The sequence below is a fragment of the Eschrichtius robustus genome, chromosome 9, assembly GCF_028021215.1.
Source record: "Eschrichtius robustus isolate mEscRob2 chromosome 9, mEscRob2.pri, whole genome shotgun sequence".
Taxonomy (NCBI): Eukaryota; Metazoa; Chordata; class Mammalia; order Artiodactyla; family Eschrichtiidae; genus Eschrichtius; species Eschrichtius robustus.
This window is the reverse complement of record NC_090832.1, coordinates 95352383-95424471: the sequence shown is the minus strand read 5'-3', so window position 1 is coordinate 95424471 and position 72089 is coordinate 95352383.

The following is a 72089-nucleotide window of genomic DNA, read 5'->3' as shown; positions in this document are numbered from 1 at the left end:
ATTGATTTTTATAATGGGGTGTAGCTGCTTTTCACTGCTGTGTTTATGCTGCTTTACACCCACTTGACTCACTTACAGAGAGATTTCAATTCATAGGTTTTAAGATTCTTACTAGTCAGATATATTCTTGGGCGGTGAATAGGGGGTGTTGAGTCCCGTTCACTGAGCAAGGAGTAGGTCTTGTCTATTACATATTGGGTTTATGGAACGGTATCTGAGCTAATTTGAAACCCTGGTTTTATGCATCACCCCACCTCACCTTTCCCGTTAAGCAGCCATAGTGTGTTTTCTAAACGTGTGACTCTCTTCTGTTTTGTAATTCAGTTCAAGTGTACCGGTTTTTACATTCCCTCTATAAGTGATACCTTATGATAAGTGTCTTTTTCTGTGTGACTTATTTCACGTAGAATCGTCGTACCTAAATCCACTCATCATGCTGCTAGGAGCCTTATGACGTAGATTTCATGGCTGAGTGATATTCCATTGTACATAAGGGCCACGACTTCTTTATCCATTTTTCTCTTTCCTGGGATATTTAAGGTGTAACAAAGTGGAGGTTCTTGTCAACAGAGCAGCCCTAATCTTTGGGGTGCCTGTGTCTTGCTGATATTTAGTTTTCCCAATTTATACTCCCATGAGTGGAAGTGCCCTATGCTCTCTAAGCTGAGTTTTTTAGATGTTTCAAGACACACCGTACACTTCTCCAGAGTGGCTGTGGGCAATTTACATCCCGCCCATCAGCGTAGCAAGGCTCCCGTTTCTCCATGGCCTGTCCTGCATTTCTGGTTTTGACACTTTATTCAGCATGGTCCTTTTGACCGATGGGAAGCGAGACTTCTTTGTAGCGCTGATTTGCCTTTGCAGGTTGCTTGGTTGGCCAAAAAGGGCGTATGCGTTTTTTCCTGAATATATTCAGGAAAAAACGCATACGCCCTTTTTGGCCAAGGGCATCATTTTCGAAGTTTTGCCGCTTTTCCTGTGCTTTAAAGGCGATTCGAATCTGCCTCCTGAAACCTGTTTCCTGCAATTCTGCCTTGCTTTCAAATCCTCTTCGTTGCCTTCCCTCAGTATATTTGTGGACGAGAGTTATCATTTATAACTCTGCAGGTTTGTGAATTGCAGTGCCCCTGAGCTCCATTTTTCAACTCGCTTCCTTGGGAGCTGGCCGCAAAAGCGCAGGAATGCTTCAGGCCCTATTCGGCTTCCGGCTGGCAGGCTGAGCCTGTGGTTAATTCTTCTTCCTGACGGGAAAATAGAGTGAGCTGTGCCTGTCCCAAGACATAGAGCTAGTCTCCCATTGGTTCCCCCTCTTCCCGTTCCTCCTCAGGACAAATTGCAACCTGTACGGAACAGGAGGTTAAAGGTGCTGATTCTCCAAGGAGGGAGATTGCTAGGAAAGCGGCTGGAATGGCGAACCCGAGCACAAGGAGATGAGAAATGAGGTGCGTTTTAGAAACCTTTCCCGATCACACGGTGTACCATCTTCTGGGTTTCTCATGCATGTTTTTGATGTAGGAAGGTGCCCTTGAACCTGGAGATTTGGGACCCATGGGATGGGTACCACGCAGTATTACTTTAAAGGGTCTGCGTTTGCTCACCCAACCTCACCAAACCTCTCAGCCCCAGGAGTGTCCACCCTTATGTCTCAATCAGCTGTGGGTCTAGATATGGTCAATCCAGGTGGCATCACAGCCCCTGAACGAATTTTGTAAGAATTTCTCTCTCTTTCACTGTCTTTGCTTCACGGGTTTTTAAAAGTAATTGATTTTTATAATGGGGTTTAGCTGCTTTTCAGAGCTGTGTGTGTGCCGCTTTACACCCACTTGAGTCACTTACAGAGAGATATCAACACATAGGTTTTAAGATTCTTACTAGTCAGATATATTCTTGGGCGGTGAATAGGGGGTGCTGAGTCCCGTTCACTGAGCAAGGAGTAGGTTTTGTCTATTATATATTGGGTTTATGGAACGGTATCTGAGCTAATTTGAAACCCTTGTTTTATGCATCACCCCACCTCACCTTTCCCGTTAAGCAGCCATAGTGTGTTTTCTAAACGTGTGACTCTCTTCTGTTTTGTAATTCATTCAAGTGTAGCGGTTTTTACATTCCCTCTATAAGTGATATCTTATGATAAGTGTCTTTTTCTGTGTGACTTATTTCATGTTGAATCGTCGTACCTAAATCCACTCATCATGCTGCTACGAGCCTTATGACGTATATTTCATGGCTGAGTGATATTCCATTGTACATAAGGACCACAACTTCTGTATCCATTTTTCTCTTTCCTGGGATATTTAAGGTGTAACGAAGTGGAGGTTCTTGTCAACAGAGCAGCCCTAAACTTTGGGGTGCCTGTGTCTTGCTGATTTTTAGTTTTCCCAATTTCTACGCCCACGAGTGGAAGTGCCCTATGCTCTCTAAGCTGAGTTTTTTAGATGTTTCAAGACACACCGTACACCTCTCCAGAGTGGCTGTTGGCAATTTACATCCCGCCCAACAGCGTAGCAAGGCTCCCGTTTCTCCATGGCCTGTCCTGCATTTCTGATTTTGACACTTTATTCAGCATGGCCCTTTTGACCGATGGGAAGCGAGACTTTTTGTAGCGCTGATTTGCCTTTGCAGGTTGCTTGGTTGGCCAAAAAGGGCGTATGCGTTTTTTCCTGAATATATTCAGGAAAAAACGCATACGCCCTTTTTGGCCAAGGGCATCATTGTCGAGGTTTTGCCGCTTTTCCTGTGCTTTAAAGGCGATTCGAATCTCCCTCCTGAAACCTGTTTCCTGCAATTCTGCCTTGCTTTCAAATCCTCTTCGTTGCCTTTCCTCAGTATATTTGTGGACGAGAGTTGTCATTTATAACTCTGCAGGTTTGTGAATTGCAGTGCCCCTGAGCTCCATTTTTCAACTCGCTTTCTTGGGAGCTGGCTGCAAAAGCGCAGGATTGCTTCAGGCCCTATTCTCCTTCCGGGCGACAGGCTGAGCCTGTGGTTAATTCTTCTTCCTGATGGGAAAATAGAGTGACCTGTGCCTGTCCCAAGACCTAGAGCTAGTCTCTCATTGGTTCCCCCTCTTCCCTTTCATCCTCAGGACAAATTGCAACCTGTACGGAACAGGAGGTTAAAGGTGCTGATTCTCCAAGGAGGGAGATTGCTAGGAAAGCGGCTGGAATGGCGAATCCAAGCACAATTAGATGAGAAATGAGGTGCGTTTTAGAAACCTTTCCCGATCACACGGTGTACCATCTTCTGGGTTTCTCATGCATGTTTTCGATGTAGGAAGATGCCCTTGAACCTGGAGATTTGGGACCCATGGGATGGGTACCACGCAGTATTACTTTAAAGGGTCTGCGTTTGCTCACCCAACCTCACCAAACCTCTCAGCCTCAAAAGTGTCCACCCTTATGTCTCAATCAGCTGTGGGTCTAGATATGGTCAATCCAGGTGGCATCACAGCCCCTGAACGAATTTTGTAACAATTTCTCTCTCTTTCACTGTCTTTACTTCACGGGTTTTTAAAAGTAATTGATTTTTATAATGGGGTTTAGCTGCTTTTCAGTGCTGTGTTTATGATGCTTTACACGCACTTGACTCACTTACAGAGAGATTTCAATACATAGGTTTTAAGATTGTTACTTGTCAGATATATTCTTGGTCGGTGAATAGGGGGTGTTGGGTCCCGTTCACTGAGTAAGGAGTAGGTCTTGTCTATTACATATTGGGTTTATGGAACGCTATCTGAGCTAATTTGTAACCCTGGTTTTATGCATCACCCCACCTCACCTTTCCCGTTAAGCAGCCATAGTGTGTTTTCTAAACGTGTGACTCTCTTCTGTTTTGTAATTCAGTTCAAGTGTAGTGGTTTTTACTTTCCCTCTATAAGTGATATCTTATGATAAGTTTTTTTTTTTTTTTCTGTGTGACTTATTTCACCTAGAATCGTCATACCTAAATCCACTCAACATGCTGCTTCGAGCCTTATGACGTAGATTTCATGGCTGAGTGATATTCCATTGTACATAAGGACCACAACTTCTGTATCCATTTTTCTCTTTCCTGGGATATTTAAGGTGTAACGAAGTGGAGATTCTTGCCAACAGAGCAGCCCTAAACTTTGGGGTGCCTGTGTCTTGCTGATTTTTAGTTTTCCCAATTTATACGCCCATGAGTGGAAGTGCCCTATGCTCTCTAAGCTGAGTTTTTTAGATGTCTCAGGACACACCGTACACCTCTGCAGAGTGGCTGTTGGCAATTTACATCCCGCCCATCAGCGTAGCAAGGCTCCCGTTTCTCCATGGCCTGTCCTGCATTTCTGGTTTTGACACTTTATTCAGCATGGCCCTTTTGACCGATGGGAAGCGAGACTTCTTTGTAGCGCTGATTTGCCTTTCCAGGTTGCTTGGTTGGCCAGAAAGGGCGTATGCGTTTTTTCCTGAATATATTCAGGAAAAAACGCATACAACCTTTTTGGCCAAGGGCATCATTGTCGAGGTTTTGCCACTTTTCCTGTGCTTTAACGGCGATTCGAATCTCCCTCCTGAAATCTGTTTCCTGCAATTCTGCCTTGCTTTCAAATCCTCTTCGTTGCCTTCCCTCAATATATTTGTGGACGAGAGTTATCATTTATAACTCTGCAGGTTTGTGAATTGCAGTGCCCCTGAGCTCCATTTCTCAACTCGCTTTCTTGGGAGCTGGCCGCAAAAGCGCAGGATTGCTTCAGGCCCTATTCTGTTTCCGGGCGGTAGGCTGAGCCTTTGGTTAATTCTTCTTTCTGATGGGAAAATAGCGTGACCTGTTCTTGTCCCAACACCTAGAGCTAGTCTCTCATTGGTTCCCCGTCTTCCCGTTCATCCTCAGGACCAATTGCAACCTGTACGGAACAGGAGGTTAAAGGTGCTGATTCTCCAAGGAGGGAGATTGCTAGGAAAGCGGCTGGAATGGCGAACCCAAGCAGAAGGAGATGAGAAATGAGGTGCGTTTTAGAAACCTTTCCCGATCACATGGTGTACCATCTTCTGGGTTTCTCATGCATGTTTTCGATGTAGGAAGATGCCCTTGAACCTGGAGATTTGGGACCCATGGGATGGGTACCACGCAGTATTACTTTAAAGGGTCTGCATTTGCTCACCCAACCTCACCAAACCTCTCAGCCCCAAGAGTGTCCACCCCTATGTCTCAATCAGCTGTGGGTCTAGATATGGTCAATCCTGGTGGCATCACAGCCTCTGAACGAATTTTGTAAGAATTTCTCTCTCTTTCACTGTCTTTGTTTCACGGGTTTTTAAAAGTAATTGATTTTTATAATGGGGTTTAGCTGCTTTTCAATGCTGTGTTTATGCCGCTTTACACCCACTTGACTCACTTACAGAGAGATTTCAATACATAGGTTTTAAGATTCTTACTGGTCAGATATATTCTTGGGCGGTGAATAGGGGGTGTTGAGTCCCGTTCACTGAGCAAGAAGTAGGTCTTGTCTATTACATGTTGGGTTTATGGAACGGTATCTGAGCTAATTTGAAACCCTGGTTTTATGCATCACCCCACCTCACCTTTCCCGTTAAGCAGCCATAGTGTGTTTTCTAAACGTGTGACTCTCTTCTGTTTTGTAATTCAGTTCAAGTGTAGCGGTTTTTACATTCCCTCTATAAGTGATATCTTATGATAAGTTTTTTTTTTTTCTGTGTGACTTATTTCACGTAGAATCGTCGTATCTAAATCCACTCATCATGCTGCTACGAGCCTTATGACGTAGATTTCGTGGCTGAGTGATATTCCAATGTACATAAGGACCACAACTTCTGTATCCATTTTTCTCTTTCCTGGGATATTTAAGGTGTAACGAAGTGGAGATTCTTGCCAACAGAGCAGCCCTAAACTTTGGGGTGCCTGTGTCTTGCTGATTTTTAGTTTTCCCAATTTATACGCCCATGAGTGGAAGTGCCCTATGCTCTCTAAGCTGAGTTTTTTAGATGTCTCAGGACACACCGTACACCTCTCCAGAGTGGCTGTTGGCAATTTACATCCCGCCCATCAGCGTAGCAAGGCTCCCGTTTCTCCATGGCCTGTCCTGCATTTCTGGTTTTGACACTTTATTCAGCATGGCCCTTTTGACCGATGGGAAGCGAGACTTCTTTGTAGCGCTGATTTGCCTTTCCAGGTTGCTTGGTTGGCCAAAAAGGGCGTATGCGTTTTTTCCTGAATATATTCAGGAAAAAACGCATACAACCTTTTTGGCCAAGGGCATCATTGTCGAGGTTTTGCCGCTTTTCCTGTGCTTTAACGGCGATTCGAATCTCCCTCCTGAAATCTGTTTCCTGCAATTCTGCCTTGCTTTCAAATCCTCTTTGTTGCCTTCCCTCAATATATTTGTGGACGAGAGTTATCATTTATAACTCTGCAGGTTTGTGAATCGCAGTGCCCCTGAGCTCCATTTTTCAACTCGCTTTCTTGGGAGCTGGCCGCAAAAGCGCAGGATTGCTTCAGGCCCTATTCTCCTTCCGAGCGGCAGGCTGAGCCTGTGGTTAATTCTTCTTCCTGATGGGAAAATAGAGTGACCTGTGCCTGTCCCAAGACCTAGAGCTAGTCTCTCATTGGTTCCCCCTCTTCCCTTTCATCCTCAGGACAAATTGCAACCTGTACGGAACAGGAGGTTAAAGGTGCTGATTGTCCAAGGAGGGAGATTGCTAGGAAAGCGGCTGGAATGGCGAACCCGAGCACAATTAGATGAGAAATGAGGTGCGTTTTAGAAACCTTTCCCGATCACACGGTGTACCATCTTCTGGGTTTCTCATGCATGTTTTCGATGTAGGAAGGTGCCCTTGAACCTGGAGATTTGGGACCCATGGGATGGGTACCACGCAGTATTACTTTAAAGGGTCTGCGTTTGCTCACCCAACCTCACCAAAACTCTCAGCCCCAAGAGTGTCCACCCTTATGTCTCAATCAGCTGTGGGTCTAGATATGGTCAATCCTGGTGGCATCACAGCCTCTGAACGAATTTTGTAAGAATTTCTCTCTCTTTCACTGTCTTTGTTTCACGGGTTTTTAAAAGTAATTTATTTTTATAATGGGGTGTAGCTGCTTTTCACTGCTGTGTTTATGCTGCTTTACACCCACTTGACTCACTTACAGAGAGATTTCAATTCATAGGTTTTAAGATTCTTACTAGTCAGATATATTCTTGGGCGGTGAATAGGGGGTGTTGAGTCCCGTTCACTGAGCAAGGAGTAGGTCTTGTCTATTACATATTGGGTTTATGGAACGGTATCTGAGCTAATTTGAAACCCTGGTTTTATGCATCACCCCACCTCACCTTTCCCGTTAAGCAGCCATAGTGTGTTTTCTAAACGTGTGACTCTCTTCTGTTTTGTAATTCAATTCAAGTGTACCGGTTTTTACATTCCCTCTATAAGTGATACCTTATGATAAGTGTCTTTTTCTGTGTGACTTATTTCACGTAGAATCGTCGTACCTAAATCCACTCATCATGCTGCTAGGAGCCTTATGACGTAGATTTCATGGCTGAGTGATATTCCATTGTACATAAGGGCCACGACTTCTTTATCCATTTTTCTCTTTCCTGGGATATTTAAGGTGTAACGAAGTGGAGGTTCTTGTCAACAGAGCAGCCCTAATCTTTGGTGTGCCTGTGTCTTGCTGATATTTAGTTTTCCCAATTTATACTCCCATGAGTGGAAGTGCCCTATGCTCTCTAAGCTGAGTTTTTTAGATGTTTCAAGACACACCGTACACTTCTCCAGAGTGGCTGTGGGCAATTTACATCCCGCCCATCAGCGTAGCAAGGCTCCCGTTTCTCCATGGCCTGTCCTGCATTTCTGGTTTTGACACTTTATTCAGCATGGTCCTTTTGACCGATGGGAAGCGAGACTTCTTTGTAGCGCTGATTTGCCTTTGCAGGTTGCTTGGTTGGCCAAAAAGGGCGTATGCGTTTTTTCCTGAATATATTCAGGAAAAAACGCATACGCCCTTTTTGGCCAAGGGCATCATTTTCGAAGTTTTGCCGCTTTTCCTGTGCTTTAAAGGCGATTCGAATCTCCCTCCTGAAACCTGTTTCCTGCAATTCTGCCTTGCTTTCAAATCCTCTTCGTTGCCTTCCCTCAGTATATTTGTGGACGAGAGTTATCATTTATAACTCTGCAGGTTTGTGAATTGCAGTGCCCCTGAGCTCCATTTTTCAACTCGCTTCCTTGGGAGCTGGCCGCAAAAGCGCAGGAATGCTTCAGGCCCTATTCGGCTTCCGGCTGGCAGGCTGAGCCTGTGGTTAATTCTTCTTCCTGATGGGAAAATAGAGTGAGCTGTGCCTGTCCCAAGACATAGAGCTAGTCTCCCATTGGTTCCCCCTCTTCCCGTTCCTCCTCAGGACAAATTGCAACCTGTACGGAACAGGAGGTTAAAGGTGCTGATTCTCCAAGGAGGGAGATTGCTAGGAAAGCGGCTGGAATGGCGAACCCGAGCACAAGGAGATGAGAAATGAGGTGCGTTTTAGAAACCTTTCCCGATCACACGGTGTACCATCTTCTGGGTTTCTCATGCATGTTTTCGATGTAGGAAGGTGCCCTTGAACCTGGAGATTTGGGACCCATGGGATGGGTACCACGCAGTATTACTTTAAAGGGTCTGCGTTTGCTCACCCAACCTCACCAAACCTCTCAGCCCCAGGAGTGTCCACCCTTATGTCTCAATCAGCTGTGGGTCTAGATATGTTCAATCCAGGTGGCATCACAGCCCCTGAACGAATTTTGTAAGAATTTCTCTCTCTTTCACTGTCTTTGCTTCACGGGTTTTTAAAAGTAATTGATTTTTATAATGGGGTTTAGCTGCTTTTCAGAGCTGTGTGTGTGCCGCTTTACACCCACTTGAGTCACTTACAGAGAGATATCAACACATAGGTTTTAAGATTCTTACTAGTCAGATATATTCTTGGGCGGTGAATAGGGGGTGCTGAGTCCCGTTCACTGAGCAAGGAGTAGGTCTTGTCTATTATATATTGGGTTTATGGAACGGTATCTGAGCTAATTTGAAACCCTTGTTTTATGCATCACCCCACCTCACCTTTCCCGTTAAGCAGCCATAGTGTGTTTTCTAAACGTGTGACTCTCTTCTGTTTTGTAATTCATTCAAGTGTAGCGGTTTTTACATTCCCTCTATAAGTGATATCTTATGATAAGTGTCTTTTTCTGTGTGACTTATTTCATGTTGAATCGTCGTACCTAAATCCACTCATCATGCTGCTACGAGCCTTATGACGTATATTTCATGGCTGAGTGATATTCCATTGTACATAAGGACCACAACTTCTTTATCCATTTTTCTCTTTCCTGGGATATTTAAGGTGTAACGAAGTGGAGGTTCTTGTCAACAGAGCAGCCCTAAACTTTGGGGTGCCTGTGTCTTGCTGATTTTTAGTTTTCCCAATTTATACGCCCATGAGTGGAAGTGCCCTATGCTCTCTAAGCTGAGTTTTTTAGATGTCTCAGGACACACCGTACACCTCTGCAGAGTGGCTGTTGGCAATTTACATCCCGCCCAACAGCATAGCAAGGCTCCCGTTTCTCCATGGCCTGTCCTGCATTTCTGATTTTGACACTTTATTCAGCATGGCCCTTTTGACCGATGGGAAGCGAGACTTTTTGTAGCGCTGATTTGCCTTTGCAGGTTGCTTGGTTGGCCAAAAAGGGCGTATGCGTTTTTTCCTGAATATATTCAGGAAAAAACGCATACGCCCTTTTTGGCCAAGGGCATCATTGTCGAGGTTTTGCCGCTTTTCCTGTGCTTTAAAGGCGATTCGAATCTCCCTCCTGAAACCTGTTTCCTGCAATTCTGCCTTGCTTTCAAATCCTCTTCGTTGCCTTTCCTCAGTATATTTGTGGACGAGAGTTATCATTTATAACTCTGCAGGTTTGTGAATTGCAGTGCCCCTGAGCTCCATTTTTCAACTCGCTTTCTTGGGAGCTGGCTGCAAAAGCGCAGGATTGCTTCAGGCCCTATTCTCCTTCCGGGCGGCAGGCTGAGCCTGTGGTTAATTCTTCTTCCTGATGGGAAAATAGAGTGACCTGTGCCTGTCCCAAGACCTAGAGCTAGTCTCTCATTGGTTCCCCCTCTTCCCTTTCATCCTCAGGACAAATTGCAACCTGTACGGAACAGGAGGTTAAAGGTGCTGATTCTCCAAGGAGGGAGATTGCTAGGAAAGCGGCTGGAATGGCGAATCCAAGCACAATTAGATGAGAAATGAGGTGCGTTTTAGAAACCTTTCCCGATCACACGGTGTACCATCTTCTGGGTTTCTCATGCATGTTTTCGATGTAGGAAGATGCCCTTGAACCTGGAGATTTGGGACCCATGGGATGGGTACCACGCAGTATTATTTTAAAGGGTCTGCGTTTGCTCACCCAACCTCACCAAACCTCTCAGCCTCAAAAGTGTCCACCCTTATGTCTCAATCAGCTGTGGGTCTAGATATGGTCAATCCAGGTGGCATCACAGCCCCAGAACGAATTTTGTAGCAATTTCTCTCTCTTTCACTGTCTTTGCCTCACGGGTTTTTAAAAGTAATTGATTTTTATAATGGGGTTTAGCTGCTTTTCAGTGCTGTGTTTATGATGCTTTACACGCACTTGACTCACTTACAGAGAGATTTCAATACATAGGTTTTAAGATTGTTACTTGTCAGATATATTCTTGGTCGGTGAATAGGGGGTGTTGGGTCCCGTTCACTGAGTAAGGAGTAGGTCTTGGCTATTACATATTGGGTTTATGGAACGCTATCTGAGCTAATTTGTAACCCTGGTTTTATGCATCACCCCACCTCACCTTTCCCGTTAAGCAGCCATAGTGTGTTTTCTAAACGTGTGACTCTCTTCTGTTTTGTAATTCAGTTCAAGTGTAGTGGTTTTTACTTTCCCTCTATAAGTGATATCTTATGATAAGTTTTTTTTTTTTTTTCTGTGTGACTTATTTCACCTAGAATCGTCATACCTAAATCCACTCATCATGCTGCTTCGAGCCTTATGACGTAGATTTCATGGCTGAGTGATATTCCATTGTACATAAGGACCACAACTTCTGTATCCAATTTTCTCTTTCCTGGGATATTTAAGGTGTAACGAAGTGGAGATTCTTGCCAACAGAGCAGCCCTAAACTTTGGGGTGCCTGTGTCTTGCTGATTTTTAGTTTTCCCAATTTATACGCCCATGAGTGGAAGTGCCCTATGCTCTCTAAGCTGAGTTTTTTAGATGTCTCAGGACACACCGTACACCTCTGCAGAGTGGCTGTTGGCAATTTACATCCCGCCCATCAGCGTAGCAAGGCTCCCGTTTCTCCATGGCCTGTCCTGCATTTCTGGTTTTGACACTTTATTCAGCATGGCCCTTTTGACCGATGGGAAGCGAGACTTCTTTGTAGCGCTGATTTGCCTTTCCAGGTTGCTTGGTTGGCCAAAAAGGGCGTATGCGTTTTTTCCTGAATATATTCAGGAAAAAACGCATACAACCTTTTTGGCCAAGGGCATCATTGTCGAGGTTTTGCCGCTTTTCCTGTGCTTTAACGGCGATTCGAATCTCCCTCCTGAAATCTGTTTCCTGCAATTCTGCCTTGCTTTCAAATCCTCTTCGTTGCCTTCCCTCAATATATTTGTGGACGAGAGTTATCATTTATAACTCTGCAGGTTTGTGAATTGCAGTGCCCCTGAGCTCCATTTCTCAACTCGCTTTCTTGGGAGCTGGCCGCAAAAGCGCAGGATTTCTTCAGGCCCTATTCTGTTTCCGGGCGGTAGGCTGAGCCTTTGGTTAATTCTTCTTTCTGATGGGAAAATAGCGTGACCTGTTCTTGTCCCAACACCTAGAGCTAGTCTCTCATTGGTTCCCCGTCTTCCCGTTCATACTCAGGACCAATTGCAACCTGTACGGAACAGGAGGTTAAAGGTGCTGATTCTCCAAGGAGGGAGATTGCTAGGAAAGCGGCTGGAATGGCGAACCCAAGCAGAAGGAGATGAGAAATGAGGTGCGTTTTAGAAACCTTTCCCGATCACATGGTGTACCATCTTCTGGGTTTCTCATGCATGTTTTCGATGTAGGAGGATGCCCTTGAACCTGGAGATTTGGGACCCATGGGATGGGTACCACGCAGTATTACTTTAAAGGGTCTGCATTTGCTCACCCAACCTCACCAAACCTCTCAGCCCCAAGAGTGTCCACCCCTATGTCTCAATCAGCTGTGGGTCTAGATATGGTCAATCCTGGTGGCATCACAGCCTCTGAACGAATTTTGTAAGAATTTCTCTCTCTTTCACTGTCTTTGTTTCACGGGTTTTTAAAAGTAATTGATTTTTATAATGGGGTTTAGCTGCTTTTCAATGCTGTGCTTATGCCGCTTTACACCCACTTGACTCACTTACAGAGAGATTTCAATACATAGGTTTTAAGATTCTTACTGGTCAGATATATTCTTGGGCGGTGAATAGGGGGTGTTGAGTCCCGTTCACTGAGCAAGGAGTAGGTCTTGTCTATTACATGTTGGGTTTATGGAACGGTATCTGAGCTAATTTGAAACCCTGGTTTTATGCATCACCCCACCTCACCTTTCCCGTTAAGCAGCCATAGTGTGTTTTCTAAACGTGTGACTCTCTTCTGTTTTGTAATTCAGTTCAAGTGTAGCGGTTTTTACATTCCCTCTATAAGTGATATCTTATGATAAGTTTTTTTTATTCTGTGTGACTTATTTCACGTAGAATCGTCGTATCTAAATCCACTCATCATGCTGCTACGAGCCTTATGACGTAGATTTCGTGGCTGAGTGATATTCCATTGTACATAAGGACCACAACTTCTGTATCCATTTTTCTCTTTCCTGGGATATTTAAGGTGTAACGAAGTGGAGATTCTTGCCAACAGAGCAGCCCTAAACTTTGGGGTGCCTGTGTCTTGCTGATTTTTAGTTTTCCCAATTTATACGCCCATGAGTGGAAGTGCCCTATGCTCTCTAAGCTGAGTTTTTTAGATGTCTCAGGACACACCGTACACCTCTCCAGAGTGGCTGTTGGCAATTTACATCCCACCCATCAGCGTAGCAAGGCTCCCGTTTCTCCATGGCCTGTCCTGCATTTCTGGTTTTGACACTTTATTCAGCATGGCCCTTTTGACCGATGGGAAGCGACACTTCTTTGTAGCGCTGATTTGCCTTTCCAGGTTGCTTGGTTGGCCAAAAAGGGCGTATGCGTTTTTTCCTGAATATATTCAGGAAAAAACGCATACAACCTTTTTGGCCAAGGGCATCATTGTCGAGGTTTTGCCGCTTTTCCTGTGCTTTAACGGCGATTCGAATCTCCCTCCTGAAATCTGTTTCCTGCAATTCTGCCTTGCTTTCAAATCCTCTTTGTTGCCTTCCCTCAATATATTTGTGGACGAGAGTTATCATTTATAACTCTGCAGGTTTGTGAATCGCAGTGCCCCTGAGCTCCATTTTTCAACTCGCTTTCTTGGGAGCTGGCCGCAAAAGCGCAGGATTGCTTCAGGCCCTATTCTCCTTCCGAGCGGCAGGCTGAGCCTGTGGTTAATTCTTCTACCTGATGGGAAAATAGAGTGACCTGTGCCTGTCCCAAGATCTAGAGCTAGTCTCTCATTGGTTCCCCCTCTTCCCTTTCATCCTCAGGACAAATTGCAACCTGTACGGAACAGGAGGTTAAAGGTGCTGATTCTCCAAGGAGGGAGATTGCTAGGAAAGCGGCTGGAATGGCGAACCCGAGCACAATTAGATGAGAAATGAGGTGCGTTTTAGAAACCTTTCCCGATCACACGGTGTACCATCTTCTGGGTTTCTCATGCATGTTTTCGATGTAGGAAGGTGCCCTTGAACCTGGAGATTTGGGACCCATGGGATGGGTACCACGCAGTATTACTTTAAAGGGTCTGCGTTTGCTCACCCAACCTCACCAAAACTCTCAGCCCCAAGAGTGTCCACCCTTATGTCTCAATCAGCTGTGGGTCTAGATATGGTCAATCCTGGTGGCATCACAGCCTCTGAACCAATTTTGTAAGAATTTCTCTCTCTTTCACTGTCTTTGTTTCACGGGTTTTTAAAAGTAATTGATTTTTATAATGGGGTTAACTGCTTTTCAGTGCTGTGTTTATGCTGCTTTACACCCACTTGACTCACTTACAGAGAGATTTCAATTCATAGGTTTTAAGATTCTTACTAGTCAGATATATTCTTGGGCGGTGAATAGGGGGTGTTGAGTCCCGTTCACTGAGCAAGGAGTAGGTCTTGTCTATTACATATTGGGTTTATGGAACGGTATCTGAGCTAATTTGAAACCCTGGTTTTATGCATCACCCCACCTCACCTTTCCCGTTAAGCAGCCATAGTGTGTTTTCTAAACGTGTGACTCTCTTCTGTTTTGTAATTCAGTTCAAGTGTACCGGTTTTTACATTCCCTCTATAAGTGATACCTTATGATAAGTGTCTTTTTCTGTGTGACTTATTTCACGTAGAATCGTCGTACCTAAATCCACTCATCATGCTGCTAGGAGCCTTATGACGTAGATTTCATGGCTGAGTGATATTCCATTGTACATAAGGGCCACAACTTCTTTATCCATTTTTCTCTTTCCTGGGATATTTAAGGTGTAACGAAGTGGAGGTTCTTGTCAACAGAGCAGCCCTAATCTTTGGGGTGCCTGTGTCTTGCTGATATTTAGTTTTCCCAATTTATACTCCCATGAGTGGAAGTGCCCTATGCTCTCTAAGCTGAGTTTTTTAGATGTTTCAAGACACACCGTACACTTCTCCAGAGTGGCTGTGGGCAATTTACATCCCGCCCATCAGCGTAGCAAGGCTCCCGTTTCTCCATGGCCTGTCCTGCATTTCTGGTTTTGACACTTTATTCAGCATGGTCCTTTTGACCGATGGGAAGCGAGACTTCTTTGTAGCGCTGATTTGCCTTTGCAGGTTGCTTGGTTGGCCAAAAAGGGCGTATGCGTTTTTTCCTGAATATATTCAGGAAAAAACGCATACGCCCTTTTTGGCCAAGGGCATCATTTTCGAAGTTTTGCCGCTTTTTCTGTGCTTTAAAGGCGATTCGAATCTCCCTCCTGAAACCTGTTTCCTGCAATTCTGCCTTGCTTTCAAATCCTCTTCGTTGCCTTCCCTCAGTATATTTGTGGACGAGAGTTATCATTTATAACTCTGCAGGTTTGTGAATTGCAGTGCCCCTGAGCTCCATTTTTCAACTCGCTTCCTTGGGAGCTGGCCGCAAAAGCGCAGGAATGCTTCAGGCCCTATTCGGCTTCCGGCTGGCAGGCTGAGCCTGTGGTTAATTCTTCTTCCTGACGGGAAAATAGAGTGAGCTGTGCCTGTCCCAAGACATAGAGCTAGTCTCTCATTGGTTCCCCCTCTTCCCGTTCCTCCTCAGGACATATTGCAACCTGTACGGAACAGGAGGTTAAAGGTGCTGATTCTCCAAGGAGGGAGATTGCTAGGAAAGCGGCTGGAACGGCGAACCCGAGCACAAGGAGATGAGAAATGAGGTGTGATTTAGAAACCTTTCTCGATCACACGGTGTATCATCTTCTGGGTTTCTCATGCATGTTTTCGATGTAGGAAGATGCCCTTGAACCTGGAGATTTGGGACCCATGGGATGGGTACCACGCAGTATTACTTTAAAGGGTCTGCGTTTGCTCACCCAACCTCACCAAACCTCTCAGCCCCAAAAGTGTCCACCCTTATGTCTCAATCAGCTGTGGGTCTAGATATGGTCAATCCAGGTGGCATCACAGCCCCTGAACGAATTTTGTAACAATTTCTCTCTCTTTCACTGTCTTTACTTCACGGGTTTTTAAAAGTAATTGATTTTTATAATGGGGTTTAGCTGCTTTTCACTGCTGTGTTTATGCCGCTTTACACCCACTTGAGTCACTTACAGAGAGATATCAACACATAGGTTTTAAGATTATTACTAGTCAGATATATTCTTGGGCGGTGTATAGGGGATGTTGAGTCCCGTTCACTGAGCAAGGAGTAGGTCTTGTCTATTACATATTGTGTTTATGGAACGGTATCTGAGCTAATTTGAAACCCTTGTTTTATGCATCACCCCACCTCACCTTTCCCGTTAAGCAGCCATAGTGTGTTTCCTAAACGTGTGACTCTCTTCTGTTTTGTAATTCAGTTCAAGTGTAGCGGTTTTTACATTCCCTCTATAAGTGATATATTATGATAAGTGTCTTTTTCTGTATGACTTATTTCACGTAGAATCGTCGTACCTAAATCCACTCATCATGCTGCTAGGAGAATTATGACGTAGATTTCATGGATGAGTGATATTCCATTGTACATAAGGACCACAACTTCTTTATCCATTTTTCTCTTTCCTGGGATATTTAAGGTGTAACGAAGTGGAGGTTTTTGTCAACAGAGCAGCCCTAAACTTTGGGGTGCCTGTGTCTTGCTGATTTTTAGTTTTCCCAATTTATACGCCCACGAGTGGAAGTGCCCTATGCTCTCTAAGCTGAGTTTTTTAGATGTTTCAAGACACACCGTACACCTCTCCAGAGTGGCTGTTGGCAATTTACATCTCGCCCATCAGCGTAGCAAGGCTCCCGTTTCTCCATGACCTGTCCTGCATTTCTGGTTTTGACACTTTATTCAGCATGGCCCTTTTGACCGATGGGAAGCGAGACTTCATTGTGGCGCTGATTTGCCTTTCCAGGTTGCTTGGTTGGCCAAAAAGGGCGTATGCGTTTTTTCCTGAATATATTCAGGAAAAAACGCATACGCCCTTTTTGGCCCAGGGCATCATTGTCGAGGTTTTGCCGCTTTTCCTGTGCTTTAAAGGCGATTCGAATCTCCCTCCTGAAATCTGTTTCCTGCAATTCTGCCTTGCTTTCAAATCCTCTTCGTTGCCTTCCCTCAATATATTTGTGGACGAGAGTTATCATTTATAACTCTGCAGGTTTGTGAATCGCAGTGCCCCTGAGCTCCATTTTTCAACTGGCTTTCTTGGGAGCTGGCCGCAAAAGTGCAGGATTGCTTCAGGCCCTATTCTGCTTCCGGGTGGCAGGCTGAGCCTGTGGTTAATTGTTCTTCCTGATGGGAAAATAGAGTGACCTGTGCCTGTCCCAAGACCTAGAGCTAGTCTCTCATTGGTTCCCCCTCTTCCCTTTCATCCTCAGGACAAATTGCAACCTGTACGGAACAGGAGGTTAAAGGTGCTGATTCTCCAAGGAGGGAGATTGCTAGGAAAGCGGGTGGAATGGCGAACCCGAGAACAAGGAGATGAGAAATGAGGTGCGTTTTAGAAACCTTTCCCGATCACACGGTGTACCATTTTTTGGGTTTCTCATGCATGTTTTCGATGTAGGAAGATGCCCTTGAACCTGGAGATTTGGGACCCATGGGATGGGTACCACGCAGTATTACTTTAAAGGGTCTGCATTTGCTCACCCAACCTCAGCAAACCTCTCAGCCCCAAGAGTGTCCACCCTTATGTCTCAATCAGCTGTGGGTCTAGATATGGTCAACCCAGGTGGCATCACAGCCTCTGGACGAATTTTGTAAGAATTTCTCTCTCTTTCACTGTCTTTGTTTCACGGGTTTTTAAAAGTAATTGATTTTTCTAATGGGGTTTAGCTACTTTTCAGTGCTGTGTTTATGATTCTTTACACGCACTTGACTCACTTACAGAGAGATTTCAATACATAGGTTTTAAGATTGTTACTTGTCAGATATATTCTTGGTCGGTGAATAGGGGGTGTTGGGTCCCGTTCACTGAGTAAAGAGTAGGTCTTGTCTATTACATATTGGCTTTATGGAACGCTATCTGAGCTAATTTGTAACCCTGGTTTTATGCATCACCCCACCTCACCTTTCCCGTTAAGCAGCCATAGTGTGTTTTCTAAACGTGTGACTCTCTTCTGTTTTGTAATTCAGTTCAAGTGTAGCGGTTTTTACATTCCCTCTATAAGTGATATCTTATGATAAGTTTTTTTTTTTTTTTCTGTGTGACTTATTTCACCTAGAATCGTCATACCTAAATCCACTCATCATGCTGCTTCGAGCCTTATGACGTAGATTTCATGGCTGAGTGATATTCCATTGTACATAAGGACCACAACTTCTGTATCCATTTTTCTCTTTCCTGGGATATTTAAGGTGTAACGAAGTGGAGATTCTTGCCAACAGAGCAGCCCTAAACTTTGGGGTGCCTGTGTCTTGCTGATTTTTAGTTTTCCCAGTTTATACGCCCATGAGTGGAAGCGCCCTATGCTCTCTAAGCTGAGTTTTTTAGATGTTTCAAGACACACCGTACACCTCTCCTGAGTGGCTGTTGGCAATTTACATCCCACCCATCAGCGTAGCAAGGCTCCCTTTTCTCCATGGCCTGTCCTGCATTTCTGGTTTTGACACTTTATTCAGCATGGCCCTTTTGACCGATGGGAAGCGAGACTTCTTTGTAGCGCTGATTTGCCTTTCCAGGTTGCTTGGTTGGCCAAAAAGGGCGTATGCGTTTTTTCCTGAATATATTCAGGAAAAAACGCATACAACCTTTTTGGCCAAGGGCATCATTGTCGAGGTTTTGCCGCTTTTCCTGTGCTTTAACGGCGATTCGAATCTCCCTCCTGAAATCTGTTTCCTGCAATTCTGCCTTGCTTTCAAATCCTCTTTGTTGCCTTCCCTCAATATATTTGTGGACGAGAGTTATCATTTATAACTCTGCAGGTTTGTGAATCGCAGTGCCCCTGAGCTCCATTTTTCAACTCGCTTTCTTGGGAGCTGGCCGCAAAAGCGCAGGATTGCTTCAGGCCCTATTCTCCTTCCGAGCGGCAGGCTGAGCCTGTGGTTAATTCTTCTACCTGATGGGAAAATAGAGTGACCTGTGCCTGTCCCAAGACTTAGAGCTAGTCTCTCATTGGTTCCCCCTCTTCCCTTTCATCCTCAGGACAAATTGCAACCTGTACGGAACAGGAGGTTAAAGGTGCTGATTCTCCAAGGAGGGAGATTGCTAGGAAAGCGGCTGGAATGGCGAACCCGAGCACAATTAGATGAGAAATGAGGTGCGTTTTAGAAACCTTTCCCGATCACACGGTGTACCATCTTCTGGGTTTCTCATGCATGTTTTCGATGTAGGAAGGTGCCCTTGAACCTGGAGATTTGGGACCCATGGGATGGGTACCACGCAGTATTACTTTAAAGGGTCTGCGTTTGCTCACCCAACCTCACCAAAACTCTCAGCCCCAAGAGTGTCCACCCTTATGTCTCAATCAGCTGTGGGTCTAGATATGGTCAATCCTGGTGGCATCACAGCCTCTGAACGAATTTTGTAAGAATTTCTCTCTCTTTCACTGTCTTTGTTTCACGGGTTTTTAAAAGTAATTGATTTTTATAATGGGGTTTAGCTGCTTTTCAGTGCTGTGTTTATGCTGCTTTACACCCACTTGACTCACTTACAGAGAGATTTCAATTCATAGGTTTTAAGATTCTTACTAGTCAGATATATTCTTGGGCGGTGAATAGGGGGTGTTGAGTCCCGTTCACTGAGCAAGGAGTAGGTCTTGTCTATTACATATTGGGTTTATGGAACGGTATCTGAGCTAATTTGAAACCCTGGTTTTATGCATCACCCCACCTCACCTTTCCCGTTAAGCAGCCATAGTGTGTTTTCTAAACGTGTGACTCTCTTCTGTTTTGTAATTCAGTTCAAGTGTACCGGTTTTTACATTCCCTCTATAAGTGATACCTTATGATAAGTGTCTTTTTCTGTGTGACTTATTTCACGTAGAATCGTCTTACCTAAATCCACTCATCATGCTGCTAGGAGCCTTATGACGTAGAATTCATGGCTGAGTGATATTCCATTGTACATAAGGGCCACAACTTCTTTATCCATTTTTCTCCTTCCTGGGATATTTAAGGTGTAACGAAGTGGAGGTTCTTGTCAACAGAGCAGCCCTAATCTTTGGGGTGCCTGTGTCTTGCTGATATTTAGTTTTCCCAATTTATACTCCCATGAGTGGAAGTGCCCTATGCTCTCTAAGCTGAGTTTTTTAGATGTTTCAAGACACACCGTACACTTCTCCAGAGTGGCTGTGGGCAATTTACATCCCGCCCATCAGCGTAGCAAGGCTCCCGTTTCTCCATGGCCTGTCCTGCATTTCTGGTTTTGACACTTTATTCACCATGGTCCTTTTGACCGATGGGAAGCGAGACTTGTTTGTAGCGCTGATTTGCCTTTGCAGGTTGCTTGGTTGGCCAAAAAGGGCGTATGCGTTTTTTCCTGAATATATTCAGGAAAAAACGCATACGCCCTTTTTGGCCAAGGGCATCATTTTCGAAGTTTTGCCGCTTTTCCTGTGCTTTAAAGGCGATTCGAATCTCCCTCCTGAAACCTGTTTCCTGCAATTCTGCCTTGCTTTCAAATCCTCTTCGTTGCCTTCCCTCAGTATATTTGTGGACGAGAGTTATCATTTATAACTCTGCAGGTTTGTGAATTGCAGTGCCCCTGAGCTCCATTTTTCAACTCGCTTCCTTGGGAGCTGGCCGCAAAAGCGCAGGAATGCTTCAGGCCCTATTCGGCTTCCGGCTGGCAGGCTGAGCCTGTGGTTAATTCTTCTTCCTGACGGGAAAATAGAGTGAGCTGTGCCTGTCCCAAGACATAGAGCTAGTCTCTCATTGGTTCCCCCTCTTCCCGTTCCTCCTCAGGACATATTGCAACCTGTACGGAACAGGAGGTTAAAGGTGCTGATTCTCCAAGGAGGGAGATTGCTAGGAAAGCGGCTGGAACGGCGAACCCGAGCACAAGGAGATGAGAAATGAGGTGTGATTTAGAAACCTTTCTCGATCACACGGTGTATCATCTTCTGGGTTTCTCATGCATGTTTTCGATGTAGGAAGATGCCCTTGAACCTGGAGATTTGGGACCCATGGGATGGGTACCACGCAGTATTACTTTAAAGGGTCTGCGTTTGCTCACCCAACCTCACCAAACCTCTCAGCCCCAAAAGTGTCCACCCTTATGTCTCAATCAGCTGTGGGTCTAGATATGGTCAATCCAGGTGGCATCACAGCCCCTGAACGAATTTTGTAACAATTTCTCTCTCTTTCACTGTCTTTACTTCACGGGTTTTTAAAAGTAATTGATTTTTATAATGGGGTTTAGCTGCTTTTCACTGCTGTGTTTATGCCGCTTTACACCCACTTGAGTCACTTACAGAGAGATATCAACACATAGGTTTTAAGACTATTACTAGTCAGATATATTCTTGGGCGGTGTATAGGGGATGTTGAGTCCCGTTCACTGAGCAAGGAGTAGGTCTTGTCTATTACATATTGGGTTTATGGAACGGTATCTGAGCTAATTTGAAACCCTTGTTTTATGCATCACCCCACCTCACCTTTCCCGTTAAGCAGCCATAGTGTGTTTCCTAAACGTGTGACTCTCTTCTGTTTTGTAATTCAGTTCAAGTGTAGCGGTTTTTACATTCCCTCTATAAGTGATATATTATGATAAGTGTCTTTTTCTGTATGACTTATTTCACGTAGAATCGTCGTACCTAAATCCACTCATCATGCTGCTAGGAGAATTATGACGTAGATTTCATGGATGAGTGATATTCCATTGTACATAAGGACCACAACTTCTTTATCCATTTTTCTCTTTCCTGGGATATTTAAGGTGTAACGAAGTGGAGGTTTTTGTCAACAGAGCAGCCCTAAACTTTGGGGTGCCTGTGTCTTGCTGATTTTTAGTTTTCCCAATTTATACGCCCACGAGTGGAAGTGCCCTATGCTCTCTAAGCTGAGTTTTTTAGATGTTTCAAGACACACCGTACACCTCTCCAGAGTGGCTGTTGGCAATTTACATCTCGCCCATCAGCGTAGCAAGGCTCCCGTTTCTCCATGACCTGTCCTGCATTTCTGGTTTTGACACTTTATTCAGCATGGCCCTTTTGACCGATGGGAAGCGAGACTTCATTGTGGCGCTGATTTGCCTTTCCAGGTTGCTTGGTTGGCCAAAAAGGGCGTATGCGTTTTTTCCTGAATATATTCAGGAAAAAACGCATACGCCCTTTTTGGTCCAGGGCATCATTGTCGAGGTTTTGCCGCTTTTCCTGTGCTTTAAAGGCGATTCGAATCTCCCTCCTGAAATCTGTTTCCTGCAATTCTGCCTTGCTTTCAAATCCTCTTCGTTGCCTTCCCTCAATATATTTGTGGACGAGAGTTATCATTTATAACTCTGCAGGTTTGTGAATCGCAGTGCCCCTGAGCTCCATTTTTCAACTGGCTTTCTTGGGAGCTGGCCGCAAAAGTGCAGGATTGCTTCAGGCCCTATTCTGCTTCCGGGTGGCAGGCTGAGCCTGTGGTTAATTGTTCTTCCTGATGGGAAAATAGAGTGACCTGTGCCTGTCCCAAGACCTAGAGCTAGTCTCTCATTGGTTCCCCCTCTTCCCTTTCATCCTCAGGACAAATTGCAACCTGTACGGAACAGGAGGTTAAAGGTGCTGATTCTCCAAGGAGGGAGATTGCTAGGAAAGCGGGTGGAATGGCGAACCCGAGAACAAGGAGATGAGAAATGAGGTGCGTTTTAGAAACCTTTCCCGATCACACGGTGTACCATTTTTTGGGTTTCTCATGCATGTTTTCGATGTAGGAAGATGCCCTTGAACCTGGAGATTTGGGACCCATGGGATGGGTACCACGCAGTATTACTTTAAAGGGTCTGCATTTGCTCACCCAACCTCAGCAAACCTCTCAGCCCCAAGAGTGTCCACCCTTATGTCTCAATCAGCTGTGGGTCTAGATATGGTCAACCCAGGTGGCATCACAGCCTCTGGACGAATTTTGTAAGAATTTCTCTCTCTTTCACTGTCTTTGTTTCACGGGTTTTTAAAAGTAATTGATTTTTCTAATGGGGTTTAGCTACTTTTCAGTGCTGTGTTTATGATTCTTTACACGCACTTGACTCACTTACAGAGAGATTTCAATACATAGGTTTTAAGATTGTTACTTGTCAGATATATTCTTGGTCGGTGAATAGGGGGTGTTGGGTCCCGTTCACTGAGTAAAGAGTAGGTCTTGTCTATTACATATTGGCTTTATGGAACGCTATTTGAGCTAATTTGTAACCCTGGTTTTATGCATCACCCCACCTCACCTTTCCCGTTAAGCAGCCATAGTGTGTTTTCTAAACGTGTGACTCTCTTCTGTTTTGTAATTCAGTTCAAGTGTAGTGGTTTTTACTTTCCCTCTATAAGTGATATCTTATGATAAGTTTTTTTTTTTTTCTGTGTGACTTATTTCACCTAGAATCGTCATACCTAAATCCACTCATCATGCTGCTTCGAGCCTTATGACGTAGATTTCATGGCTGAGTGATATTCCATTGTACATAAGGACCACAACTTCTGTATCCATTTTTCTCTTTCCTGGGATATTTAAGGTGTAACGAAGTGGAGACTCTTGCCAACAGAGCAGCCCTAAACTTTGGGGTGCCTGTGTCTTGCTGATTTTTAGTTTTCCCAATTTATACGCCCATGAGTGGAAGTGCCCTATGCTCTCTAAGCTGAGTTTTTTAGATGTCTCAGGACACACCGTACACCTCTGCAGAGTGGCTGTTGGCAATTTACATCCCGCCCATCAGCGTAGCAAGGCTCCCGTTTCTCCATGGCCTGTCCTGCATTTCTGGTTTTGACACTTTATTCAGCATGGCCCTTTTGACCGATGGGAAGCGAGACTTCTTTGTAGCGCTGATTTGCCTTTCCAGGTTGCTTGGTTGGCCAAAAAGGGCGTATGCGTTTTTTCCTGAATATATTCAGGAAAAAACGCATACAAACTTTTTGGCCAAGGGCATCATTGTCGAGGTTTTGCCACTTTTCCTGTGCTTTAACGGCGATTCGAATCTCCCTCCTGAAATCTGTTTCCTGCAATTCTGCCTTGCTTTCAAATCCTCTTCGTTGCCTTCCCTCAATATATTTGTGGACGAGAGTTATCATTTATAACTCTGCAGGTTTGTGAATTGCAGTGCCCCTGAGCTCCATTTCTCAACTCGCTTTCTTGGGAGCTGGCCGCAAAAGCGCAGGATTGCTTCAGGCCCTATTCTGTTTCCGGGCGGTAGGCTGAGCCTTTGGTTAATTCTTCTTTCTGATGGGAAAATAGCGTGACCTGTTCTTGTCCCAACACCTAGAGCTAGTCTCTCATTGGTTCCCCGTCTTCCCGTTCATCCTCAGGACCAATTGCAACCTGTACGGAACAGGAGGTTAAAGGTGCTGATTCTCCAAGGAGTGAGATTGCTAGGAAAGCGGCTGGAATGGCGAACCCAAGCAGAAGGAGATGAGAAATGAGGTGCGTTTTAGAAACCTTTCCCGATCACACGGTGTACCATCTTCTGGGTTTCTCATGCATGTTTTCGATGTAGGAAGGTGCCCTTGAACCTGGAGATTTGGGACCCATGGGATGGGTACCACGCAGTATTACTTTAAAGGGTCTGCGTTTGCTCACCCAACCTCACCAAAACTCTCAGCCCCAAGAGTGTCCACCCTTATGTCTCAATCAGCTGTGGGTCTAGATATGGTCAATCCTGGTGGCATCACAGCCTCTGAACGAATTTTGTAAGAATTTCTCTCTCTTTCACTGTCTTTGTTTCACGGGTTTTTAAAAGTAATTGATTTTTATAATGGGGTTTAGCTGCTTTTCAGTGCTGTGTTTATGCTGCTTTACACCCACTTGACTCACTTACAGAGAGATTTCAATTCATAGGTTTTAAGATTCTTACTAGTCAGATATATTCTTGGGCGGTGAATAGGGGGTGTTGAGTCCCGTTCACTGAGCAAGGAGTAGGTCTTGTCTATTACATATTGGGTTTATGGAACGGTATCTGAGCTAATTTGAAACCCTGGTTTTATGCATCACCCCACCTCACCTTTCCCGTTAAGCAGCCATAGTGTGTTTTCTAAACGTGTGACTCTCTTCTGTTTTGTAATTCAGTTCAAGTGTACCGGTTTTTACATTCCCTCTATAAGTGATACCTTATGATAAGTGTCTTTTTCTGTGTGACTTATTTCACGTAGAATCGTCGTACCTAAATCCACTCATCATGCTGCTAGGAGCCTTATGACGTAGATTTCATGGCTGAGTGATATTCCATTGTACATAAGGGCCACAACTTCTTTATCCATTTTTCTCCTTCCTGGGATATTTAAGGTGTAACGAAGTGGAGGTTCTTGTCAACAGAGCAGCCCTAATCTTTGGGGTGCCTGTGTCTTGCTGATATTTAGTTTTCCCAATTTATACTCCCATGAGTGGAAGTGCCCTATGCTCTCTAAGCTGAGTTTTTTAGATGTTTCAAGACACACCGTACACTTCTCCAGAGTGGCTGTGGGCAATTTACATCCCGCCCATCAGCGTAGCAAGGCTCCCGTTTCTCCATGGCCTGTCCTGCATTTCTGGTTTTGACACTTTATTCAGCATGGTCCTTTTGACCGATGGGAAGCGAGACTTCTTTGTAGCGCTGATTTGCCTTTGCAGGTTGCTTGGTTGGCCAAAAAGGGCGTATGCGTTTTTTCCTGAATATATTCAGGAAAAAACGCATACGCCCTTTTTGGCCAAGGGCATCATTTTCGAAGTTTTGCCGCTTTTCCTGTGCTTTAAAGGCGATTCGAATCTCCCTCCTGAAACCTGTTTCCTGCAATTCTGCCTTGCTTTCAAATCCTCTTCGTTGCCTTCCCTCAGTATATTTGTGGACGAGAGTTATCATTTATAACTCTGCAGGTTTGTGAATTGCAGTGCCCCTGAGCTCCATTTTTCAACTCGCTTCCTTGGGAGCTGGCCGCAAAAGCGCAGGAATGCTTCAGGCCCTATTCGGCTTCCGGCTGGCAGGCTGAGCCTGTGGTTAATTCTTCTTCCTGACGGGAAAATAGAGTGAGCTGTGCCTGTCCCAAGACATAGAGCTAGTCTCTCATTGGTTCCCCCTCTTCCCGTTCCTCCTCAGGACATATTGCAACCTGTACGGAACAGGAGGTTAAAGGTGCTGATTCTCCAAGGAGGGAGATTGCTAGGAAAGCGGCTGGAACGGCGAACCCGAGCACAAGGAGATGAGAAATGAGGTGTGATTTAGAAACCTTTCTCGATCACACGGTGTATCATCTTCTGGGTTTCTCATGCATGTTTTCGATGTAGGAAGATGCCCTTGAACCTGGAGATTTGGGACCCATGGGATGGGTACCACGCAGTATTACTTTAAAGGGTCTGCGTTTGCTCACCCAACCTCACCAAACCTCTCAGCCCCAAAAGTGTCCACCCTTATGTCTCAATCAGCTGTGGGTCTAGATATGGTCAATCCAGGTGGCATCACAGCCCCTGAACGAATTTTGTAACAATTTCTCTCTCTTTCACTGTCTTTACTTCACGGGTTTTTAAAAGTAATTGATTTTTATAATGGGGTTTAGCTGCTTTTCACTGCTGTGTTTATGCCGCTTTACACCAACTTGAGTCACTTACAGAGAGATATCAACACATAGGTTTTAAGATTATTACTAGTCAGATATATTCTTGGGCGGTGTATAGGGGATGTTGAGTCCCGTTCACTGAGCAAGGAGTAGGTCTTGTCTATTACATATTGGGTTTATGGAACGGTATCTGAGCTAATTTTAAACCCTTGTTTTATGCATCACCCCACCTCACCTTTCCCGTTAAGCAGCCATAGTGTGTTTCCTAAACGTGTGACTCTCTTCTGTTTTGTAATTCAGTTCAAGTGTAGCGGTTTTTACATTCCCTCTATAAGTGATATATTATGATAAGTGTCTTTTTCTGTATGACTTATTTCACGTAGAATCGTCGTACCTAAATCCACTCATCATGCTGCTAGGAGAATTATGACGTAGATTTCATGGATGAGTGATATTCCATTGTACATAAGGACCACAACTTCTTTATCCATTTTTCTCTTTCCTGGGATATTTAAGGTGTAACGAAGTGGAGGTTTTTGTCAACAGAGCAGCCCTAAACTTTGGGGTGCCTGTGTCTTGCTGATTTTTAGTTTTCCCAATTTATACGCCCACGAGTGGAAGTGCCCTATGCTCTCTAAGCTGAGTTTTTTAGATGTTTCAAGACACACCGTACACCTCTCCAGAGTGGCTGTTGGCAATTTACATCTCGCCATCAGCGTAGCAAGGCTCCCGTTTCTCCATGACCTGTCCTGCATTTCTGGTTTTGACACTTTATTCAGCATGGCCCTTTTGACCGATGGGAAGCGAGACTTCATTGTGGCGCTGATTTGCCTTTCCAGGTTGCTTGGTTGGCCAAAAAGGGCGTATGCGTTTTTTCCTGAATATATTCAGGAAAAAACGCATACGCCCTTTTTGGCCCAGGGCATCATTGTCGAGGTTTTGCCGCTTTTCCTGTGCTTTAAAGGCGATTCGAATCTCCCTCCTGAAATCTGTTTCCTGCAATTCTGCCTTGCTTTCAAATCCTCTTCGTTGCCTTCCCTCAATATATTTGTGGACGAGAGTTATCATTTATAACTCTGCAGGTTTGTGAATCGCAGTGCCCCTGAGCTCCATTTTTCAACTGGCTTTCTTGGGAGCTGGCCGCAAAAGTGCAGGATTGCTTCAGGCCCTATTCTGCTTCCGGGTGGCAGGCTGAGCCTGTGGTTAATTGTTCTTCCTGATGGGAAAATAGAGTGACCTGTGCCTGTCCCAAGACCTAGAGCTAGTCTCTCATTGGTTCCCCCTCTTCCCTTTCATCCTCAGGACAAATTGCAACCTGTACGGAACAGGAGGTTAAAGGTGCTGATTCTCCAAGGAGGGAGATTGCTAGGAAAGCGGGTGGAATGGCGAACCCGAGAACAAGGAGATGAGAAATGAGGTGCGTTTTAGAAACCTTTCCCGATCACACGGTGTACCATTTTTTGGGTTTCTCATGCATGTTTTCGATGTAGGAAGATGCCCTTGAACCTGGAGATTTGGGACCCATGGGATGGGTACCACGCAGTATTACTTTAAAGGGTCTGCATTTGCTCACCCAACCTCAGCAAACCTCTCAGCCCCAAGAGTGTCCACCCTTATGTCTCAATCAGCTGTGGGTCTAGATATGGTCAACCCAGGTGGCATCACAGCCTCTGGACGAATTTTGTAAGAATTTCTCTCTCTTTCACTGTCTTTGTTTCACGGGTTTTTAAAAGTAATTGATTTTTCTAATGGGGTTTAGCTACTTTTCAGTGCTGTGTTTATGATTCTTTACACGCACTTGACTCACTTACAGAGAGATTTCAATACATAGGTTTTAAGATTGTTACTTGTCAGATATATTCTTGGTCGGTGAATAGGGGGTGTTGGGTCCCGTTCACTGAGTAAAGAGTAGGTCTTGTCTATTACATATTGGCTTTATGGAACGCTATTTGAGCTAATTTGTAACCCTGGTTTTATGCATCACCCCACCTCACCTTTCCCGTTAAGCAGCCATAGTGTGGTTTTCTAAACGTGTGACTCTCTTCTGTTTTGTAATTCAGTTCAAGTGTAGTGGTTTTTACTTTCCCTCTATAAGTGATATCTTATGATAAGTTTTTTTTTTTTTTCTGTGTGACTTATTTCACCTAGAATCGTCATACCTAAATCCACTCATCATGCTGCTTCGAGCCTTATGACGTAGATTTCATGGCTGAGTGATATTCCATTGTACATAAGGACCACAACTTCTGTATCCATTTTTCTCTTTCCTGGATATTTAAGGTGTAACGAAGTGGAGACTCTTGCCAACAGAGCAGCCCTAAACTTTGGGGTGCCTGTGTCTTGCTGATTTTTTAGTTTTCCCAATTTATACGCCCATGAGTGGAAGTGCCCTATGCTCTCTAAGCTGAGTTTTTTAGATGTCTCAGGACACACCGTACACCTCTGCAGAGTGGCTGTTGGCAATTTACATCCCGCCCCATCAGCGTAGCAAGGCTCCCGTTTCTCCATGGCCTGTCCTGCATTTCTGGTTTTGACACTTTATTCAGCATGGCCCTTTTGACCGATGGGAAGCGAGACTTCTTTGTAGCGCTGATTTGCCTTTCCAGGTTGCTTGGTTGGCCAAAAGGGCGTATGCGTTTTTTCCTGAATATATTCAGGAAAAAACGCATACAAACTTTTTGGCCAAGGGCATCATTGTCGAGGTTTTGCCACTTTTCCTGTGCTTTAACGGCGATTCGAATCTCCCTCCTGAAATCTGTTTCCTGCAATTCTGCCTTGCTTTCAAATCCTCTTCGTTGCCTTCCTCAATATATTTGTGGACGAGAGTTATCATTTATAACTCTGCAGGTTTGTGAATTGCAGTGCCCCTGAGCTCCATTTCTCAACTCGCTTTCTTGGGAGCTGGCCGCAAAAGCGCAGGATTGCTTCAGGCCCTATTCTGTTTCCGGGGCGGTAGGCTGAGCCTTTGGTTAATTCTTCTTTCTGATGGGAAAATAGCGTGACCTGTTCTTGTCCCAACACCTAGAGCTAGTCTCTCATTGGTTCCCCGTCTTCCCGTTCATCCTCAGGACCAATTGCAACCTGTACGGAACAGGAGGTTAAAGGTGCTGATTCTCCAAGGAGGGAGATTGCTAGGAAAGCGGCTGGAATGGCGAACCCAAGCAGAAGGAGATGAGAAATGAGGTGCGTTTTAGAAACCTTTCCCGATCACACGGTGTACCATCTTCTGGTTTCTCATGCATGTTTTCGATGTAGGAAGGTGCCCTTGAACCTGGAGATTTGGGACCCATGGGATGGGTACCACGCAGTATTACTTTAAAGGGTCTGCGTTTGCTCACCCAACCTCACCAAAACTCTCAGCCCCAGAGTGTCCACCCTTATGTCTCAATCAGCTGTGGGTCTAGATATGGTCAATCCTGGTGGCATCACAGCCTCTGAACGAATTTTGTAAGAATTTCTCTCTCTTTCACTGTCTTTGTTTCACGGGTTTTTAAAGTAATTGATTTTTATAATGGGGTTTAGCTGCTTTTCAGTGCTGTGTTTATGCTGCTTTACACCCACTTGACTCACTTACAGAGAGATTTCAATTCATAGGTTTTAAGATTCTTACTAGTCAGATATATTCTTGGGCGGTGAATAGGGGGTGTTGAGTCCCGTTCACTGAGCAAGGAGTAGGTCTTGTCTATTACATATTGGGGTTTATGGAACGGTATCTGAGCTAATTTGAAACCCTGGTTTTATGCATCACCCCCACCTCACCTTTCCCGTTAAGCAGCCATAGTGTGTTTTCTAAACGTGTGACTCTCTTCTGTTTTGTAATTCAGTTCAAGTGTACCGGTTTTTACATTCCCTCTATAAGTGATACCTTATGATAAGTGTCTTTTTCTGTGTGACTTATTTCACGTAGAATCGTCGTACCTAAATCCACTCATCATGCTGCTAGGAGCCTTATGACGTAGATTTCATGGCTGAGTGATATTCCATTGTACATAAGGGCCACAACTTCTTTATCCATTTTTCTCCTTCCTGGGATATTTAAGGTGTAACGAAGTGGAGGTTCTTGTCAACAGAGCAGCCCTAATCTTTGGGGTGCCTGTGTCTTGCTGATATTTAGTTTTCCCAATTTATACTCCCATGAGTGGAAGTGCCCTATGCTCTCTAAGCTGAGTTTTTTAGATGTTTCAAGACACACCGTACACTTCTCCAGAGTGGCTGTGGGCAATTTACATCCCGCCCCATCAGCGTAGCAAGGCTCCCGTTTCTCCATGGCCTGTCCTGCATTTCTGGTTTTGACACTTTATTCAGCATGGTCCCTTTTGACCGATGGGAAGCGAGACTTCTTTGTAGCGCTGATTTGCCTTTGCAGGTTGCTTGGTTGGCCAAAAAGGGCGTATGCGTTTTTTCCTGAATATATTCAGGAAAAAACGCATACGCCCTTTTTGGCCAAGGGCATCATTTTCGAAGTTTTGCCGCTTTTCCTGTGCTTTAAAGGCGATTCGAATCTCCCTCCTGAAACCTGTTTCCTGCAATTCTGCCTTGCTTTCAAATCCTCTTCGTGCCTTCCCTCAGTATATTTGTGGACGAGAGTTATCATTTATAACTCTGCAGGTTTGTGAATTGCAGTGCCCCTGAGCTCCATTTTTCAACTCGCTTCCTTGGGAGCTGGCCGCAAAAGCGCAGGAATGCTTCAGGCCCTATTCGGCTTCCGGCTGGCAGGCTGAGCCTGTGGTTAATTCTTCTTCCTGACGGGAAAATAGAGTGAGCTGTGCCTGTCCCAAGACATAGAGCTAGTCTCTCATTGGTTCCCCCTCTTCCCGTTCCTCCTCAGGACATATTGCAACCTGTACGGAACAGGAGGTTAAAGTGCTGATTCTCCAAGGAGGGAGATTGCTAGGAAAGCGGCTGGAACGGCGAACCCGAGCACAAGGAGATGAGAAATGAGGTGTGATTTAGAAACCTTTCTCGATCACACGGTGTATCATCTTCTGGGTTTCTCATGCATGTTTTCGATGTAGGAAGATGCCCTTGAACCTGGAGATTTGGGACCCATGGGATGGGTACCACGCAGTATTACTTTAAAGGGTCTGCGTTTGCTCACCCAACCTCACCAAACCTCTCAGCCCCAAAAGTGTCCACCCTTATGTCTCAATCAGCTGTGGGTCTAGATATGGTCAATCCAGGTGGCATCACAGCCCCTGAACGAATTTTGTAACAATTTCTCTCTCTTTCACTGTCTTTACTTCACGGGTTTTTAAAAGTAATTGATTTTTATAATGGGGTTTAGCTGCTTTTCACTGCTGTGTTTATGCCGCTTTACACCCACTTGAGTCACTTACAGAGAGATATCAACACATAGGTTTTAAGATTATTACTAGTCAGATATATTCTTGGGCGGTGTATAGGGGATGTTGAGTCCCGTTCACTGAGCAAGGAGTAGGTCTTGTCTATTACATATTGGGTTTATGGAACGGTATCTGAGCTAATTTTAAACCCTTGTTTTATGCATCACCCCACCTCACCTTTCCCGTTAAGCAGCCATAGTGTGTTTCCTAAACGTGTGACTCTCTTCTGTTTTGTAATTCAGTTCAAGTGTAGCGGTTTTTACATTCCCTCTATAAGTGATATATTATGATAAGTGTCTTTTTCTGTATGACTTATTTCACGTAGAATCGTCGTACCTAAATCCACTCATCATGCTGCTAGGAGAATTATGACGTAGATTTCATGGATGAGTGATATTCCATTGTACATAAGGACCACAACTTCTTTATCCATTTTTCTCTTTCCTGGGATATTTAAGGTGTAACGAAGTGGAGGTTTTTGTCAACAGAGCAGCCCTAAACTTTGGGGTGCCTGTGGTCTTGCTGATTTTTAGTTTTCCCAATTTATACGCCCACGAGTGGAAGTGCCCTATGCTCTCTAAGCTGAGTTTTTTAGATGTTTCAAGACACACCGTACACCTCTCCAGAGTGGCTGTTGGCAATTTACATCTCGCCCATCAGCGTAGCAAGGCTCCCGTTTCTCCATGACCTGTCCTGCATTTCTGGTTTTGACACTTTATTCAGCATGGCCCTTTTGACCGATGGGAAGCGAGACTTCATTGTGGCGCTGATTTGCCTTTCCAACAGGTTGCTTGGTTGGCCAAAAAGGGCGTATGCGTATTTTCCTGAATATATTCAGGAAAAAACGCATACGCCCTTTTTGGCCAAGGGCATCATTTTCGAAGTTTTGCCGCTTTTCCTGTGCTTTAAAGGCGATTCGAATCTCCCTCCTGAAACCTGTTTCCTGCAATTCTGCCTTGCTTTCAAATCCTCTTCGTTGCCTTCCCTCAGTATATTTGTGGACGAGAGTTATCATTTATAACTCTGCAGGTTTGTGAATTGCAGTGCCCCTGAGCTCCATTTTTCAACTCGCTTCCTTGGGAGCTGGCCGCAAAAGCGCAGGAATGCTTCAGGCCCTATTCGGCTTCCGGCTGGCAGGCTGAGCCTGTGGTTAATTCTTCTTCCTGACGGGAAAATAGAGTGAGCTGTGCCTGTCCCAAGACCTAGAGCTAGTCTCCCATTGGTTCCCCCTCTTCCCGTTCCTCCTCAGGACAAATTGCAACCTGTACGGAACAGGAGGTTAAAGGTGCTGATTCTCCAAGGAGGGAGATTGCTAGGAAAGCGGCTGGAATGGCGAACCCGAGCACAAGGAGATGAGAAATGAGGTGCGTTTTAGAAACCTTTCCCGATCACACGGTGTACCATCTTCTGGGTTTCTCATGCATGTTTTCGATGTAGGAAGGTGCCCTTGAACCTGGAGATTTGGGACCCATGGGATGGGTACCACGCAGTATTACTTTAAAGGGTCTGCGTTTGCTCACCCAACCTCACCAAACCTCTCAGCCCCAGGAGTGTCCACCCTTATGTCTCAATCAGCTGTGGGTCTAGATATGGTCAATCCAGGTGGCATCACAGCCTCTGAACGAATTTTGTAAGAATTTCTCTCTCTTTCACTGTCTTTGTTTCACGGGTTTTTAAAAGTAATTGATTTTTATAATGGGGTTTAGCTGCTTTTCAATGCTGTGTTTATGCCGCTTTACACCCACTTGACTCACTTACAGAGAGATTTCAATACATAGGTTTTAAGATTCTTACTGGTCAGATATATTCTTGGGCGGTGAATAGGGGGTGTTGAGTCCCGTTCACTGAGCAAGGAGTAGGTCTTGTCTATTACATGTTGGGTTTATGGAACGGTATCTGAGCTAATTTGAAACCCTGGTTTTATGCATCACCCCACCTCACCTTTCCCGTTAAGCAGCCATAGTGTGTTTTCTAAACGTGTGACTCTCTTCTGTTTTGTAATTCAGTTCAAGTGTAGCGGTTTTTACATTCCCTCTATAAGTGATATCTTATGATAAGTTTTTTTTTTTTCTGTGTGACTTATTTCACGTAGAATCGTCGTATCTAAATCCACTCATCATGCTGCTACGAGCCTTATGACGTAGATTTCATGGCTGAGTGATATTCCATTGTACATAAGGACCACAACTTCTTTATCCATTTTTCTCTTTCCTGGGATATTTAAGGTGTAACGAAGTGGAGGTTGTTGTCAACAGAGCAGCCCTAAACTTTGGGGTGCCTGTGTCTTGTTGATTTTTAGTTTTCCCAATTTATAGGCCCATGAGTGGAAGTGCCCTATGCTCTCTAAGCTGAGTTTTTTAGATGTCTCAGGACACACCGTACACCTCTCCAGAGTGGCTGTTGGCAATTTACATCCCACCCATCAGCGTAGCAAGGCTCCCGTTTCTCCATGGCCTGTCCTGCATTTCTGGTTTTGACACTTTATTCAGCATGGCCCTTTTGACCGATGGGAAGCGAGACTTCTTTGTAGCGCTGATTTGCCTTTCCAGGTTGCTTGGTTGGCCAAAAAGGGCGTATGCGTTTTTTCCTGAATATATTCAGGAAAAAACGCATACAACCTTTTTGGCCAAGGGCATCATTGTCGAGGTTTTGCCGCTTTTCCTGTGCTTTAACGGCGATTCGAATCTCCCCCCTGAAATCTGTTTCCTGCAATTCTGCCTTGCTTTCAAATCCTCTTTGTTGCCTTCCCTCAATATATTTGTGGACGAGAGTTATCATTTATAACTCTGCAGGTTTGTGAATCGCAGTGCCCCTGAGCTCCATTTTTCAACTCGCTTTCTTGGGAGCTGGCCGCAAAAGCGCAGGATTGCTTCAGGCCCTATTCTCCTTCCGAGCGGCAGGCTGAGCCTGTGGTTAATTCTTCTTCCTGATGGGAAAATAGTGTGACCTGTGCCTGTCCCAAGACCTAGAGCTAGTCTCTCATTGGTTCCCCCTCTTCCCTTTCATTCTCAGGACAAATTGCAACCTGTACGGAACAGGAGGTTAAAGGTGCTGATTCTCCAAGGAGGGAGATTGCTAGGAAAGCGGCTGGAATGGCGAACCCGAGCACAATTAGATGAGAAATGAGGTGCGTTTTAGAAACCTTTCCCGATCACACGGTGTACCATCTTCTGGGTTTCTCATGCATGTTTTCGATGTAGGAAGGTGCCCTTGAACCTGGAGATTTGGGACCCATGGGATGGGTACCACGCAGTATTACTTTAAAGAGTCTGCGTTTGCTCACCCAACCTCACCAAAACTCTCAGCCCCAAGAGTGTCCACCCTTATGTCTCAATCAGCTGTGGGTCTAGATATGGTCAATCCTGGTGGCATCACAGCCTCTGAACGAATTTTGTAAGAATTTCTCTCTCTTTCACTGTCTTTGTTTCACGGGTTTTTAAAAGTAATTAATTTTTATAATGGGGTGTAGCTGCTTTTCACTGCTGTGTTTATGCCGCTTTACACCCACTTGACTCACTTACAGAGAGATTTCAATACATACGTTTTAAGATTCTTACTAGTCAGATATATTCTTGGGCGGTGAATAGGGGGTGTTGAGTCCCGTTCACTGAGCAAGGAGTAGGTCTTGTCTATTACATATTGGGTTTATGGAACGGTATCTGAGCTAATTTGAAACCCTGGTTTTATGCATCACCCCACCTCACCTTTCCCGTTAAGCAGCCATAGTGAGTTTTCTAAACGTGTGACTCTCTTCTGTTTTGTAATTCAGTTCAAGTGTACCGGTTTTTACATTCCCTCTATAAGTGATACCTTATGATAAGTGTCTTTTTCTGTGTGACTTATTTCACGTAGAATCGTCGTACCTAAATCCACTCATCATGCTGCTAGGAGCCTTATGACGTAGATTTCATGGCTGAGTGATATTCCATTTTACATAAGGGCCACGACTTCTTTATCCATTTTTCTCTTTCCTGGGATATTTAAGGTGTAACGAAGTGGAGGTTCTTGTCAACAGAGCAGCCCTAATCTTTGGGGTGCCTGTGTCTTGCTGATATTTAGTTTTCCCAATTTATACTCCCATGAGTGGAAGTGCCCTATGCTCTCTAAGCTGAGTTTTTTAGATGTTTCAAGACACACCGTACACTTCTCCAGAGTGGCTGTGGGCAATTTACATCCCGCCCATCAGCGTAGCAAGGCTCCCGTTTCTCCATGGCCTGTCCTGCATTTCTAGTTTTGACACTTTATTCAGCATGGTCCTTTTGACCGATGGGAAGCGAGACTTCTTTGTAGCGCTGATTTGCCTTTGCAGGTTGCTTGGTTGGCCAAAAAGGGCGTATGCGTTTTTTCCTGAATATATTCAGGAAAAAATGCATACGCCCTTTTTGGCCAAGGGCATCATTTTCGAAGTTTTGCCGCTTTTCCTGTGCTTTAAAGGCGATTCGAATCTCCCTCCTGAAACCTGTTTCCTGCAATTCTGCCTTGCTTTCAAATCCTCTTCGTTGCCTTCCCTCAGTATATTTGTGGACGAGAGTTATCATTTATAACTCTGCAGGTTTGTGAATTGCAGTGCCCCTGAGCTCCATTTTTCAACTCGCTTCCTTGGGAGCTGGCCGCAAAAGCGCAGGAATGCTTCAGGCCCTATTCGGCTTCCGGCTGGCAGGCTGAGCCTGTGGTTAATTCTTCTTCCTGACGGGAAAATAGAGTGAGCTGTGCCTGTCCCAAGACCTAGAGCTAGTCTCCCATTGGTTCCCCCTCTTCCCGTTCCTCCTCAGGACAAATTGCAACCTGTACGGAACAGGAGGTTAAAGGTGCTGATTCTCCAAGGAGGGAGATTGCTAGGAAAGCGGCTGGAATGGCGAACCCGAGCACAAGGAGATGAGAAATGAGGTGCGTTTTAGAAACCTTTCCCGATCACACGGTGTACCATCTTCTGGGTTTCTCATGCATGTTTTCGATGTAGGAAGGTGCCCTTGAACCTGGAGATTTGGGACCCATGGGATGGGTACCACGCAGTATTACTTTAAAGGGTCTGCGTTTGCTCACCCAACCTCACCAAACCTCTGAGCCCCAGGAGTGTCCACCCTTATGTCTCAATCAGCTGTGGGTCTAGATATGGTCAATCCAGGTGGCATCACAGCCCCTGAACGAATTTTGTAAGAATTTCTCTCTCTTTCACTGTCTTTGCTACATGGGTTTTTAAAAGTAATTGATTTTTATAATGGGGTTTAGCTGCTTTTCAGAGCTGTGTGTGTGCCGCTTTACACCCACTTGAGTCACTTACAGAGAGATATCAACACATAGGTTTTAAGATTCTTACTAGTCAGATATATTATTGGGCGGTGAATAGGGGGTGCTGAGTCCCGTTCACTGAGCAAGGAGTAGGTCTTGTCTATTATATATTGGGTTTATGGAACGGTATCTGAGCTAATTTGAAACCCTTGTTTTATGCATCACCCCACCTCACCTTTCCCGTTAAGCAGCCATAGTGTGTTTTCTAAACGTGTGACTCTCTTCTGTTTTGTAATTCATTCAATTGTAGCGGTTTTTACATTCCCTCTATAAGTGATATCTTATGATAAGTGTCTTTTTCTGTGTGACTTATTTCATGTTGAATCGTCGTACCTAAATCCACTCATCATGCTGCTACGAGCCTTATAACGTAGATTTCATGGCTGAGTGATATTCCATTGTACATAAGGACCACAACTTCTTTATCCATTTTTCTCTTTCCTGGGATATTTAAGGTGTAACGAAGTGGAGGTTGTTGTCAACAGAGCAGCCCTAAACTTTGGGGTGCCTGTGTCTTGCTGATTTTTAGTTTTCCCAATTTATACGCCCACGAGTGGAAGTGCCCTATGCTCTCTAAGCTGAGTTTTTTAGATGTTTCAAGACACACCGTACACCTCTCCAGAGTGGCTGTTGGCAATTTACATCCCGCCCAACAGCGTAGCAAGGCTCCCGTTTCTCCATGGCCTGTCCTGCATTTCTGGTTTTGACACTTTATTCAGCATGGCCCTTTTGACCGATGGGAAGCGAGACTTCTTTGTAGCGCTGATTTGCCTTTGCAGGTTGCTTGGTTGGCCAAAAAGGGCGTATGCGTTTTTTCCTGAATATATTCAGGAAAAAACGCATACGCACTTTTTGGCCAAGGGCATCATTGTCGAGGTTTTGCCGCTTTTCCTGTGCTTTAAAGGCGATTCGAATCTCCCTCCTGAAACCTGTTTCCTGCAATTCTGCCTTGCTTTCAAATCCTCTTCGTTGCCTTTCCTCAGTATATTTGTGGACGAGAGTTATCATTTATAACTCTGCAGGTTTGTGAATTGCAGTGCCCCTGAGCTCCATTTTTCAACTCGCTTTCTTGGGAGCTGGCCGCAAAAGCGCAGGATTGCTTCAGGCCCTATTCTCCTTCCGGGCGGCAGGCTGAGCCTGTGGTTAATTCTTCTTCCTGATGGGAAAATAGAGTGACCTGTGCCTGTCCCAAGACCTAGAGCTAGTCTCTCATTGGTTCCCCCTCTTCCCTTTCATCCTCAGGACAAATTGCAACCTGTACGGAACAGGAGGTTAAAGGTGCTGATTCTCCAAGGAGGGAGATTGCTAGGAAAGCGGCTGGAATGGCGAGTCCAAGCACAATTAGATGAGAAATGAGGTGCGTTTTAGAAACCTTTCCCGATCACACGGTGTACCATCTTCTGGGTTTCTCATGCATGTTTTCGATGTAGGAAGATGCCCTTGAACCTGGAGATTTGGGACCCATGGGATGGGTACCACGCAGTATTACTTTAAAGGGTCTGCGTTTGCTCACCCAACCTCACCAAACCTCTCAGCCTCAAAAGTGTCCACCTTTATGTCTCAATCAGCTGTGGGTCTAGATATGGTCAATCCAGGTGGCATCACAGCCCCTGAACGAATTTTGTAACAATTTCTCTCTCTGTCACTGTCTTTGCCTCACGGGTTTTTAAAAGTAATTGATTTTTATAATGGGGTTTAGCTGCTTTTCAGTGCTGTGTTTATGATGCTTTACACGCACTTGACTCACTTACAGAGAGATTTCAATACATAGGTTTTAAGATTGTTACTTGTCAGATATATTCTTGGTCGGTGAATAGGGGGTGTTGGGTCCCGTTCACTGAGTAAGGAGTAGGTCTTGGCTATTACATATTGGGTTTATGGAACGCTATCTGAGCTAATTTGTAACCCTGGTTTTATGCATCACCCCACCTCACCTTTCCCGTTAAGCAGCCATAGTGTGTTTTCTAAACGTGTGACTCTCTTCTGTTTTGTAATTCAGTTCAAGTGTAGTTGTTTTTACTTTCCCTCTATAAGTGATATCTTATGATAAGTTTTTTTTTTTTTCTGTGTGACTTATTTCACCTAGAATCGTCATACCTAAATCCACTCATCATGCTGCTTCGAGCCTTATGACGTAGATTTCATGGCTGAGTGATATTCCATTGTACATAAGGACCACAACTTCTGTATCCATTTTTCTCTTTCCTGGGATATTTAAGGTGTAACGAAGTGGAGATTCTTGCCAACAGAGCAGCCCTAAACTTTGGGGTGCCTGTGTCTTGCTGATTTTTAGTTTTCCCAATTTATACGCCCATGAGTGGAAGTGCCCTATGCTCTCTAAGCTGAGTTTTTTAGATGTCTCAGGACACACCGTACACCTCTCCAGAGTGGCTGTTGGCAATTTACATCCCGCCCATCAGCGTAGCAAGGCTCTCGTTTCTCCATGGCCTGTCCTGCATTTCTGGTTTTGACACTTTATTCAGCATGGCCCTTTTGACCGATGGGAAGCGAGACTTCTTTGTAGCGCTGATTTGCCTTTCCAGGTTGCTTGGTTGGCCAAAAAGGGCGTATGCGTTTTTTCCTGAATATATTCAGGAAAAAACGCATACAACCTTTTTGGCCAAGGGCATCATTGTCGAGGTTTTGCCGCTTTTCCTGTGCTTTAACGGCGATTCGAATCTCCCTCCTGAAATCTGTTTCCTGCAATTCTGCCTTGCTTTCAAATCCTCTTCGTTGCCTTCCCTCAATATATTTGTGGACGAGAGTTATCATTTATAACTCTGCAGGTTTGTGAATTGCAGTGCCCCTGAGCTCCATTTCTCAACTCGCTTTCTTGGGAGCTGGCCGCAAAAGCGCAGGATTGCTTCAGGCCCTATTCTGTTTCCGGGCGGTAGGCTGAGCCTTTGGTTAATTCTTCTTTCTGATGGGAAAATAGCGTGACCTGTTCTTGTCCCAACACCTAGAGCTAGTCTCTCATTGGTTCCCCGTCTTCCCGTTCATCCTCAGGACCAATTGCAACCTGTACGGAACAGGAGGTTAAAGGTGCTGATTCTCCAAGGAGGGAGATTGCTAGGAAAGCGGCTGGAATGGCGAACCCAAGCAGAAGGAGATGAGAAATGAGGTGCGTTTTAGAAACCTTTCCCGATCACATGGTGTACCATCTTCTGGGTTTCTCATGCATGTTTTCGATGTAGGAAGATGCCCTTGAACCTGGAGATTTGGGACCCATGGGATGGGTACCACGCAGTATTACTTTAAAGGGTCTGCATTTGCTCACCCAACCTCACCAAACCTCTCAGCCCCAAGAGTGTCCACCCCTATGTCTCAATCAGCTGTGGGTCTAGATATGGTCAATCCTGGTGGCATCACAGCCTCTGAACGAATTTTGTAAGAATTTCTCTCTCTTTCACTGTCTTTGTTTCACGGGTTTTTAAAAGTAATTGATTTTTATAATGGGGTTTAGCTGCTTTTCAATGCTGTGTTTATGCCGCTTTACACCCACTTGACTCACTTACAGAGAGATTTCAATACATAGGTTTTAAGATTCTTACTGGTCAGATATATTCTTGGGCGGTGAATAGGGGGTGTTGAGTCCCGTTCACTGAGCAAGGAGTAGGTCTTGTCTATTACATGTTGGGTTTATGGAACGGTATCTGAGCTAATTTGAAACCCTGGTTTTATGCATCACCCCACCTCACCTTTCCCGTTAAGCAGCCATAGTGTGTTTTCTAAACGTGTGACTCTCTTCTGTTTTGTAATTCAGTTCAAGTGTAGCGGTTTTTACATTCCCTCTATAAGTGATATCTTATGATAAGTTTTTTTTTTCTGTGTGACTTATTTCACGTAGAATCGTCGTATCTAAATCCACTCATCATGCTGCTACGAGCCTTATGACGTAGATTTCGTGGCTGAGTGATTTTCCATTGTACATAAGGACCACAACTTCTGTATCCATTTTTCTCTTTCCTGGGATATTTAAGGTGTAACGAAGTGGAGATTCTTGCCAACAGAGCGGCCCTAAACTTTGGGGTGCCTGTGTCTTGCTGATTTTTAGTTTTCCCAATTTATACGCCCATGAGTGGAAGTGCCCTATGCTCTCTAAGCTGAGTTTTTTAGATGTCTCAGGACACACCGTACACCTCTCCAGAGTGGCTGTTGGCAATTTACATCCCACCCATCAGCGTAGCAAGGCTCCCGTTTCTCCATGGCCTGTCCTGCATTTCTGGTTTTGACACTTTATTCAGCATGGCCCTTTTGACCGATGGGAAGCGAGACTTCTTTGTAGCGCTGATTTGCCTTTCCAGGTTGCTTGGTTGGCCAAAAAGGGCGTATGCGTTTTTTCCTGAATATATTCAGGAAAAAACGCATACAACCTTTTTGGCCAAGGGCATCATTGTCGAGGTTTTGCCGCTTTTCCTGTGCTTTAACGGCGATTCGAATCTCCCTCCTGAAATCTGTTTCCTGCAATTCTGCCTTGCTTTCAAATCCTCTTTGTTGCCTTCCCTCAATATATTTGTGGACGAGAGTTATCATTTATAACTCTGCAGGTTTGTGAATCGCAGTGCCCCTGAGCTCCATTTTTCAACTCGCTTTCTTGGGAGCTGGCCGAAAAGCGCAGGATTGCTTCAGGCCCTATTCTCCTTCCGAGCGGCAGGCTGAGCCTGTGGTTAATTCTTCTACCTGATGGGAAAATAGAGTGACCTGTGCCTGTCCCAAGACCTAGAGCTAGTCTCTCATTGGTTCCCCCTCTTCCCTTTCATCCTCAGGACAAATTGCAACCTGTACGGAACAGGAGGTTAAAGGTGCTGATTCTCCAAGGAGGGAGATTGCTAGGAAAGCGGCTGGAATGGCGAACCCGAGCACAATTAGATGAGAAATGAGGTGCGTTTTAGAAACCTTTCCCGATCACACGGTGTACCATCTTCTGGGTTTCTCATGCATGTTTTCGATGTAGGAAGGTGCCCTTGAACCTGGAGATTTGGGACCCATGGGATGGGTACCACGCAGTATTACTTTAAAGGGTCTGCGTTTGCTCACCCAACCTCACCAAAACTCTCAGCCCCAAGAGTGTCCACCCTTATGTCTCAATCAGCTGTGGGTCTAGATATGGTCAATCCTGGTGGCATCACAGCCTCTGAACGAATTTTGTAAGAATTTCTCTCTCTTTCACTGTCTTTGTTTCACGGGTTTTTAAAAGTAATTGATTTTTATAATGGGGTTTAGCTGCTTTTCAGTGCTGTGTTTATGCCGCTTTACACCCACTTGACTCACTTACAGAGAGATTTCAATTCATAGGTTTTAAGATTCTTACTAGTCAGATATATTCTTGGGCGGTGAATAGGGGGTGTTGAGTCCCGTTCACTGAGCAAGGAGTAGGTCTTGTCTATTACATATTGGGTTTATGGAACGGTATCTGAGCTAATTTGAAACCCTGGTTTTATGCATCACCCCACCTCACCTTTCCCGTTAAGCAGCCATAGTGTGTTTTCTAAACGTGTGACTCTCTTCTGTTTTGTAATTCAGTTCAAGTGTACCGGTTTTTACATTCCCTCTATAAGTGATACCTTATGATAAGTGTCTTTTTCTGTGTGACTTATTTCACGTAGAATCGTCGTACCTAAATCCACTCATCATGCTGCTAGGAGCCTTATGACGTAGATTTCATGGCTGAGTGATATTCCATTGTACATAAGGGCCACAACTTCTTTATCCATTTTTCTCTTTCCTGGGATATTTAAGGTGTAACGAAGTGGAGGTTCTTGTCAACAGAGCAGCCCTAATATTTGGGGTGCCTGTGTCTTGCTGATATTTAGTTTTCCCAATTTATACTCCCATGAGTGGAAGTGCCCTATGCTCTCTAAGCTGAGTTTTTTAGATGTTTCAAGACACACCGTACACTTCTCCAGAGTGGCTGTGGGCAATTTACATCCCGCCCATCAGCGTAGCAAGGCTCCCGTTTCTCCATGGCCTGTCCTGCATTTCTGGTTTTGACACTTTATTCAGCATGGTCGTTTTGACCGATGGGAAGCGAGACTTCTTTGTAGCGCTGATTTGCCTTTGCAGTTTGCTTGGTTGGCCAAAAAGGGCGTATGCGTTTTTTCCTGAATATATTCAGGAAAAAACGCATACGCCCTTTTTGGCCAAGGGCATCATTTTCGAAGTTTTGCCGCTTTTCCTGTGCTTTAAAGGCGATTCGAATCTCCCTCCTGAAACCTGTTTCCTGCAATTCTGCCTTGCTTTCAAATCCTCTTCGTTGCCTTCCCTCAGTATATTTGTGGACGAGAGTTATCATTTATAACTCTGCAGGTTTGTGAATTGCAGTGCCCCTGAGCTCCATTTTTCAACTCGCTTCCTTGGGAGCTGGCCGCAAAAGCGCAGGAATGCTTCAGGCCCTATTCGGCTTCCGGCTGGCAGGCTGAGCCTGTGGTTAATTCTTCTTCCTGACGGGAAAATAGAGTGAGCTGTGCCTGTCCCAAGACATAGAGCTAGTCTCTCATTGGTTCCCCCTCTTCCCGTTCCTCCTCAGGACATATTGCAACCTGTACGGAACAGGAGGTTAAAGGTGCTGATTCTCCAAGGAGGGAGATTGCTAGGAAATCGGCTGGAACGGCGAACCCGAGCACAAGGAGATGAGAAATGAGGTGTGATTTAGAAACCTTTCTCGATCACACGGTGTATCATCTTCTGGGTTTCTCATGCATGTTTTCGATGTAGGAAGATGCCCTTGAACCTGGAGATTTGGGACCCATGGGATGGGTACCACGCAGTATTACTTTAAAGGGTCTGCGTTTGCTCACCCAACCTCACCAAACCTCTCAGCCCCAAAAGTGTCCACCCTTATGTCTCAATCAGCTGTGGGTCTAGATATGGTCAATCCAGGTGGCATCACAGCCCCTGAACGAATTTTGTAACAATTTCTCTCTCTTTCACTGTCTGTACTTCACGGGTTTTTAAAAGTAATTGATTTTTATAATGGGGTTTAGCTGCTTTTCACTGCTGTGTTTATGCCGCTTTACACCCACTTGAGTCACTTACAGAGAGATATCAACACATAGGTTTTAAGATTATTACTAGTCAGATATATTCTTGGGCGGTGTATAGGGGATGTTGAGTCCCGTTCACTGAGCAAGGAGTAGGTCTTGTCTATTACATATTGGGTTTATGGAACGGTATCTGAGCTAATTTGAAACCCTTGTTTTATGCATCACCCCACCTCACCTTTCCCGTTAAGCAGCCATAGTGTGTTTCCTAAACGTGTGACTCTCTTCTGTTTTGTAATTCAGTTCAAGTGTAGCGGTTTTTACATTCCCTCTATAAGTGATATCTTATGATAAGTGTCTTTTTCTGTATGACTTATTTCACGTAGAATCATCGTACCTAAATCCACTCATCATGCTGCTAGGAGAATTATGACGTAGATTTCATGGATGAGTGATATTCCATTGTACAAAAGGACCACAACTTCTTTATCCATTTTTCTCTTTCCTGGGATATTTAAGGTGTAACGAAGTGGAGGTTTTTGTCAACAGAGCAGCCCTAATCTTTGGGGTGCCTGTGTCTTGCTGATATTTAGTTTTCCCAGTTTATACGCCCATGAGTGGAAGTGCCCTATGCTCTCTAAGCTGAGTTATTTAGATGTTTCAAGACACACCGTACACCTCTCCAGAGTGGCTGTTGGCAATTTACATCTCGCCCATCAGCGTAGCAAGGCTCCCGTTTCTCCATGACCTGTCCTGCATTTCTGGTTTTGACACTTTATTCAGCATGGCCCTTTTGACCGATGGGAAGCGAGACTTCATTGTGGCGCTGATGTGCCTTTCCAGGTTGCTTGGTTGGCCAAAAAGGGCGTATGCGTTTTTTCCTGAATATATTCAGGAAAAAACGCATACGCCCTTTTTGGCCCAGGGCATCATTGTCGAGGTTTTGCCGCTTTTCCTGTGCTTTAAAGGCGATTCGAATCTCCCTCCTGAAATCTGTTTCCTGCAATTCTGCCTTGCTTTCAAATCCTCTTCGTTGCCTTCCCTCAATATATTTGTGGACGAGAGTTATCATTTATAACTCTGCAGGTTTGTGAATCGCAGTGCCCCTGAGCTCCATTTTTCAACTCGCTTTCTTGGGAGCTGGCCGCAAAAGTGCAGGATTGCTTCAGGCCCTATTCTGCTTCCGGGTGGCAGGCTGAGCCTGTGGTTAATTGTTCTTCCTGATGGGAAAATAGAGTGACCTGTGCCTGTCCCAAGACCTAGAGCTAATCTCTCATTGGTTCCCCCTCTTCCCTTTCATCCTCAGGACAAATTGCAACCTGTACGGAACAGGAGGTTAAAGGTGCTGATTCTCCAAGGAGGGAGATTGCTAGGAAAGCGGCTGGAATGGCGAACCCGAGAACAAGGAGATGAGAAATGAGGTGCGTTTTAGAAACCTTTCCCGATCACACGGTGTACCATTTTTTGGGTTTCTCATGCATGTTTTCGATGTAGGAAGATGCCCTTGAACCTGGAGATTTGGGACCCATGGGATGGGTACCACGCAGTATTACTTTAAAGGGTCTGCATTTGCTCACCCAACCTCAGCAAACCTCTCAGCCCCAAGAGTGTCCACCCTTATGTCTCAATCAGCTGTGGGTCTAGATATGGTCAACCCAGGTGGCATCACAGCCTCTGGACGAATTTTGTAAGAATTTCTCTCTCTTTCACTGTCTTTGTTTCACGGGTTTTTAAAAGTAATTGATTTTTCTAATGGGGTTTAGCTGCTTTTCAGTGCTGTGTTTATGATTCTTTACACGCACTTGACTCACTTACAGAGAGATTTCAATACATAGGTTTTAAGATTGTTACTTGTCAGATATATTCTTGGTCGGTGAATAGGGGGTGTTGGGTCCCGTTCACTGAGTAAGGAGTAGGTCTTGTCTATTACATATTGGGTTTATGGAACGCTATCTGAGCTAATTTGTAACCCTGGTTTTATGCATCACCCCACCTCACCTTTCCCGTTAAGCAGCCATAGTGTGTTTTCTAAACGTGTGACTCTCTTCTGTTTTGTAATTCAGTTCAAGTGTAGTGGTTTTTACTTTCCCTCTATAAGTGATATCTTATGATAAGTTTTTTTTTTTTTTCTGTGTGACTTATTTCACCTAGAATCGTCATACCTAAATCCACTCATCATGCTGCTTCGAGCCTTATGACGTAGATTTCATGGCTGAGTGATATTCCATTGTACATAAGGACCACAACTTCTGTATCCATTTTTCTCTTTCCTGGGATATTTAAGGTGTAACGAAGTGGAGATTCTTGCCAACAGAGCAGCCCTAAACTTTGGGGTGCCTGTGTCTTGCTGATTTTTAGTTTTCCCAATTTATACGCCCATGAGTGGAAGTGCCCTATGCTCTCTAAGCTGAGTTTTTTAGATGTCTCAGGACACACCGTACACCTCTGCAGAGTGGCTGTTGGCAATTTACATCCCGCCCATCAGCGTAGCAAGGCTCCCGTTTCTCCATGGCCTGTCCTGCATTTCTGGTTTTGACACTTTATTCAGCATGGCCCTTTTGACCGATGGGAAGCGAGACTTCTTTGTAGCGCTGATTTGCCTTTCCAGGTTGCTTGGTTGGCCAAAAAGGGCGTATGCGTTTTTTCCTGAATATATTCAGGAAAAAACGCATACAAACTTTTTGGCCAAGGGCATCATTGTCGAGGTTTTGCCGCTTTTCCTGTGCTTTAACGGCGATTCGAATCTCCCTCCTGAAATCTGTTTCCTGCAATTCTGCCTTGCTTTCAAATCCTCTTCGTTGCCTTCCCTCAATATATTTGGGGACGAGAGTTATCATTTATAACTCTGCAGGTTTGTGAATTGCAGTGCCCCTGAGCTCCATTTTTCAACTCGCTTTCTTGGGAGCTGGCCGCAAAAGCGCAGGATTGCTTCAGGCCCTATTCTGTTTCCGGGCGGTAGGCTGAGCCTTTGGTTAATTCTTCTTTCTGATGGGAAAATAGCGTGACCTGTTCTTGTACCAACACCTAGAGCTAGTCTCTCATTGGTTCCCCGTCTTCCCGTTCATCCTCAGGACCAATTGCAACCTGTACGGAACAGGAGGTTAAAGGTGCTGATTCTCCAAGGAGGGAGATTGCTAGGAAAGCGGCTGGAATGGCGAACCCAAGCAGAAGGAGATGAGAAATGAGGTGCGTTTTAGAAACCTTTCCCGATCACATGGTGTACCATCTTCTGGGTTTCTCATGCATGTTTTCGATGTAGGAAGATGCCCTTGAACCTGGAGATTTGGAACCCATGGGATGGGTACCACGCAGTATTACTTTAAAGGGTCTGCATTTGCTCACCCAACCTCACCAAACCTCTCAGCCCCAAGAGTGTCCACCCCTATGTCTCAATCAGCTGTGGGTCTAGATATGGTCAATCCTGGTGGCATCACAGCCTCTGAACGAATTTTGTAAGAATTTCTCTCTCTTTCACTGTCTTTGTTTCACGGGTTTTTAAAAGTAATTGATTTTTATAATGGGGTTTAGCTGCTTTTCAATGCTGTGTTTATGCCGCTTTACACCCACTTGACTCACTTACAGAGAGATTTCAATACATAGGTTTTAAGATTCTTACTGGTCAGATATATTCTTGGGCGGTGAATAGGGGGTGTTGAGTCCCGTTCACTGAGCAAGGAGTAGGTCTTGTCTATTACATGTTGGGTTTATGGAACGGTATCTGAGCTAATTTGAAACCCTGGTTTTATGCATCACCCCACCTCACCTTTCCCGTTAAGCAGCCATAGTGTGTTTTCTAAACGTGTGACTCTCTTCTGTTTTGTAATTCAGTTCAAGTGTAGCGGTTTTTACATTCCCTCTATAAGTGATATCTTATGATAAGTTTTTTTTTTTTTTCTGTGTGACTTATTTCACGTAGAATCGTCGTATCTAAATCCACTCATCATGCTGCTACGAGCCTTATGACGTAGATTTCGTGGCTGAGTGATATTCCATTGTACATAAGGACCACAACTTCTGTATCCATTTTTCTCTTTCCTGGGATATTTAAGGTGTAACGAAGTGGAGATTCTTGCCAACAGAGCGGCCCTAAACTTTGGGGTGCCTGTGTCTTGCTGATTTTTAGTTTTCCCAATTTATACGCCCATGAGTGGAAGTGCCCTATGCTCTCTAAGCTGAGTTTTTTAGATGTCTCAGGACACACCGTACACCTCTCCAGAGTGGCTGTTGGCAATTTACATCCCGCCCATCAGCGTAGCAAGGCTCCCGTTTCTCCATGGCCTGTCCTGCATTTCTGGTTTTGACACTTTATTCAGCATGGCCCTTTTGACCGATGGGAAGCGAGACTTCTTTGTAGCGCTGATTTGCCTTTCCAGGTTGCTTGGTTGGCCAAAAAGGGCGTATGCGTTTTTTCCTGAATATATTCAGGAAAAAACGCATACAACCTTTTTGGCCAAGGGCATCATTGTCGAGGTTTTGCCGCTTTTCCTGTGCTTTAACGGCGATTCGAATCTCCCTCCTGAAATCTGTTTCCTGCAATTCTGCCTTGCTTTCAAATCCTCTTCTTTGCCTTCCCTCAATATATTTGTGGACGAGAGTTATCATTTATAACTCTGCAGGTTTGTGAATTGCAGTGCCCCTGAGCTCCATTTCTCAACTCGCTTTCTTGGGAGCTGACCGCAAAAGCGCAGGATTGCTTCAGGCCCTATTCTGTTTCCGGGCGGTAGGCTGAGCCTTTGGTTAATTCTTCTTTCTGATGGGAAAATAGCGTGACCTGTTCTTGTCCCAACACCTAGACCTAGTCTCTCATTGGTTCCCCGTCTTCCCGTTCATCCTCAGGACCAATTGCAACCTGTACGGAACAGGAGGTTAAAGGTGCTGATTCTCCAAGGAGGGAGATTGCTAGGAAAGCGGGTGGAATGGCGAACCCAAGCAGAAGGAGATGAGAAATGAGGTGCGTTTTAGAAACCTTTCCCGATCACATGGTGTACCATCTTCTGGGTTTCTCATGCATGTTTTCGATGTAGGAAGATGCCCTTGAAACTGGAGATTTGGGACCCATGGGATGGGTACCACGCAGTATTACTTTAAAGGGTCTGCATTTGCTCACCCAACCTCACCAAACCTCTCAGCCCCAAGAGTGTCCACCCCTATGTCTCAATCAGCTGTGGGTCTAGATATGGTCAATCCTGGTGGCATCACAGCCTCTGAACGAATTTTGTAAGAATTTCTCTCTCTTTCACTGTCTTTGTTTCACGAGTTTTTAAAAGTAATTGATTTTTATAATGGGGTTTAGCTGCTTTTCAATGCTGTGTTTATGCCGCTTTACACCCACTTGACTCACTTACAGAGAGATTTCAATACATAGGTTTTAAGATTCTTACTGGTCAGATATATTCTTGGGCGGTGAATAGGGGGTGTTGAGTCCCGTTCACTGAGCAAGGAGTAGGTCTTGTCTATTACATGTTGGGTTTATGGAACGGTATCTGAGCTAATTTGAAACCCTTGTTTTATGCATCACCCCACCTCACCTTTCCCGTTAAGCAGCCATAGTGTGTTTTCTAAACGTGTGACTCTCTTCTGTTTTGTAATTCAGTTCAAGTGTAGCGGTTTTTACATTCCCTCTATAAGTGATATCTTATGATAAGTTTTTTTTTTTTTTCTGTGTGACTTATTTCACGTAGAATCGTCGTATCTAAATCCACTCATCATGCTGCTACGAGCCTTATGACGTAGATTTCATGGCTGAGTGATATTCCATTGTACATAAGGACCACAACTTCTTTATCCATTTTTCTCTTTCCTGGGATATTTAAGGTGTAACGAAGTGGAGGTTGTTGTCAACAGAGCAGCCCTAAACTTTGGGGTGCCTGTGTCTTGCTGATTTTTAGTTTTCCCAATTTATAGGCCCATAAGTGGAAGTGCCCTATGCTCTCTAAGCTGAGTTTTTTAGATGTCTCAGGACACACCGTACACCTCTACAGAGTGGCTGTTGGCAATTTACATCCCACCCATCAGCATAGCAAGGCTCCCGTTTCTCCATGGCCTGTCCTGCATTTCTGGTTTTGACACTTTATTCAGCATGGCCCTTTTGACCGATGGGAAGCGAGACTTCTTTGTAGCGCTGATTTGCCTTTCCAGGTTGCTTGGTTGGCCAAAAAGGGCGTATGCGTTTTTTCCTGAATATATTCAGGAAAAAACGCATACAACCTTTTTGGCCAAGAGCATCATTGTCGAGGTTTTGCCGCTTTTCCTGTGCTTTAACGGCGATTCGAATCTCCCTCCTGAAATCTGTTTCCTGCAATTCTGCCTTGCTTTCAAATCCTCTTTGTTGCCTTCCCTCAATATATTTGTGGACGAGAGTTATCATTTATAACTCTGCAGGTTTGTGAATCGCAGTGCCCCTGAGCTCCATTTTTCAACTCGCTTTCTTGGGAGCTGGCCGCAAAAGCGCAGGTTTGCTTCCGGCCCTATTCTCCTTCCGAGCGGCAGGCTGAGCCTGTGGTTAATTCTTCTACCTGATGGGAAAATAGAGTGACCTGTGCCTGTCCCAAGACCTAGAGCTAGTCTCTCATTGGTTCCCCCTCTTCCCTTTCATCCTCAGGACAAATTGCAACCTGTACGGAACAGGAGGTTAAAGGTGCTGATTCTCCAAGGAGGGAGATTGCTAGGAAAGCGGCTGGAATGGCGAACCCGAGCACAATTAGATGAGAAATGAGGTGCGTTTTAGAAACCTTTCCCGATCACACGGTGTACCATCTTCTGGGTTTCTCATGCATGTTTTCGATGTAGGAAGGTGCCCTTGAACCTGGAGATTTGGGACCCATGGGATGGGTACCACGCAGTATTACTTTAAAGGGTCTGTGTTTGCTCACCCAACCTCACCAAAACTCTCAGCCCCAAGAGTGTCCACCCTTATGTCTCAATCAGCTGTGGGTCTAGATATGGTCAATCCTGGTGGCATCACAGCCTCTGAACGAATTTTGTAAGAATTTCTCTCTCTTTCACTGTCTTTGTTTCACGGGTTTTTAAAAGTAATTGATTTTTATAATGGGGTTTAGCTGCTTTTCAGTGCTGTGTTTATGCTGCTTTACACCCACTTGACTCACTTACAGAGAGATTTCAATTCATAGGTTTTAAGATTCTTACTAGTCAGATATATTCTTGGGCGGTGAATAGGGGGTGTTGAGTCCCGTTCACTGAGCAAGGAGTAGGTCTTGTCTATTACATATTGGGTTTATGGAACGGTATCTGAGCTAATTTGAAACCCTGGTTTTATGCATCACCCCACCTCACCTTTCCCGTTAAGCAGCCATAGTGTGTTTTCTAAACGTGTGACTCTCTTCTGTTTTGTAATTCAGTTCAAGTGTACCGGTTTTTACATTCCCTCTATAAGTGATACCTTATGATAAGTGTCTTTTTCTGTGTGACTTATTTCACGTAGAATCGTCGTACCTAAATCCACTCATCATGCTGCTAGGAGCCTTATGACGTAGATTTCATGGCTGAGTGATATTCCATTGTACATAAGGGCCACAACTTCTTTATCCATTTTTCTCTTTCCTGGGATATTTAAGGTGTAACGAAGTGGAGGTTCTTGTCAACAGAGCAGCCCTAATCTTTGGGGTGCCTGTGTCTTGCTGATATTTAGTTTTCCCAATTTATACTCCCATGAGTGGAAGTGCCCTATGCTCTCTAAGCTGAGTTTTTTAGATGTTTCAAGACACACCGTACACTTCTCCAGAGTGGCTGTGGGCAATTTACATCCCGCCCATCAGCGTAGCAAGGCTCCCGTTTCTCCATGGCCTGTCCTGCATTTCTGGTTTTGACACTTTATTCAGCATGGTCCTTTTGACCGATGGGAAGCGAGACTTCTTTTTAGCGCTGATTTGCCTTTGCAGGTTGCTTGGTTGGCCAAAAAGGGCGTATGCGTTTTTTCCTGAATATATTCAGGAAAAAACGCATACGCCCTTTTTGGCCAAGGGCATCATTTTCGAAGTTTTGCCGCTTTTCCTGTGCTTTAAAGGCGATTCGAATCTCCCTCCTGAAACCTGTTTCCTGCAATTCTGCCTTGCTTTCAAATCCTCTTCGTTGCCTTCCCTCAGTATATTTGTGGACGAGAGTTATCATTTATAACTCTGCAGGTTTGTGAATTGCAGTGCCCCTGAGCTCCATTTTTCAACTCGCTTCCTTGGGAGCTGGCCGCAAAAGCGCAGGAATGCTTCAGGCCCTATTCGGCTTCCGGCTGGCAGGCTGAGCCTGTGGTTAATTCTTCTTCCTGACGGGAAAATAGAGTGAGCTGTGCCTGTCCCAAGACATAGAGCTAGTCTCTCATTGGTTCCCCCTCTTCCCGTTCCTCCTCAGGACATATTGCAACCTGTACAGAACAGGAGGTTAAAGGTGCTGATTCTCCAAGGAGGGAGATTGCTAGGAAAGCGGCTGGAACGGCGAACCCGAGCACAAGGAGATGAGAAATGAGGTGTGATTTAGAAACCTTTCTCGATCACACGGTGTATCATCTTCTGGGTTTCTCCTGCATGTTTTCGATGTAGGAAGATGCCCTTGAACCTGGAGATTTGGGACCCATGGGATGGGTACCACGCAGTATTACTTTAAAGGGTCTGCGTTTGCTCACCCAACCTCACCAAACCTCTCAGCCCCAAAAGTGTCCACCCTTATGTCTCAATCAGCTGTGGGTCTAGATATGGTCAATCCAGGTGGCATCACAGCCCCTGAACGAATTTTGTAACAATTTCTCTCTCTTTCACTGTCTTTACTTCACGGGTTTTTAAAAGTAATTGATTTTTATAATGGGGTTTAGCTGCTTTTCACTGCTGTGTTTATGCCGCTTTACACCCACTTGAGTCACTTACAAAGAGATATCAACACATAGGTTTTAAGATTATTACTAGTCAGATATATTCTTGGGCGGTGTATAGGGGATGTTGAGTCCCGTTCACTGAGCAAGGTGTAGGTCTTGTCTATTACATATTGGGTTTATGGAACGGTATCTGAGCTAATTTGAAACCCTTGTTTTATGCATCACCCCACCTCACCTTTCCCGTTAAGCAGCCATAGTGTGTTTCTTAAACGTGTGACTCTCTTCTGTTTTGTAATTCAGTTCAAGTGTAGCGGTTTTTACATTCCCTCTATAAGTGATATCTTATGATAAGTGTCTTTTTCTGTATGACTTATTTCACGTAGAATCGTCGTACCTAAATCCACTCATCATGCTGCTAGGAGAATTATGACGTAGATTTCATGGATGAGTGATATTCCATTGTACATAAGGACCACAACTTCTTTATCCATTTTTCTCTTTCCTGGGATATTTAAGGTGTAACGAAGTGGAGGTTTTTGTCAACAGAGCAGCCCTAAACTTTGGGGTGCCTGTGTCTTGCTGATTTTTAGTTTTCCCAGTTTATACGCCCATGAGTGGAAGTGCCCTATGCTCTCTAAGCTGAGTTTTTTAGATGTTTCAAGACACACCGTACACCTCTCCAGAGTGGCTGTTGGCAATTTACATCTCGCCCATCAGCGTAGCAAGGCTCCCGTTTCTCCATGACCTGTCCTGCATTTCTGGTTTTGACCCTTTATTCAGCATGGCCCTTTTGACCGATGGGAAGCGAGACTTCATTGTGGCGCTGATTTGCCTTTCCAGGTTGCTTGGTTGGTCAAAAAGGGCGTATGCGTTTTTTCCTGAATATATTCAGGAAAAAACACATACGCCCTTTTTGGCCCAGGGCATCATTGTCGAGGTTTTGCCGCTTTTCCTGTGCTTTAAAGGCGATTCGAATCTCCCTCCTGAAATCTGTTTCCTGCAATTCTGCCTTGCTTTCAAATCCTCTTCGTTGCCTTCCCTCAATATATTTGTGGACGAGAGTTATCATTTATAACTCTGCAGGTTTGTGAATCGCAGTGCCCCTGAGCTCCATTTTTCAACTCGCTTTCTTGGGAGCTGGCCGCAAAAGTGCAGGATTGCTTCAGGCCCTATTCTGCTTCCGGGTGGCAGGCTGAGCCTGTGGTTAATTGTTCTTCCTGATGGGAAAATAGAGTGACCTGTGCCTGTCCCAAGACCTAGAGCTAGTCTCTCATTGGTTCCCCCTCTTCCCTTTCATCCTCAGGACAAATTGCAACCTGTACGGAACAGGAGGTTAAAGGTGCTGATTCTCCAAGGAGGGAGATTGCTAGGAAAGCGGCTGGAATGGCGAACCCGAGAACAAGGAGATGAGAAATGAGGTGCGTTTTAGAAACCTTTCCCGATCACACGGTGTACCATTTTTTGGGTTTCTCATGCATGTTTTCGATGTAGGAAGATGCCCTTGAACCTGGAGATTTGGGACCCATGGGATGGGTACCACGCAGTATTACTTTAAAGGGTCTGCATTTGCTCACCCAACCTCAGCAAACCTCTCAGCCCCAAGAGTGTCCACCCTTATGTCTCAATCAGCTGTGGGTCTAGATATGGTCAACCCAGGTGTCATCACAGCCTCTGGACGAATTTTGTAAGAATTTCTCTCTCTTTCACTGTCTTTGTTTCACGGGTTTTTAAAAGTAATTGATTTTTATAATGGGGTTTAGCTGCTTTTCAGTGCTGTGTTTATGATTCTTTACACGCACTTGACTCACTTACAGAGAGATTTCAATACGTAGGTTTTAAGATTGTTACTTGTCAGATATATTCTTGGTCGGTGAATAGGGGGTGTTGGGTCCCGTTCACTGAGTAAGGAGTAGGTCTTGTCTATTACATATTGGGTTTATGGAACGCTATCTGAGCTAATTTGTAACCCTGGTTTTATGCATCACCCCACCTCACCTTTCCCGTTAAGCAGCCATAGTGTGTTTTCTAAACGTGTGACTCTCTTCTGTTTTGTAATTCAGTTCAAGTGTAGTGGTTTTTACTTTCCCTCTATAAGTGATATCTTATGATAAGTTTTTTTTTTTTTTTTTTTCTGTGTGACTTATTTCACCTAGAATCGTCATACCTAAATCCACTCATCATGCTGCTTCGAGCCTTATGACGTAGATTTCATGGCTGAGTGATATTCCATTGTACATAAGGACCACAACTTCTGTATCCATTTTTCTCTTTCCTGGGATATTTAAGGTGTAACGAAGTGGAGATTCTTGCCAACAGAGCAGCCCTAAACTTTGGGGTGCCTGTGTCTTGCTGATTTTTAGTTTTCCCAATTTATACGCCCATGAGTGGAAGTGCCCTATGCTCTCTAAGCTGAGTTTTTTAGATGTCTCAGGACACACCGTACACCTCTGCAGAGTGGCTGTTGGCAATTTACATCCCGCCCATCAGCGTAGCAAGGCTCCCGTTTCTCCATGGCCTGTCCTGCATTTCTGGTTTTGACACTTTATTCAGCATGGCCCTTTTGACCGATGGGAAGCGAGACTTCTTTGTAGCGCTGATTTGCCTTTCCAGGTTGCTTGGTTGGCCAAAAAGGGCGTATGCGTTTTTTCCTGAATATATTCAGGAAAAAACGCATACAACCTTTTTGGCCAAGGGCATCATTGTCGAGGTTTTGCCGCTTTTCCTGTGCTTTAACGGCGATTCGAATCTCCCTCCTGAAATCTGTTTCCTGCAATTCTGCCTTGCTTTCAAATCCTCTTCGTTGCCTTCCCTCAATATATTTGTGGACGAGAGTTATCATTTATAACTCTGCAGGTTTGTGAATTGCAGTGCCCCTGAGCTCCATTTCTCAACTCGCTTTCTTGGGAGCTGGCCGCAAAAGCGCAGGATTGCTTCAGGCCCTATTCTGTTTCCGGGCGGTAGGCTGAACCTTTGGTTAATTCTTCTTTCTGATGGGAAAATAGCGTGACCTGTTCTTGTCCCAACACCTAGACCTAGTCTCTCATTGGTTCCCCGTCTTCCCGTTCATCCTCAGGACCAATTGCAACCTGTACGGAACAGGAGGTTAAAGGTGCTGATTCTCCAAGGAGGGAGATTGCTAGGAAAGCGGCTGGAATGGCGAACCCAAGCAGAAGGAGATGAGAAATGAGGTGCGTTTTAGAAACCTTTCCCGATCACATGGTGTACCATCTTCTGGGTTTCTCATGCATGTTTTCGATGTAGGAAGATGCCCTTGAACCTGGAGATTTGGGACCCATGGGATGGGTACCACGCAGTATTACTTTAAAGGGTCTGCATTTGCTCACCCAACCTCACCAAACCTCTCAGCCCCAAGAGTGTCCACCCCTATGTATCAATCAGCTGTGGGTCTAGATATGGTCAATCCTGGTGGCATCACAGCCTCTGAACGAATTTTGTAAGAATTTCTCTCTCTTTCACTGTCTTTGTTTCACGGGTTTTTTAAAGTAATTGATTTTTATAATGGGGTTTAGCTGCTTTTCAATGCTGTGTTTATGCCGCTTTACACCCACTTGACTCACTTACAGAGAGATTTCAATACATAGGTTTTAAGATTCTTACTGGTCAGATATATTCTTGGGCGGTGAATAGGGGGTGTTGAGTCCCGTTCACTGAGCAAGGAGTAGGTCTTGTCTATTACATGTTGGGTTTATGGAACGGTATCTGAGCTAATTTGAAACCCTGGTTTTATGCATCACCCCACCTCACCTTTCCCATTAAGCAGCCATAGTGTGTTTTCTAAACGTGTGACTCTCTTCTGTTTTGTAATTCAGTTCAAGTGTAGCGGTTTTTACATTCCCTCTATAAGTGATACCTTATGATAAGTGTCTTTTTCTGTGTGACTTATTTCACGTAGAATCGTCGTACCTAAATCCACTCATCATGCTGCTAGGAGCCTTATGACGTAGATTTCATGGCTGAGTGATATTCCATTGTATATAAGGGCCACAACTTCTTTATCCATTTTTCTCTTTCCTGGGATATTTAAGGTGTAACGAAGTGGAGGTTCTTGTCAACAGAGCAGCCATAATCTTTGGGGTGCCTGTGTCTTGCTGATATTTAGTTTTCCCAATTTATACGCCCATGAGTGGAAGTGCCCTATGCTCTCTAAGCTGAGTTTTTTAGATGTTTCAAGACACACCGTACACTTCTCCAGAGTGGCTGTGGGCAATTTACATCCCGCCCATCAGCATAGAAAGGCTCCCATTTCTCCATGGCCTGTCCTGCATTTCTGGTTTTGACACTTTATTCAGCATGGTCCTTTTGACCGATGGGAAGCGAGACTTCTTTGTAGCGCTGATTTGCCTTTGCAGGTTGCTTGGTTGGCCAAAAAGGGCGTATGCGTTTTTTCCTGAATATATTCAGGAAAAAACGCATACGCCCTTTTTGGCCAAGGGCATCATTTTCGAAGTTTTGCCGCTTTTCCTGTGCTTTAAAGGCGATTCGAATCTCCCTCCTGAAACCTGTTTCCTGCAATTCTGCCTTGCTTTCAAATCCTCTTCGTTGCCTTCCCTCAGTATATTTGTGGATGAGAGTTATCATTTATAACTCTGCAGGTTTGTGAATTGCAGTGCCCCTGAGCTCCATTTTTCAACTCGCTTCCTTGGGAGCTGGCCGCAAAAGCGCAGGATTGCTTCAGGCCCTATTCGGCTTCCGGCTGGCAGGCTGAGCCTGTGGTTAATTCTTCTTCCTGACGGGAAAATAGAGTGAGCTGTGCCTGTCCCAAGACCTAGAGCTAGTCTCCCATTGGTTCCCCCTCTTCCCGTTCCTCCTCAGGACAAATTGCAACCTGTACGGAACAGGAGGTTAAAGGTGCTGATTCTCCAAGGAGGGAGATTGCTAGGAAAGCGGCTGGAATGGCGAACCCGAGCACAAGGAGATGAGAAATGAGGTGCGTTTTAGAAACCTTTCCCGATCACACGGTGTACCATCTTCTGGGTTTCTCATGCATGTTTTCGATGTAGGAAGGTGCCCTTGAACCTGGAGATTTGGGACCCATGGGATGGGTACCACGCAGTATTACTTTAAAGGGTCTGCGTTTGCTCACCCAACCTCACCAAATCTCTCAGCCCCAGGAGTGTCCACCCTTATGTCTCAATCAGCTGTGGGTCTAGATATGGTCAATCCAGGTGGCATCACAGCCCCTGAACGAATTTTGTAAGAATTTCTCTCTCTTTCACTGTCTTTGCTTCACGGGTTTTTAAAAGTAATTGATTTTTATAATGGGGTTTAGCTGCTTTTCAGAGCTGTGTGTGTGCCGCTTTACACCCACTTGAGTCACTTACAGAGAGATATCAACACATAGGTTTTAAGATTCTTACTAGTCAGATATATTCTTGGGCGTTGAATAGGGGGTGCTGAGTCCCGTTCACTGAGCAAGGAGTGGGTTTGTCTATTATATATTGGGTTTATGGAACGGTATCTGAGCTAATTTGAAACCCTTGTTTTATGCATCACCCCACCTCACCTTTCCCGTTAAGCAGCCATAGTGTGTTTTCTAAACGTGTGACTCTCTTCTGTTTTGTAATTCATTCAATTGTAGCGGTTTTTACATTCCCTCTATAAGTGATATCTTATGATAAGTGTCTTTTTCTGTGTGACTTATTTCATGTTGAATCGTCGTACCTAAATCCACTCATCATGCTGCTACGAGCCTTATGACGTAGATTTCATGGCTGAGTGATATTCCATTGTACATAAGGACCACAACTTCTTTATCCATTTTTCTCTTTCCTGGGATATTTAAGGTGTAACGAAGTGGAGGTTCTTGTCAACAGAGCAGCCCTAATCTTTGGGGTGCCTGTGTCTTGCTGATTTTTAGTTTTCCCAATTTATACGCCCACGAGTGGAAGTGCCCTATGCTCTCTAAGCTGAGTTTTTTAGGTGTTTCAAGACACACCGTACACCTCTCCAGAGTGGCTGTTGGCAATTTACATCCCGCCCAACAGCGTAGCAAGGCTCCCGTTTCTCCATGGCCTGTCCTGCATTTCTGGTTTTGACACTTTATTCAGCATGGCCCTTTTGACCGATGGGAAGCGAGACTTCTTTGTAGCGCTGATTTGCCTTTGCAGGTTGCTTGGTTGGCCAAAAAGGGCGTATGCGTTTTTTCCTGAATATATTCAGGAAAAAACGCATACGCCCTTTTTGGCCAAGGGCATCATTGTCGAGGTTTTACCGCTTTTCCTGTGCTTTAAAGGCGATTCGAATCTCCCTCCTGAAACCTGTTTCCTGCAATTCTGCCTTGCTTTCAAATCCTCTTCGTTGCCTTTCCTCAGTATATTTGTGGACGAGAGTTATCATTTATAACTCTGCAGGTTTGTGAATTGCAGTGCCCCTGAGCTCCATTTTTCAACTCGCTTTCTTGGGAGCTGGCCGCAAAAGCGCAGGATTGCTTCAGGCCCTATTCTCCTTCCGGGCGGCAGGCTGAGCCTGTGGTTAATTCTTCTTCCTGATGGGAAAATAGAGTGACCTGTGCCTGTCCCAAGACCTAGAGCTAGTCTCTCATTGGTTCCCCCTCTTCCCTTTCATCCTCAGGACAAATTGCAACCTGTACGGAACAGGAGGTTAAAGGTGCTGATTCTCCAAGGAGGGAGATTGCTAGGAAAGCGGCTGGAATGGCGAATCCAAGCACAATTAGATGAGAAATGAGGTGCGTTTTAGAAACCTTTCCCGATCACACGGTGTACCATCTTCTGGGTTTCTCATGCATGTTTTCGATGTAGGAAGATGCCCTTGAACCTGGAGATTTGGGACCCATGGGATGGGTACCACGCAGTATTACTTTAAAGGGTCTGCGTTTGCTCACCCAACCTCACCAAACCTCTCAGCCTCAAAAGTGTCCACCCTTATGTCTCAATCAGCTGTGGGTCTAGATATGGTCAATCCAGGTGGCATCACAGCCCCTGAACGAATTTTGTAAGAATTTCTCTCTCTTTCACTGTCTTTGCTTCACGGGTTTTTAAAAGTAATTGATTTTTATAATGGGGTTTAGCTGCTTTTCAGTGCTGTGTTTATGATGCTTTACACGCACTTGACTCACTTACAGAGAGATTTCAATACATAGGTTTTAAGATTGTTACTTGTCAGATATATTCTTGGTCGGTGAATAGGGGGTGTTGGGTCCCGTTCACTGAGTAAGGAGTAGGTCTTGTCTATTACATATTGGGTTTATGGAACGCTATCTGAGCTAATTTGTAACCCTGGTTTTATGCATCACCCCACCTCACCTTTCCCGTTAAGCAGCCATAGTGTGTTTTCTAAACGTGTGACTCTCTTCTGTTTTGTAATTCAGTTCAAGTGTAGTGGTTTTTACTTTCCCTCTATAAGTGATATCTTATGATAAGTTTTTTTTTTTTTCTGTGTGACTTATTTCACCTAGAATCGTCATACCTAAATCCACTCATCATGCTGCTTCGAGCCTTATGACGTAGATTTCATGGCTGAGTGATATTCCATTGTACATAAGGGCCACAACTTCTTTATCCATTTTTCTCTTTCCTGGGATATTTAAGGTGTAACGAAGTGGAGGTTCTTGTCAACAGAGCAGCCCTAATCTTTGGGGTGCCTGTGTCTTGCTGATATTTAGTTTTCCCAATTTATACGCCCATGAGTGGAAGTGCCCTATGCTCTGTAAGCTGAGTTTTTTAGATGTTTCAAGACACACCGTACACCTCTCCAGAGTGGCTGTTGGCAATTTACATCCCGCCCAACAGCGTAGCAAGGCTCCCGTTTCTCCATGGCCTGTCCTGCATTTCTGGTTTTGACACTTTATTCAGCATGGCCCTTTTGACCGATGGGAAGCGAGACTTCTTTGTAGCGCTGATTTGCCTTTGCAGGTTGCTTGGTTGGCCAAAAAGGGCGTATGCGTTTTTTCCTGAATATATTCAGGAAAAAACGCATACGCCCTTTTTGGCCAAGGGCATCATTGTCGAGGTTTTACCGCTTTTCCTGTGCTTTAAAGGCGATTCGAATCTCCCTCCTGAAACCTGTTTCCTGCAATTCTGCCTTGCTTTCAAATCCTCTTCGTTGCCTTTCCTCAGTATATTTGTGGACGAGAGTTATCATTTATAACTCTGCAGGTTTGTGAATTGCAGTGCCCCTGAGCTCCATTTTTCAACTCGCTTTCTTGGGAGCTGGCCGCAAAAGCGCAGGATTGCTTCAGGCCCTATTCTCCTTCCGGGCGGCAGGCTGAGCCTGTGGTTAATTCTTCTTCCTGATGGGAAAATAGAGTGACCTGTGCCTGTCCCAAGACCTAGAGCTAGTCTCTCATTGGTTCCCCCTCTTCCCTTTCATCCTCAGGACAAATTGCAACCTGTACGGAACAGGAGGTTAAAGGTGCTGATTCTCCAAGGAGGGAGATTGCTAGGAAAGCGGCTGGAATGGCGAATCCAAGCACAATTAGATGAGAAATGAGGTGCGTTTTAGAAACCTTTCCCGATCACACGGTGTTCCATCTTCTGGGTTTCTCATGCATGTTTTCGATGTAGGAAGATGCCCTTGAACCTGGAGATTTGGGACCCATGGGATGGGTACCACGCAGTATTACTTTAAAGGGTCTGCGTTTGCTCACCCAACCTCACCAAACCTCTCAGCCTCAAAAGTGTCCACCCTTATGTCTCAATCAGCTGTGGGTCTAGATATGGTCAATCCAGGTGGCATCACAGCCCCTGAACGAATTTTGTAAGAATTTCTCTCTCTTTCACTGTCTTTGCTTCACGGGTTTTTAAAAGTAATTGATTTTTATAATGGGGTTTAGCTGCTTTTCAGTGCTGTGTTTATGATGCTTTACACGCAGTTGACTCACTTACAGAGAGATTTCAATACATAGGTTTTAAGATTGTTACTTGTCAGATATATTCTTGGTCGGTGAATAGGGGGTGTTGGGTCCCGTTCACTGAGTAAGGAGTAGGTCTTGTCTATTACATATTGGGTTTATGGAACGCTATCTGAGCTAATTTGTAACCCTGGTTTTATGCATCACCCCACCTCACCTTTCCCGTTAAGCAGCCATAGTGTGTTTTCTAAACGTGTGACTCTCTTCTGTTTTGTAATTCAGTTCAAGTGTAGTGGTTTTTACTTTCCCTCTATAAGTGATATCTTATGATAAGTTTTTTTTTTTTTCTGTGTGACTTATTTCACCTAGAATCGTCATACCTAAATCCACTCATCATGCTGCTTCGAGCCTTATGACGTAGATTTCATGGCTGAGTGATATTCCATTGTACATAAGGGCCACAACTTCTTTATCCATTTTTCTCTTTCCTGGGATATTTAAGGTGTAACGAAGTGGAGGTTCTTGTCAACAGAGCAGCCCTAATCTTTGGGGTGCCTGTGTCTTGCTGATATTTAGTTTTCCCAATTTATACGCCCATGAGTGGAAGTGCCCTATGCTCTGTAAGCTGAGTTTTTTAGATGTTTCAAGACACACCGTACACCTCTCCAGAGTGGCTGTTGGCAATTTACATCCCGCCCAACAGCGTAGCAAGGCTCCCGTTTCTCCATGGCCTGTCCTGCATTTCTGGTTTTGACACTTTATTCAGCATGGCCCTTTTGACCGATGGGAAGCGAGACTTCTTTGTAGCGCTGATTTGCCTTTGCAGGTTGCTTGGTTGGCCAAAAAGGGCGTATGCGTTTTTTCCTGAATATATTCAGGAAAAAACGCATACGCCCTTTTTGGCCAAGGGCATCATTGTCGAGGTTTTACCGCTTTTCCTGTGCTTTAAAGGCGATTCGAATCTCCCTCCTGAAACCTGTTTCCTGCAATTCTGCCTTGCTTTCAAATCCTCTTCGTTGCCTTTCCTCAGTATATTTGTGGACGAGAGTTATCATTTATAACTCTGCAGGTTTGTGAATTGCAGTGCCCCTGAGCTCCATTTTTCAACTCGCTTTCTTGGGAGCTGGCCGCAAAAGCGCAGGATTGCTTCAGGCCCTATTCTCCTTCCGGGCGGCAGGCTGAGCCTGTGGTTAATTCTTCTTCCTGATGGGAAAATAGAGTGACCTGTGCCTGTCCCAAGACCTAGAGCTAGTCTCTCATTGGTTCCCCCTCTTCCCTTTCATCCTCAGGACAAATTGCAACCTGTACGGAACAGGAGGTTAAAGGTGCTGATTCTCCAAGGAGGGAGATTGCTAGGAAAGCGGCTGGAATGGCGAATCCAAGCACAATTAGATGAGAAATGAGGTGCGTTTTAGAAACCTTTCCCGATCACACGGTGTTCCATCTTCTGGGTTTCTCATGCATGTTTTCGATGTAGGAAGATGCCCTTGAACCTGGAGATTTGGGACCCATGGGATGGGTACCACGCAGTATTACTTTAAAGGGTCTGCGTTTGCTCACCCAACCTCACCAAACCTCTCAGCCTCAAAAGTGTCCACCCTTATGTCTCAATCAGCTGTGGGTCTAGATATGGTCAATCCAGGTGGCATCACAGCCCCTGAACGAATTTTGTAAGAATTTCTCTCTCTTTCACTGTCTTTGCTTCACGGGTTTTTAAAAGTAATTGATTTTTATAATGGGGTTTAGCTGCTTTTCAGTGCTGTGTTTATGATGCTTTACACGCACTTGACTCACTTACAGAGAGATTTCAATACATAGGTTTTAAGATTGTTACTTGTCAGATATATTCTTGGTCGGTGAATAGGGGGTGTTGGGTCCCGTTCACTGAGTAAGGAGTAGGTCTTGTCTATTACATATTGGGTTTATGGAACGCTATCTGAGCTAATTTGTAACCCTGGTTTTATGCATCACCCCACCTCACCTTTCCCGTTAAGCAGCCATAGTGTGTTTTCTAAACGTGTGACTCTCTTCTGTTTTGTAATTCAGTTCAAGTGTAGTGGTTTTTACTTTCCCTCTATAAGTGATATCTTATGATAAGTTTTTTTTTTTTCTGTGTGACTTATTTCACCTAGAATCGTCATACCTAAATCCACTCATCATGCTGCTTCGAGCCTTATGACGTAGATTTCATGGCTGAGTGATATTCCATTGTACATAAGGGCCACAACTTCTTTATCCATTTTTCTCTTTCCTGGGATATTTAAGGTGTAACGAAGTGGAGGTTCTTGTCAACAGAGCAGCCCTAATCTTTGGGGTGCCTGTGTCTTGCTGATATTTAGTTTTCCCAATTTATACGCCCATGAGTGGAAGTGCCCTATGCTCTCTAAGCTGAGTTTTTTAGATGTTTCAAGACACACCGTACACCTCTCCAGAGTGGCTGTTGGCAATTTACATCCCGCCCAACAGCGTAGCAAGGCTCCCGTTTCTCCATGGCCTGTCCTGCATTTCTGGTTTTGACACTTTATTCAGCATGGCCCTTTTGACCGATGGGAAGCGAGACTTCTTTGTAGCGCTGATTTGCCTTTGCAGGTTGCTTGGTTGGCCAAAAAGGGCGTATGCGTTTTTTCCTGAATATATTCAGGAAAAAACGCATACGCCCTTTTTGGCCAAGGGCATCATTGTCGAGGTTTTACCGCTTTTCCTGTGCTTTAAAGGCGATTCGAATCTCCCTCCTGAAACCTGTTTCCTGCAATTCTGCCTTGCTTTCAAATCCTCTTCGTTGCCTTTCCTCAGTATATTTGTGGACGAGAGTTATCATTTATAACTCTGCAGGTTTGTGAATTGCAGTGCCCCTGAGCTCCATTTTTCAACTCGCTTTCTTGGGAGCTGGCCGCAAAAGCGCAGGATTGCTTCAGGCCCTATTCTCCTTCCGGGCGGCAGGCTGAGCCTGTGGTTAATTCTTCTTCCTGATGGGAAAATAGAGTGACCTGTGCCTGTCCCAAGACCTAGAGCTAGTCTCTCATTGGTTCCCCCTCTTCCCTTTCATCCTCAGGACAAATTGCAACCTGTACGGAACAGGAGGTTAAAGGTGCTGATTCTCCAAGGAGGGAGATTGCTAGGAAAGCGGCTGGAATGGCGAATCCAAGCACAATTAGATGAGAAATGAGGTGCGTTTTAGAAACCTTTCCCGATCACACGGTGTACCATCTTCTGGGTTTCTCATGCATGTTTTCGATGTAGGAAGATGCCCTTGAACCTGGAGATTTGGGACCCATGGGATGGGTACCACGCAGTATTACTTTAAAGGGTCTGCGTTTGCTCACCCAACCTCACCAAACCTCTCAGCCTCAAAAGTGTCCACCCTTATGTCTCAATCAGCTGTGGGTCTAGATATGGTCAATCCAGGTGGCATCACAGCCCCTGAACGAATTTTGTAAGAATTTCTCTCTCTTTCACTGTCTTTGCTTCACGGGTTTTTAAAAGTAATTGATTTTTATAATGGGGTTTAGCTGCTTTTCAGTGCTGTGTTTATGATGCTTTACACGCACTTGACTCACTTACAGAGAGATTTCAATACATAGGTTTTAAGATTGTTACTTGTCAGATATATTCTTGGTCGGTGAATAGGGGGTGTTGGGTCCCGTTCACTGAGTAAGGAGTAGGTCTTGTCTATTACATATTGGGTTTATGGAACGCTATCTGAGCTAATTTGTAACCCTGGTTTTATGCATCACCCCACCTCACCTTTCCCGTTAAGCAGCCATAGTGTGTTTTCTAAACGTGTGACTCTCTTCTGTTTTGTAATTCAGTTCAAGTGTAGTGGTTTTTACTTTCCCTCTATAAGTGATATCTTATGATAAGTTTTTTTTTTTTTCTGTGTGACTTATTTCACCTAGAATCGTCATACCTAAATCCACTCATCATGCTGCTTCGAGCCTTATGACGTAGATTTCATGGCTGAGTGATATTCCATTGTACATAAGGGCCACAACTTCTTTATCCATTTTTCTCTTTCCTGGGATATTTAAGGTGTAACGAAGTGGAGGTTCTTGTCAACAGAGCAGCCCTAATCTTTGGGGTGCCTGTGTCTTGCTGATATTTAGTTTTCCCAATTTATACGCCCATGAGTGGAAGTGCCCTATGCTCTCTAAGCTGAGTTTTTTAGATGTTTCAAGACACACCGTACACTTCTCCAGAGTGGCTTTGGGCAATTTACATCCCGCCCATCAGCATAGAAAGGCTCCCATTTCTCCATGGCCTGTCCTGCATTTCTGGGTTTGACACTTTATTCAGCATGGTCCTTTTGACCGATGGGAAGCGAGACTTCTTTGTAGCGCTGATTTGCCTTTGCAGGTTGCTTGGTTGGCCAAAAAGGGCGTATGCGTTTTTTCCTGAATATATATGGCCCTTTTTGGCCAAGGGCATCATTTTCGAAGTTTTGCCGCTTTTCCTGTGCTTTAAAGGCGATTCGAATCTCCCTCCTGAAACCTGTTTCCTGCAATTCTGCCTTGCTTTCAAATCCTCTTCGTTGCCTTCCCTCAGTATATTTGTGGATGAGAGTTATCATTTATAACTCTGCAGGTTTGTGAATTGCAGTGCCCCTGAGCTCCATTTTTCAACTCGCTTCCTTGGGAGCTGGCCGCAAAAGCGCAGGATTGCTTCAGGCCCTATTCGGCTTCCGGCTGGCAGGCTGAGCCTGTGGTTAATTCTTCTTCCTGACGGGAAAATAGAGTGAGCTGTGCCTGTCCCAAGACCTAGAGCTAGTCTCCCATTGGTTCCCCCTCTTCCCGTTCCTCCTCAGGACAAATTGCAACCTGTACGGAACAGGAGGTTAAAGGTGCTGATTCTCCAAGGAGGGAGATTGCTAGGAAAGCGGCTGGAATGGCGAACCCGAGCACAAGGAGATGAGAAATGAGGTGCGTTTTAGAAACCTTTCCCGATCACACGGTGTACCATCTTCTGGGTTTCTCATGCATGTTTTCGATGTAGGAAGGTGCCCTTGAACCTGGAGATTTGGGACCCATGGGATGGGTACCACGCAGTATTACTTTAAAGGGTCTGCGTTTGCTCACCCAACCTCACCAAATCTCTCAGCCCCAGGAGTGTCCACCCTTATGTCTCAATCAGCTGTGGGTCTAGATATGGTCAATCCAGGTGGCATCACAGCCCCTGAACGAATTTTGTAAGAATTTCTCTCTCTTTCACTGTCTTTGCTTCACGGGTTTTTAAAAGTAATTGATTTTTATAATGGGGTTTAGCTGCTTTTCAGAGCTGTGTGTGTGCCGCTTTACACCCACTTGAGTCACTTACAGAGAGATATCAACACATAGGTTTTAAGATTCTTACTAGTCAGATATATTCTTGGGCGGTGATAAGGGGGTGCTGAGTCCCGTTCACTGAGCAAGGAGTAGGTCTTGTCTATTATATATTGGGTTTATGGAACGGTATCTGAGCTAATTTGAAACCCTTGTTTTATGCATCACCCCACCTCACCTTTCCCGTTAAGCAGCCATAGTGTGTTTTCTAAACGTGTGACTCTCTTCTGTTTTGTAATTCATTCAAGTGTAGCGGTTTTTACATTCCCTCTATAAGTGATATCTTATGATAAGTGTCTTTTTCTGTGTGACTTATTTCATGTTGAATCGTCGTACCTAAATCCACTCATCATGCTGCTACGAGCCTTATGACGTAGATTTCATGGCTGAGTGATATTCCATTGTACATAAGGACCACAACTTCTTTATCCATTTTTCTCTTTCCTGGGATATTTAAGGTGTAACGAAGTGGAGGTTCTTGTCAACAGAGCAGCCCTAATCTTTGGGGTGCCTGTGTCTTGCTGATTTTTAGTTTTCCCAATTTATACGCCCACGAGTGGAAGTGCCCTATGCTCTCTAAGCTGAGTTTTTTAGATGTTTCAAGACACACCGTACACCTCTCCAGAGTGGCTGTTGGCAATTTACATCCCGCCCAACAGCGTAGCAAGGCTCCCGTTTCTCCATGGCCTGTCCTGCATTTCTGGTTTTGACACTTTATTCAGCATGGCCCTTTTGACCGATGGGAAGCGAGACTTCTTTGTAGCGCTGATTTGCCTTTGCAGGTTGCTTGGTTGGCCAAAAAGGGCGTATGCGTTTTTTCCTGAATATATTCAGGAAAAAACGCATACGCCCTTTTTGGCCAAGGGCATCATTGTCGAGGTTTTACCGCTTTTCCTGTGCTTTAAAGGCGATTCGAATCTCCCTCCTGAAACCTGTTTCCTGCAATTCTGCCTTGCTTTCAAATCCTCTTCGTTGCCTTTCCTCAGTATATTTGTGGACGAGAGTTATCATTTATAACTCTGCAGGTTTGTGAATTGCAGTGCCCCTGAGCTCCATTTCTCAACTCGCTTTCTTGGGAGCTGGCCGCAAAAGCGCAGGATTGCTTCAGGCCCTATTCTGTTTCCGGGCGGTAGGCTGAGCCTTTGGTTAATTCTTCTTTCTGATGGGAAAATAGCGTGACCTGTTCTTGTCCCAACACCTAGAGCTAGTCTCTCATTGGTTCCCCGTCTTCCCGTTCATCCTCAGGACCAATTGCAACCTGTACGGTACAGGAGGTTAAAGGTGCTGATTCTCCAAGGAGGGAGATGGCTAGGAAAGCGGCTGGAATGGCGAACCCAAGCAGAAGGAGATGAGAAATGAGGTGCGTTTTAGAAACCTTTCCCGATCACATGGTGTACCATCTTCTGGGTTTCTCATGCATGTTTTCGATGTAGGAAGATGCCCTTGAACCTGGAGATTTGGGACCCATGCGATGGGTACCACGCAGTATTACTTTAAAGGGTCTGCATTTGCTCACCCAACCTCACCAAACCTCTCAGCCCCAAGAGTGTCCACCCCTATGTCTCAATCAGCTGTGGGTCTAGATATGGTCAATCCTGGTGGCATCACAGCCTCTGAACGAATTTTGTAAGAATTTCTCTCTCTTTCACTGTCTTTGTTTCACGGATTCTTAAAAGTAATTGATTTTTATAATGGGGTTTAGCTGCTTTTCAATGCTGTGTTTATGCCGCTTTACACCCACTTGACTCACTTACAGAGAGATTTCAATACATAGGTTTTAAGATTCTTACTGGTCAGATATATTCTTGGGCGGTGAATAGGGGGTGTTGAGTCCCGTTCACTGAGCAAGGAGTAGGTCTTGTCTATTACATGTTGGGTTTATGGAACGGTATCTGAGCTAATTTGAAACCCTGGTTTTATGCATCACCCCACCTCACCTTTCCCGTTAAGCAGCCATAGTGTGTTTTCTAAACGTGTGACTCTCTTCTGTTTTGTAATTCAGTTCAAGTGTAGCGGTTTTTACATTCCCTCTATAAGTGATACCTTATGATAAGTGTCTTTTTCTGTGTGACTTATTTCACGTAGAATCGTCGTACCTAAATCCACTCATCATGCTGCTAGGAGCCTTATGACGTAGATTTCATGGCTGAGTGATATTCCATTGTACATAAGGGCCACAACTTCTTTATCCATTTTTCTCTTTCCTGGGATATTTAAGGTGTAACGAAGTGGAGGTTCTTGTCAACAGAGCAGCCATAATCTTTGGGGTGCCTGTGTCTTGCTGATATTTAGTTTTCCCAATTTATACGCCCATGAGTGGAAGTGCCCTATGCTCTCTAAGCTGAGTTTTTTAGATGTTTCAAGACACACCGTACACTTCTCCAGAGTGGCTGTGGGCAATTTACATCCCGCCCATCAGCATAGAAAGGCTCCCATTTCTCCATGGCCTGTCCTGCATTTCTGGTTTTGACACTTTATTCAGCATGGTCCTTTTGACCGATGGGAAGCGAGACTTCTTTGTAGCGCTGATTTGCCTTTGCAGGTTGCTTGGTTGGCCAAAAAGGGCGTATGCGTTTTTTCCTGAATATATTCAGGAAAAAACGCATACGCCCTTTTTGGCCAAGGGCATCATTTTCGAAGTTTTGCCGCTTTTCCTGTGCTTTAAAGGCGATTCGAATCTCCCTCCTGAAACCTGTTTCCTGCAATTCTGCCTTGCTTTCAAATCCTCTTCGTTGCCTTCCCTCAGTATATTTGTGGATGAGAGTTATCATTTATAACTCTGCAGGTTTGTGAATTGCAGTGCCCCTGAGCTCCATTTTTCAACTCGCTTCCTTGGGAGCTGGCCGCAAAAGCGCAGGATTGCTTCAGGCCCTATTCGGCTTCCGGCTGGCAGGCTGAGCCTGTGGTTAATTCTTCTTCCTGACGGGAAAATAGAGTGAGCTGTGCCTGTCCCAAGACCTAGAGCTAGTCTCCCATTGGTTCCCCCTCTTCCCGTTCCTCCTCAGGACAAATTGCAACCTGTACGGAACAGGAGGTTAAAGGTGCTGATTCTCCAAGGAGGGAGATTGCTAGGAAAGCGGCTGGAATGGCGAACCCGAGCACAAGGAGATGAGAAATGAGGTGCGTTTTAGAAACCTTTCCCGATCACACGGTGTACCATCTTCTGGGTTTCTCATGCATGTTTTCGATGTAGGAAGGTGCCCTTGAACCTGGAGATTTGGGACCCATGGGATGGGTACCACGCAGTATTACTTTAAAGGGTCTGCGTTTGCTCACCCAACCTCACCAAATCTCTCAGCCCCAGGAGTGTCCACCCTTATGTCTCAATCAGCTGTGGGTCTAGATATGGTCAATCCAGGTGGCATCACAGCCCCTGAACGAATTTTGTAAGAATTTCTCTCTCTTTCACTGTCTTTGCTTCACGGGTTTTTAAAAGTAATTGATTTTTATAATGGGGTTTAGCTGCTTTTCAGAGCTGTGTGTGTGCCGCTTTACACCCACTTGAGTCACTTACAGAGAGATATCAACACATAGGTTTTAAGATTCTTACTAGTCAGATATATTCTTGGGCGGTGAATAGGGGGTGCTGAGTCCCGTTCACTGAGCAAGGAGTAGGTCTTGTCTATTATATATTGGGTTTATGGAACGGTATCTGAGCTAATTTGAAACCCTTGTTTTATGCATCACCCCACCTCACCTTTCCCGTTAAGCAGCCATAGTGTGTTTTCTAAACGTGTGACTCTCTTCTGTTTTGTAATTCATTCAAGTGTAGCGGTTTTTACATTCCCTCTATAAGTGATATCTTATGATAAGTGTCTTTTTCTGTGTGACTTATTTCATGTTGAATCGTCGTACCTAAATCCACTCATCATGCTGCTACGAGCCTTATGACGTAGATTTCATGGCTGAGTGATATTCCATTGTACATAAGGACCACAACTTCTTTATCCATTTTTCTCTTTCCTGGGATATTTAAGGTGTAACGAAGTGGAGGTTCTTGTCAACAGAGCAGCCCTAATCTTTGGGGTGCCTGTGTCTTGCTGATTTTTAGTTTTCCCAATTTATACGCCCACGAGTGGAAGTGCCCTATGCTCTCTAAGCTGAGTTTTTTAGGTGTTTCAAGACACACCGTACACCTCTCCAGAGTGGCTGTTGGCAATTTACATCCCGCCCAACAGCGTAGCAAGGCTCCCGTTTCTCCATGGCCTGTCCTGCATTTCTGGTTTTGACACTTTATTCAGCATGGCCCTTTTGACCGATGGGAAGCGAGACTTCTTTGTAGCGCTGATTTGCCTTTGCAGGTTGCTTGGTTGGCCAAAAAGGGCGTATGCGTTTTTTCCTGAATATATTCAGGAAAAAACGCATACGCCCTTTTTGGCCAAGGGCATCATTGTCGAGGTTTTACCGCTTTTCCTGTGCTTTAAAGGCGATTCGAATCTCCCTCCTGAAACCTGTTTCCTGCAATTCTGCCTTGCTTTCAAATACTCTTCGTTGCCTTTCCTCAGTATATTTGTGGACGAGAGTTATCATTTATAACTCTGCAGGTTTGTGAATTGCAGTGCCCCTGAGCTCCATTTTTCAACTCGCTTTCTTGGGAGCTGGCCGCAAAAGCGCAGGATTGCTTCAGGCCCTATTCTCCTTCCGGGCGGCAGGCTGAGCCTGTGGTTAATTCTTCTTCCTGATGGGAAAATAGAGTGACCTGTGCCTGTCCCAAGACCTAGAGCTAGTCTCTCATTGGTTCCCCCTCTTCCCTTTCATCCTCAGGACAAATTGCAACCTGTACGGAACAGGAGGTTAAAGGTGCTGATTCTCCAAGGAGGGAGATTGCTAGGAAAGCGGCTGGAATGGCGAATCCAAGCACAATTAGATGAGAAATGAGGTGCGTTTTAGAAACCTTTCCCGATCACACGGTGTACCATCTTCTGGGTTTCTCATGCATGTTTTCGATGTAGGAAGATGCCCTTGAACCTGGAGATTTGGGACCCATGGGATGGGTACCACGCAGTATTACTTTAAAGGGTCTGCGTTTGCTCACCCAACCTCACCAAACCTCTCAGCCTCAAAAGTGT